Source organism: Ruditapes philippinarum, unplaced genomic scaffold (genome assembly GCF_026571515.1).
Source record: "Ruditapes philippinarum isolate M1 unplaced genomic scaffold, ASM2657151v2 ctg801_1_1_1_1, whole genome shotgun sequence".
In the NCBI taxonomy this organism is placed as follows: Eukaryota; Metazoa; Mollusca; class Bivalvia; order Venerida; family Veneridae; genus Ruditapes; species Ruditapes philippinarum.
In genome coordinates this window covers 61653-133741 of record NW_026859642.1, presented here as the reverse complement: position 1 = coordinate 133741, position 72089 = coordinate 61653, and the positions used below count along the sequence as shown (strand labels likewise).

General features: G+C 31.0%; 2 protein-coding genes and 1 long non-coding RNA gene across 3 annotated transcripts; all 3 read left to right on the top strand.

Annotated features, from left to right (window-relative positions):
- The first annotated feature begins 9648 nt into the window (after positions 1-9648).
- LOC132757327 (tenascin-X-like) lies at positions 9649-18877 on the top strand. The gene is made up of 7 exons (XM_060748578.1): positions 9649-9726; positions 15040-15109; positions 15297-15428; positions 16041-16160; positions 16846-16980; positions 17291-17375; positions 17747-18877. Exons 1-6 carry the CDS (start codon positions 9724-9726, stop codon positions 17359-17361), a joined length of 531 nt encoding a protein of 176 aa, XP_060604561.1. The 5' UTR covers positions 9649-9723; the 3' UTR covers positions 17362-17375; positions 17747-18877.
- Positions 18878-24660: 5783 nt separating this feature from the next.
- Positions 24661-31624, top strand: LOC132757326 (matrilin-2-like). Its single transcript, XM_060748577.1, has 9 exons — positions 24661-24731; positions 26040-26097; positions 27335-27469; positions 28108-28260; positions 28494-28628; positions 29343-29495; positions 29788-29922; positions 30461-30533; positions 30828-31624. Coding segments are annotated over exons 1-9 (846 nt in total). The 5' UTR covers positions 24661-24728; the 3' UTR covers positions 30829-31624.
- Positions 31625-60448: 28824 nt separating this feature from the next.
- LOC132757325 (uncharacterized) lies at positions 60449-64010 on the top strand. The gene is made up of 4 exons (XR_009629434.1): positions 60449-60510; positions 62064-62207; positions 63193-63276; positions 63559-64010. It is a non-coding gene; the product is annotated as an uncharacterized LOC132757325 (long non-coding RNA).
- The last annotated feature ends 8079 nt before the right edge of the window (positions 64011-72089 follow it).

Here is a 72089-nt window from a genome sequence, read left to right as displayed (position 1 = left end):
CAAAAGGTATTAATGAAATTCAAAATCTGGTTTAATATTATTATTGTCTTTTTCAAATTTTATCTGTTCGGTGTTCTTTTACTGGGACAATACGACGCTTCCTATGCAATGGCATGAATGCGTCAAATTAAAGGTTTTATGATAACCGACGTATGAACACGGCAAGTTTTTCCGTGATCAAGTATGGCCTAAGACTATTTTTGTGCTGGCTTGCGATTTGTATTATTGTTCGACCAAAGCTAATGGACACACATGTTATAATGAACTTGAATATAACCTAATCACTTCAGTATGATTACTTTCGTTGCTTCAAAGTACAACGGTGTGATTTCACTCATTTTTCACTCAAAATTGATAAATTGTTTTGTTTCTAAAACATTAACTTTGATCAGCACTAAGCTTTATATCTTATTTGTTTTTCTTACTTTAAACCACTTTTAACTTCATACTTGTGATTTGTTTGTTTCTTTTTACACTTTATTGAAAATTTATTACATTTTAGACGTAAATGACATTGCTAACCGGTGTGTTTAAAAGAAATAACATTAGCAAACATTAAATTATAGTTAGATTTGCGACTGCTTAGTAATTTTCAATTGTGATGTGATTTAGAAGGCACTTAAAATAATGCACGTACAAGAACGCACGTTTCAAACTTTTACAAAAAAGAGATAAGAGTTGCACTAGATTTTCAAAAATATTTTTGCTCACAAGAAAATATCTTAATCGAAAACGTATAGAAAATAAATGAATACAAGTTCACTAAGTAGTCTGTCCGTTTAATTGTCATTAGCAAAGATGGTTATTAAAATTCTTTTTCATTTAAATTTTAAGAAATGCTGAATTTCAGAATTTATTTCTGTCAAATGTATAAATTTAGGTTTATGATTATTGCTTTTCTCCAAAAAAAAACATATTTCTGTATGTTAATAAAGTATATGTTTAGTGATGCATGAAGCCGATTCCGTGCTAGTCTATGGAAATTTAGTACCTTTAACCATAATACTGCAACATATTTCTGTAACACTTATAGAAGCTTGAAAAAATATTTGTGATTTTAAGACAATGCGATCAAACAGCATTATTTGATAAATTGTTTGTGTTCTTGAAGTAAATAAAACATGATAAATCACGCTATAAAGCAAACAGTATGGAAAAGCATCCCGTGCGCAATACAGGCGTACGCAATTATGTTTTTTTATTATTTCTAAACGTCTGATGGAAACAGTCATTGTTTGTTTAAATTAGACAACTGTAGATGACAATGTAAATGAAAATAAAACTCAGCACAATACGTGTTTCAAATCAAATATTACCTCAGATACTATAGAACGATAACAGTATGTACTGACGTCCCACTATCTTGATCTTGTTAATAAAATAGTTTTAAATGTCTTGATTATTTGGGAGATATCAAACATGTACTACACAAAATACATACCTTAGCCGGTGCTGGTTTACGAAACACGAACACACATGCAACCAGGCAAGTCTTCAAAATGCTACTTTATTTAAAGTGTAACGATTAAGTGCACATTTAACTTCTAAAATATAGTACAACTCAGTGGTTTAGAGTGATTTTACTGATTTTAAGATGGGGGATTGTTCAGAATGACTGGCTTATTTAAAAGAAACGAAAAAATGTCAGATTTGTAACCGAAATTGTTTCAGACTTAAAAATAAAATATTCCATCATCATATATAGGAAATGTGCTACAGTTTAGTACACACCTGCCTTTATAAGTACAATCTATTGACTTTCGCTTTTAAGCAGGTGGTAGCTTGTTCGAATCCTATTAACTGCAGGATTCTTTCTGATGCATTGGTATCTTACTGTTACGAAATGAAATGTTCTTAAGGAAAGACTGGTTTAAATTATATCATTAATACACAAACACCGTAAGAGTTAAGTCTAAATATTATATCTATAATAAATTAAGATGGCAACAGAGTCAATAAATATTAAATCACTAAAATGAAATTATTTGCTCAGTAGTTTTACCAAACGTCCTGAACACATTCGTGGTTCAGTTTTATAAAAAGTCAGTCTTAAATGTTTTAAGACGGAACGTATAGAATTGTTATCTGCTCTGCGCATCATCTGCTAATTATTGATAATTTACCCACTCTTTGAAATTGTTTTTGATGCGGATAGGATCATGTTTCAATAATGATTGAAGAGCAATGTTAGATGTGTGTTACATGAAAAAAGTAGCGATAATGTCAATTAATTGGTCATAAAAGTAGCAAAATGTAAATCAAGTATTTTGACTTCCATACTAAATACTAGTTAACTATAATTGCGAAAATAAGCAAACAACTAAAATAGATGGTTCTGTTTACTGGCCAATGATTACTTTTTTTTGATACTATGAAAGTACACAAGTATCAGAAATGCTTTTTAGAAATAAAGAAAAAATGAATAACTGGGGAATAATGGGCCTTTTATTTATTACTAAAAAATGGCTTGAATGACATTTATAGTAGAACCAAGGAAAGAATCTGTTGTCGTTGTAAGGTTTCTTAAACACTAGCAATTAGACACATAAATCAAAATGAAAAGCTAACGGATCACTAAGCATGGTAAGAATGGAAATGTTGCAAGCTCGATTGTCAAGTACTTGAGTCTAAAAACATTTAAATATTTGTGTTGTTGCAAAGGAATTATTTATTTCAAAGATCTCTGCAAGACAAATAAATAATCAATTAGCTTGAAACGACAAATGAATTAATTGCAGTTTTTAATTCATTATATTAAATAGTACTCAGAGATTGAAAATAACTTTTTACAGTATTCCATTCTTCAAGATGAAATAGAAGAAAATAAAACATTTTTAAAGTTTTATTTAAGTCGTTCTCATCGTACCATTAAGTTTTGAAGAACGAGTATTGGATAAATAATTTGAATACACGTATGATGTATGATACAAGTAACATCATTTCTATTAGCATAAACATAAAATACTTGCAATTTGAGAATACTAATCATGTAAACTATAGCATGAACAACTTGGAGATGTTTGAGACTATAGTTTTTTATTTTAAGCTGATTTTAAGAATAAATAGCTAAACAAAATTTATACAAAATTATAGCATTATTATTATTACGTACGATTTGATATTTAATTTGATCTATATCCTACGTTAACCCAACACCATATCGTCAAGTGTTGGCAAAACAAACAGAGACCCGTATCTGTATAACTGCAATTAAATACACTTGAATACTTCACTGGATGTTTTGTCATAATTTATAAGAAGAGCTCTGTGATATAAAAAATATGCTATTGATACAATACAAGGACAATGTAGGTGTCACCGATTAAGACTGCATTGTTTTTTTTTAAATAAACAAAGATATTAAATTATTTCTTTGTTAACATCTATAAATTATTCACAACGACGATCCGGGGATATCGCTAACAAATGTAATTGCTTATTTACAAGGATTTAAGTATTTCAAATGATTTGTTAGAGTATTAAATTAAAGTGATTGCTTTATTTAAAAAAGAAAAAAAACAATCCAGTGGTCTGAGTTTAAATTTCAATAAAATAATCGAAATCCCTACAGAAAACTGGCACTACTAGAAAATTTAAATCAATCCCAGGATGGAAGTTAAACCACTGATAATATCCAGTAACGCAGGAATGAGCAAATAACGCTGGAATTGTGCAAATGTAACGCAGAATTGTGCAATTTAGTGGCTAAATAGAGCACCGCGATATGTAAATGAACCAATATTTTTTTATGTACACAAAATTGGAAGAAATGAATTAGCGCATACGTTTGCTGAGATATTTTACTTTAAACATCATCAAGAATATTTCCATGAAAATGTTTATTTGTCAAGATCATTCGTGTAAATGACGACCTGACTAGCGTATTGATGGCGATGTTTAGTTTCGTTGATATCTTTAAATACAATAATGAACATATTAATAAATGATTTTTTAAATTCGGTGTACCTCAGACATTTTCCAATCTACTCATCAGTCATCAGACATCAAACATCAGACTACAGCTAATTTAGCAGATACAACGTAATTGAGACAATTTTTACGAAGTTATGCCGAATTCGTGAATAAAGTACTGAAGTAACGACGGTTTTTCCATGAAAAGTAGCTAAATCATCTTCTATTGTTATACGACACTTTAAGTTTGACAAAAGCGTAAGGTATACAGAATATTGAAAAAACAACAAAGTTTTAAATGTGTTTAATGTACATATTTATTTGTCGAAACATAAAAGTCACATTCAAAACATAAATCAGGTTGTCTTTCTCACGAATGATCTAAAAAAGTAAACATATTCCTGAAACAAATTGTAATGCTGGTGAAAGTATGTAGCAGCCGTATGCGCTAATTCATTTCTTTTAATTTGTTTCAGAATAAAATATTTTGGTTCGTTTACTGTGTAATTCGGTTTCGAAATAACATTGCACAGATTTGGCGTTACTTTTACGTTAATTGCGCATTTCTGCGTTACTGGATATGCACGGTGATAATGATAATTTTATATTAATAAGCGCTAATTTAAAACTGACAAAACAATAACACGTGTTTGATTCATTGGCACCATAATTAACATTAACTACATTGTTTATATATAAATTAGAAACGTGTCAACAGGGCACTAATGCTTACACCTCATTTGCCCTTCACAGTCAGTGGCATACTAGTAGTTATATCTTTACGCATATTTATACTGGTAAGGTATTTTATATTAAATTTATGTGTATCAAGATTATTAATGATAAAAGCTTTAAAAAGGTATGACTTTAGTAATCTTTAGTTGTTGGTTAGATCACGATATCGCATCAAATTCGACTGTGACCCTGACTAAAAAGGGTTGATACTGACCATAAGCAATACCCTTTCCAATTAAAAAAATCATTCAATAGGTATGGGATTAACAGTAGGTGACACTGTGTCCTCGATCTTTAACCTTATGACCTCAAAATTAATAGAATATAGATCATCAATGATACAGACATTGCCTATCGGCCATTGACAATGCCAATATCAAGTAGCATTATTCAAGGGAGGTCTTGATTTTCAAACCATTTGCACCTAACCTTTGTGGTTCGAATTCTTTCATTTGAGGACAAGAGCTGTAAAGTTGCTATATGACATTCTGTGTTGATGCGACGTAAAATCAAACCAATGAAAACAGAAATAGTAAGCATGGCTTATTTCGTCTCAGGTTATTGTTTGGAAAAATGATTATATTCACTGTGACCTTGACCTTTAAACTAATGATCTAAAATCCATAGGAGTCATTAATTGCACGTGTGTAACATTTCTACCAAGTAAGATATAGGCTCGTTTTTGCTCAAGAAAATGATACGACACGGTTGTTTTATTAGGTGTCAGCTTTACCTTTGACCTAGAGATCTTTAAATCGATAGGTGCCATCTATATGTCTTCAGCAATGTACCTACAAAGATACATGATTTCAGGAGTATTCCTTCTAAAGTTTTCAACAGGGAAATAGTAACCGGACGTACGTACAGACAGAAGGACGGACAACTACATTGCAATATGCTACCATATTTTGAGCTAATCGGGATATTTTTCCCGGTTTTAGACAAAAAAAAGGAAAATTTGAGTAAAAAAACGTCATAGCAGAATACTTTCAATCTGAAAGTTCAGTCAAGTACGGAACAATATTGACTAACAAATAAGGGATACTACGTGTGGCAAAGATTCACATAATATCTATTCACCTTTTCCCCATCGAGAACATAAATTGACATATTTCGGCAAAAGCAATTGATATCTGTTGCGGGTTGCCTTGTTGAAACTGTAATAAATAAGAAAAACTTATAGATTGCTATAATAAATAAGAATTAATAAATGAGCGACATCGCTGCATGTTATCTCTTTGTATACGATTTTATTTGACCCTGTGTATATCACAAACAGTTAATGCAACTATAATAATTCAAATATTCTTACAACTTGATGAGTAAGCAAACAAATGCTAATGCCAATCCAATCATTATTTTAAATACTACAAAGTCGACAAATAGTTTTCATTTTATTCTTGTTAAAAATGGATAAATTGATGGATAGGAAATTTTGAAGACCTGATACGTGTTACACGATCGGGCCATACTCATATTATTCATAAGGAACAAACTATTAGAATCGGTAACTAGATACACAAATAAAAAAGGTCCAAATTGCAAATACTTTGCCTCAAAGCTATAAAACATTATGCAGCTCTAAACTAGTTGAATAGAAACATTAGTAGTTAACTATTTACATTATTTGTATGGTTGCGCCGGTTGTATCAGCCACATCTCTTATGAAATTCAGAATCAACACAGATCTTTTGCATTGATTTATTGATCTGGTTATCAATGTTCATGTAATACTTAGCCCAAAGAAGAGAGCTGATTATAATATAAATTATTGATTAGTTATTCAATTGTTTCTTAACTGTTAAAAGGGATGTTTCAATTGAATAATTTTATGCCAAAATTAATACACTTATATGCATAGCAAAGAGGAAAGGTACATACATTCTAGCGATGATTATACACACACATAACTCAAATAAAGAGCAGTTGGACAAAAAACCGTAAATGTTTTAAAACAAAGACGTCGTGCTGCTCTTTTATGACCCTTGCGAACGAGATGAAGCGAAGCAATAATATTAATATTCAAAGTATGGTTGCGCCGGTAATATCAGCTACACCGCTTATGAATATATGCCCAAGTATATTGTTTGTATTTTATTATAATTATAATGGTTCCTCGATGAAGAAAAAAGCAACTTATTCAATGGTTTCTAAATTTTCTGATATAATATATGCTTTAATAGATTTATCAAATGTCCCATCAAATAGATCTAAGCAGCATTAAGGGTTAACATGTTTTATTTTTTGTTTTTAATATCAATATCAAGAAAAAATACTATTGATACTATGAACAGAAAGATCCCTTATACCCTGTGGTTAAATGATACACCGAGTCGAAATACCACTTCATAAATTAGATTGCTAGTGTTACTGTTACTTAAAACCCCTAAACACACATATACATTTGCATCCGTGAAACAATATTTTGTTACAAATTGGATTTTTGTTTCATTTATCTGTTTTAATCCTGCGGTCATAAGTAAGATACCCAGGTAAGCAAGGTTTTAATTACATCTATAGCTTCTGCTTCATATTTTAAATATTCGTAATTCTAGACGATATGAATGATGAAACATTTCAAAATGATTCGTATACATAAGTTAGTTCTGAATTACGTCAATCAAAACGACATAACTTACACTCACCCTGTGTAAAGAAATGATGTTATCAAAATTTGTACTTAATATGATTTAATATATTACACCTAAAATAGAATAAAAAAACATTTTAATTAAATTGCTTTTCCGCTATTAAATCATTTCAAAACATTTGCCTGTTAAAATGTTGATTTAGTTACGTGATACCTAACAATCATTGTTATAATTGCATGTCGCTGCTTGATGTAACGAAGCGGACACATGTAAATTGTACATAAAAACTAAAATATTTTATATCTCTCCTTTTGAAACAAAACCCTCAGGACGTGTTCTTGTTTATTTAACAATCTAGTCTATAACTGAATGCAATTATTCAACATTTAACAAAAAACATATCATAAAATATAAAGTTATATTTATATATAGTTTTAAAAAAGTAATCAAAAACACGTTTCAAAATATGGAGTGATTTTTCAGCTTCTGAAAAACATCATAGTTTTTATTTAAAATTGCGGAAAACACATTGTTTTATCATATTTTTAAGTATTTATTTTATACAGTCAATATTTCACATTGACTGTTTGAATTACGTTATATAGTATACACGATGCCAGCTGAAAAAACGAGAGCTAAAAATTTATGATGGATATTTCATTTTAATTTGCAGGTTTCAGGTGCTGTGAATATTGATAGATAAGATAATAAAAGATAAGAAACATCTTCATAATGCTTTTGATGATAATGTTTATTCGATAAAATTAAATCGCCACATGTAATTAATATATATTTATCCTGGTGAATAGTACTACTTTCGATGATATTAAAGGTTATGCGCTTAGTGCTATTTTGGCATACTGTTGTGTTGTTTTTTTTTGTCATAAATATATAACAAACATAGTTTATCTTATAATCAATCTTTGAAACATTTTGAGTTCCAAAATTAAATCATTCTTATCAGAATATAATACCGGTGAGGTTAACAATTTGGCAAAATCAGGAACTATAATAACCTAATTGCTTTTACTCCTATTAAATATCACATGATATATTGTGGGTATTAGGTGATTTGACTTAGAGTTCGAATGTTTGACAAATTGTTCAAAATGTCAGCATGTATTTGGTGATCTGATAAATATAAAGACTTTCATCACTAAGTTATTTGTTTATATCAATAGGAGTATTTTATAAAAAGAGGCTGTTTTTTTCTGCATGATTTCCCACATTTTAAAGCCTTAATATCAAAAGTTATTGCGTGTTAGACTATGACGTCAAATGCTAAGCATGGTAGTTTAAATTATGTTCACCATAAATGTATTCAAATCCACTTTGTTTCATTTGCAACTGTTTATGGATTTATTTATAAATCTCGATATGTTTAAGAAGACACATAGGAAACGTATGCATAGTATCAAACATCTACAAATTCAATAATTTCTTTATAGCAAGTAAAAGGTTAAAAGGTAGCTAGAACTTTTGTAGATGTACATTTTGTTCACAACAAGAATATTTTAACCGGGAATTTTGAGAAAAAGAGATAAATAGCATATTCACTTAAAAGCTATACCTTGCCCAGGAATCGAACCAACAAAATTTGAACTACTATTTCAATGCTCTCCATTTTGAGCCTACCGGATAGAATGATATTAAATATGAAAATGACCAAAATAAGCATAAAGTACAAAATATGTAACTGTACATTTTATCAATCAAGGTTCAATTTAAACCGCCGCATGGTCAACTATTATTAAAAAATTGGAGACCAAGACATACAGCTCATAACAGATTATAATTTCCTGAGTAACATTTTTTTTGCAACTGCATAAGAATTTTTTGTACATGTAAAAACGGAATATTGTCCACGACGAAATTGATAAAGATGTATCCAGGTTAGATATTTTAAGACAATTTATTAGTTTCATTCTTAATATTTAATGCTTTTATACGTTAATTTGATATTTAAGTGTTTTGTGCGGAATTAATGAATATATGTGACTTGTTCCAAATCCAATCAATTTTATTGTTCCTTGCTTGTCTATTGACAATCAAAGAAAATAAATTGTGCAGTGTATTTAACAACGAACCTATAAAAGTTGATGTTTTTTTATCTTTTTGAAGCAATGTTTCGTGCTTATTTATCTATTGGATATGCCTACATAGTTGTAAAGATTTACTGAACCAGAACATCCTGTGTTAGTATGAAAAACACAAAAGTAACACAACTTATGGAAGCAACTTATAAAGAACGTAACAGTATTTCGAAAACGAAAAAGGAATTAATCACATTATATGTTCATATGCTCAAATGTAAACTGATCAAATCTTCCTAATCTGTTTGTTCATGCGAATAACTGCAAACTTTTTGCTGAATATTTACGACGTTGGTCATGTGACAGTTTTGATTAGCCCCTGGTTACATAAGATATAAACAAGGGTAAATTCTATCGGGTCTCATATTGAATCCATAGGCGGACAAGGCATCATGGTTAGTAACTTATTACTAGTATATACTTTAAAAAGGCATTTTCTCTCTTTTGATGTTGATACTATTGAAATTCGATATGATTTTTAATCTAGTTTCTCCGTTTATACATGCTTTCTGTTGAGGCAAAACGTTTTCTTTTTTGTACTTATTTATGGAAAAAAGGGTTTTACAAAGTTTAATACAAAAGTCATAACATTAAAAGACTGCTTCATTTTCCTTAATTTTACTTCTGTCCATGAACGACAGTTTCAGTATTTTTAAGTTGAAATTAACAATGTTTATGTGTAAATTTCATTATTTAGATAACAGTGGTACTTAACGTTTGTTAAAACCCAACTGGATTCCAGTTTTCAAGTTACTGCAACTCCAATTGACTCCACTGATTTTGTTTTCTTTTTGACATGACGGAACCGACAATATAATTTTTTGATACCTTCATACAGTTTTGATGTATAAATGTTCGTTCACTCCGTTTTTTCAGAAAAATATTTTTATCGTGCAAAATGAAATAAAACGAAAATAGTTTAAATTCTTTTAACTTACATCGGGCTGAAAATAGTATAAAATATAATTATTATTATTATTATTATTATTATTATTATTATTATTTAGTTCCGAACATATTTCTTAACTATCTTTTTCATTTTTACCGTTTAAGTTGATCTATGTAAGATTCTCAGATTTTATGTTTTTATGCCTTTAGTGGAGCTCCTCTAAAAGAAAGCGTTAATAGGTAGAGTAAATGGGAAGTCATGTTTTATTTTACATAAGTTAAATCTATACAGTTACATGTTTAACTTTTATTATATGATAAGTATTTTATTGAATTTTTCCATTTTTGATCTATAAAATGACATAAGGCCGTCATTCTTTTCTTGTAATACATATGCATCAGTTAATTTTAACTGCTGGACAAGCATACTGTTGTCAAAAATAGCATTATGTCCATTAGTAGTAGCGTCATTATAAAAATATGTTTATTGTTGTTATTTTTCTGACATATGCATTTCTTTATAAATTTCAAATTAATTTCCTAAAATGAAATAGTATTGTGATCACAATTGTCATTCAATGCAATTGTGATCTAGTTAACCTTTCCGGTAAAACAAGTTTTAAAACAAGAGCCATGTCAACATGGCCATCCCCCGCCGAATGGGTTTGCTCATTGGAAGAATATATAATGTAGTAGAGCAGAATAATTCAATTTTAAGAGGTCTTTTGGTAATGAAAACTAATGGCTGAAGTGATTACAGATTTGAAACCTATGTGAATACTGATGGCTAAAAATTACAAAGGGCAATAACTGAAAAATAATGCAGGGTAGGTTATCATTCTTGTGTGCTGCACCCCTCCTCAGTAAAATATATCCACCTATGAAGTTTCAAGTTAATACCTCAAATTCTTTTTGACATAAGCTCCGGACAAAATAGTATGAAAAAGAACAAAGGGCAATAACTAAAAATTATAAAGCCAAGAGTAATCATTCTTGCGCAATGCATTCCTCCTGAATAAGATCTATCCACCTATGACATTTCATGTTGATATCTCAAACAATTTTTGAGTAATGCTCCACTCAAAATTCATGACCTACTCTTGATACACATGTCTTAAACCTTATGCGTGTTATTTCTATAATTAATTTTTAGTATTTAAAGTCATTTGATCACACCTTCTTAATTTAACCTAACTTTTTCTTAAAAATTAACTGTATATACATGTACTGCATATGTTCTATTATTGAAAATAGTTTGCATAAGTATATATGCTGCAATACGGCCACCTGTTTCTTATTTTATTGCAGAAATTATTGAAATATTGATACCAAGTTATATCAAATTAGAGCACAATGGATCTTTCAAGATTTTCGTTTTAATTTATGACAAAAGAACCTTCAGTACGTATTTTAAGGAAAGCTTTTTTTTCAAAAGCGCGATATATAAACGTTCTGGGGCAAAGGATAAACAAAACGCGAATTATTGATAGAAAAAAGACCGCTTTTATCAGATGGAAGTTTACTGGAAGACGAAAAAATAAATTGTAGACAACCGAAACGTACATCTGTCGTTTTTGAATTTACTTCGTATGCTGAGTATGCGGGAAGCTTATCAACGCCGCATTCAGAAAAGATTATTGCAATTTTACATGTAACTAAAAGGCCGAATAAGTCCAAAATTTGCCTATATATTAATTACGCTTTTTTGTAGCAAATTCAGATTTGTATGCTTTTTACATTTTCGATTTTGTAAAATTAAGTTAGGTACTATGTGTAGCAAAATAAAAATGTAAAGTACAAGGTCGTCTTAATATTAACATTTATTGCTTTGAGCGTTTTTGAAAATAATGATCGAAAACATCAAGATTGAAATATAGGGTTTATATGAAGATATGAAGAGCTACAATTTGTCATTTAAAACAAAATAAAGAACATTGTAATCATCGGTAACCATAATACACATACTGTATTTAATAAAAACATTCAACATGATAATTAAAATTTTGTCATGACTGCTTGATTTACAGAATGTTAAAGCATATACAATTCAATGCATTACACATTACGTGCCCGTAAAGGTTTTATTTACAATTTTTAGAAAATCAAGTATATGTGTGGTATGTAGGTCACTTTAGTACAATTATAAGTTATTCTTCAAAAAGTTAAAGAACCACACTATTTTTATTTTATTATTCTGCGAAAATGGTATTTGTGTGAGTTCTCATCATTCTCTACCATAGGATTTCATCGGTGATACGCTTTTCTTGACATTTGATCTTTTTTTATTATCAAATTAGAAGGGTGGAATACAGATAATCTGACTCATTAAAACAGGACAACAGATGTACATGTACTGCTGATATCAAAAGAATAAACCGTTCCGAAATCTGATAAAATGTAAACACACGTGGATATTTTCGGTTATTGACATTGCACTAAACAAGTGACTAAATAGCTTAAAGATATATAGAGGATTTTTGTTTGTTTGTGTGTAAGATGAAATTTTATTTCATCGAGTGGGCTTTAAAAACAGTATTCTCACGAGTGGCGTAGTCACGAGTGAGAATACGGTTTTTAAAGTTCACGAGATGAAATAAAATTACATCTTACACAACAAAAAAACACATTTTCTTTTTATTTTTTGCTTAAAAGTTAAAACAAAATTTCCATAATATAAACGTAAATATTCAATTCTGTTTTTCCCCATTGAGAGCCCCATTAGCCGAAATTTCAAATAAAAAAAACAAGAAGTCTTGAGCTGAAAAATAAGTCCGACAATCAACGTTAAATGACAATGATATTATTCATTTTATTAAAAAATATGAATGATCGCTTGTTTTAATTATAAAAAGTCCAACCATCCATCCATATTAAATTTTATGTTACTTACTGCGAATTTATATTAGACCTGGCTTTGTTAAATGTAAGCGGCAGCCATTTTTTAAAGTTGTGTATTTCACGGGAGGAAAATGATTGTGTTTGCTTCAGAGGGATATCACTTGGATTTGTTAGACATACACCTTTTTAAAAGAAAGAAAATTTATTAGAGGATTGTAACAGACAAAAAATAAGTGTTGACAGATGTGAAAACATTCAAAAAAGCAGGTAGGAAGATGGAAAACTTGGAAGCTGGCTCAGGAACGCTGGGTAGTTTACTTGTTCTTCGAGCTGATAGCTGTCATTGCTTTTCAATTTTTCATAATGCATACGGCAGTTATTGCTCGACGGATACTTTAATATGCCCAAATGTCATCAAGAGCAGTTATGCATGTGCAAGGAATGTATTTTTCAGTCTGTAAAATTGAAACAAAAAAAATTAGAGACGAAATTTGGTGATTAGAATTTGAATGAACAGAAGTAAATTTTCTTCTTTTTATTACTTTTGACATTTAAGCTATTTATCAATTTCAGCATTGCTTTTTCTTTAAACAGCCTGACATTGTCAGAATTGCCAGCAAAAATAAAATTGAGGTACCACATGGGGAAATCTTAAAAAGTAGTTTCGTCATTGAAAAGTGTGAAATTATATTTTGATAATTTTCACTGTGAAATTATCAAATATAATTTTCACGGATAAATCAGTTATCCACTGAAAAGCATAAAATAAACTATGCTCATCCTTGAGTAAAATATTTAATCACAGAAATTTATTGAAATCTGTGAAATTCTTACTGATTATGTCTGACTTGAAAAAAGAATGAATAAACTATGTGTTGGAAAATTTGTCCCCCTTTGCAAGTCAAGTTGTTCTTTTCTTTTAAAAAAACTACCAATATATATATATATATTCATATTGTGACCTCCTATAGTATGTAGAATTAAAAAAAATCAAATCTACTTTGTGTGAAGTCAAAACATGCTTATTTTATTTTTAAAAAAGGAATGTGTAACAATTACCAATATTTTCTAATATACTTAGACGACAACATAAAATAGGGATTGCTATCCATGTTAGTCTATATCTTGTTTTGAATGAATGCTGTCAAATATGGTTAGACTGTTTTGATTTGTTTTTTCCATTATTGAAATATATATTTCTGTTGTTTAAAACAATATTTATACGGCCATTGTAGACCAGTCTCGATTTATATTCGTTCAAACTTGAAGATCATAGCAGTAACAGATGACAATAATAACAGCAACTGTTTAATTAATTTTTTTATCTCCACATTTAATAAAATAATACTGTCAATATTTGTTGTTTTTTATTTCATTGTAATGCATTGATTGTATATCGAGTAAATTTGTCTTAAACGAAATAGCTTGAATTTCAATAACCATATGTTATCAACCTTTCCGTGTGTGTGTGTGTGTATATATAAAGTCGGTTGACAAGCACTGACACTTTAAAATGTTACAGAAAAAATACTTGGTTGTTCATTAGGGAAACGTTTTAAATGTCTCAAATTGAAAAGCATGCTCATTATTATTAACATTGTACCCGTGAAACATAAAGAGATTTTCCTTAAAAAAAATACGATGTAAGACTTTTTTAATATTTCCATTTTTACAATATATATTCAAGTTTAAGTTAACTCATCTATGAAAAGAATGATAATTCTATAAAGACTGTTGATCAAATGCTTTAATTGTAAATTATACAACATTGTTTTCATATTGTTGTGGTAACAGAGAACAAAGGAATGTTAATAAACAACTCATTATAACATTTTTAACGTTTATACAGAGATGTTTTATATTGACATTCTGAAGTGATATATTTTTATTTTTTCTTCAAATTAAAACAATAAAAAATTGAAAGATTGAATTATATTTATTCATTTATTCACTTGTATGTTTGTTTGTTTGTTTGTTTACAGACGCTAGAAAAAGTATTGTTGATTGGCTTTTTGCTACTGAGTATTTCAGTTTTCGCTGGCGAAGCAAAAGGTAACAGAAATAAAATGAAAGACTATCACTTTTACATAAAACGACTTGTAAATTCATGCTAGAAAGTGTATTTAATTTTAGCAAATAATAATTGTTTAAAATCTCATTATTTGCATTGATTAAGCTTAAATGTTAGTATCTAAATAATGGTGAATAAACATATTAAACATTCAGTGCTATGTTTTAGGGTTGGACGAAACCTGTACACCTCCAACAAATGGTGCAAAAGATGAATGTACAGTAGCCAATTCGGAGTGTAAAACTAGCACATGTGTATGCAAAACAGGATTCATTAAAGACAATGAAGCATGTCTTAAGGGTTAACTCATACTTACTGATTTTAGCATAATTATGTTTAACAAATTTATGAATTCTGGAAATATTTAAAGCGAATCTGTCCTTAAAGCATATTCTCTGTAATGCATAAGATTTTAACAACCTTATATCTTCAGCCATGTTTTTTTATGATGTCTTTATATTATGATTTTTTTGTTATTTTTTTTTTTAGTTTTTTTCGTTTTTTCAGGACGATTTTTATTCTTACTTGTGTGCACATCATTAACTGACACTTTTCGTTGGGCTGTGGGGGTATGTTGCAACGTATTTGTTTGTTTTCTTGCCACTCACTGCTGTGGATTCGAATCCCATCAGGGACTTTGGATCAATGAACAGCTAGCTGACGGAACGTCGGTTGCTCATCTCAGTTGACCTAAAATAATGCACGGAAGGGTACCTGAGTTTGTACTTTTCCAGGAAAGCTGAAAAGTCGCCATTTGACCTTTTTTGTGTTAGGGCAACGTAAACAAAAACAAAACAATAATAAATAAGTTTAAGGTTCAAGAAAACGTTCAAGACTAATATATATGTATTGTCATTTTACATACCTTCTTTTGCATTTGTAAATGTCATTTTTTTCCGCAATCATTTTTAGTTTTCGGGAGAGTTTGCGATGAAAATAACCATTGCCCTGCAGATTCGAAAACAGAGTGTAAAAGTGGCAAATGCGTTTGTGAAGAAAACTACGAAGAGAAGAATGACGTTTGCACACTAAGTAATATCATATAAAGCATATACTAAAACATTGTTTGATTCTAACATGAATCGTATTGTTTACCTGTCTGCTAGAATAGTTTCGTTTTTAGTAAAATAAAGTTTAGAAACATAAATACACACAATATCTTAAAGTGCCACAACAAATTGAATTCATTTTATAAGCTAACACAGGCATAGCGAGAAATGGTCGGCTAAGTAGCTTTAGTTTTGAGCTTAATTTGAGTGTACATAGTAAATATGCATTTGTATTTGTATTAAAATTCATATCAATATTTATGAGAAATAAAATAATCTTATAATAAAAATGTTTGAACGCTGATTAGACTTATTCTAAAATGCCTGCAGTGAATGATAGGACGGGTTTGGTGTATTTCCTTATGAGCGAATGATGTATTTGTTCAAATCATTGTTAAACTGTTAAAACCTAATAAAATGAAGTCATATTCAGTTTAGGTATGTTACATAACAGAAACATTGTATGTTAAACCCCTTTTGAGAATCTACTATTAGACTATAAAACATGTAAAAACAATGTAGCTTTTTTAATCATATTAATATTTCATTCGATATTGTTTTTATTCTAAAAACTAAATTGATAGACTTGAAAAACTAATATTTGTTCTCAATACAATTTATGTAACTCAACGTACTCATTTCTGATATCTATCAAACTCAATTTTAAGCTGTCAGCGGGACTGATTGCTCATCAGTTACAACAGCATGCGACAATATTGGAAATGCCGTCTGTGACACGGGTAAATGTAAATGTAAGCCTGATTACGTGATGAATGTTGACAAATGTGATCCAAAAAATGCTGGTGAGTAATTTTATGAAAGTTTAATATTTATATCGGTTATTTTTCACAACACTGAAGACGATAGTTGTGTTTATATTTTACAGAGCATCCTGTTTAAATCATAATAAACATATTATTGTACTGTTCTTGTTTTCTTGTTCTGGCTAATAAACAAATGGATGAATAGATCATTATACGACTTAACTTTTCCAGTACATAGTACAATACAATACAATGTCTTTTTTTTCAAATGGTTGACTGACACTTTTAGAATGTATTACTATTATGTAAAGGAATAAGATTTGTATTTGAATTTCATTTCACATGTTAGCTACAACCATTGGATTCGGTGCCATGTCACTAGCATTGTTACTTTCGACAGCATCTTTTGTGCTGTTCTAAAGAAATTTAAATTCGTAAGTAGTGTATGTGCGTATATATTTCTATTATTGATTAATTTTAGCAAATAAATAATTGGTGCAAATTGATATAGTCCTTATGCATCGTGTATATATTTAAATATTCAAATAATTATTGGTTTTCTCTGATTTTCGTAACTTATGCAAACGTTATCTTTTTTGAACAATGAAAACACATTAATTTATTCGAAATGGAAAGGCACAAACTGTTTGGCTTGTGTGTGTGTTTGGGTTTGTTTACCCTCGCCACCTGAAAGATACTATATGGGCGAGCAAAGCTAAAAACTGTCAGGCAACTTCATATCTTCTTTATATAGCACGTAACATATCCAACTGATAAGTATGTGTTATTTTATTATCTTATTCAGGTTGTGTTCCCGCCGGAAAATATACAGCGAATTATCCTGACCTTCTGTTTGTTTTGTTTGTTTTCCTGTATACGTTTGAAAAAGACATTTTTCTTTCTTTATTATTGCGGTAAATGCACTTGATTTACTTCGAAAAGTAATAGTTTCAGGATATCTTGTTTGGTATTGTAAATAAACAAAATATCTATTTATCAATGTTGCTCATAACAGTTTCATACACATGTATTACATGTACAAATATTTCAATTAAACATGAGAATTTATTTTATAAATATAGGAACCACTACAGTAAGTGCAAGTTATTAAAAAATGTAAAGGATTCCACCCAAGATTTTTAAGAATGTTAATGTTTAATTTTTTTCTTAACACTATTTCCTTATAAAAAATATGATTATATTTCCCCTTATATTTTGTTTTATATATGTTGTCTTTTCCCTTCTATATTTAATTGATTTGTTGCTTGGAGTGAAGTGTTGATTTTATTAATCTTGCAACTGTTAAGTTTTTAAATGAGGGACTGAACGTTAACTATATAATTATATTTTTGGTGGATCATGCTACTTTGTTTCATACATAGTAAAGTACTATGTAAAAACCGAAAGGGTTACTAATCGGTACTGAGTATCATCCGGAACCACGTGATGTGCGTATAGAATGTTTCGATAAAGCTCGCAAAGTTAAAAAAGATCTTACCTATATAAATACACATACCAAAATATCAACTTGTATTGTTTAATAAAGTTGTGTTAATATAACAAGGTTTGTGTGGAACTTGACATAAAAGACACTTTTTTGAGAAAAAAAAAAGTTATCTTAAAAAAAATAATGATGTAGGTTGGCCTTTCAGTATCATCAACATATGACTTAATAAGTGTTTACTTCACTGGATGATATTCCCGACAAATGCCACGTGATTATGGCTAAACGTAAATGCTCATTTAAAATATATATAATACATAAGAATAAAATAGAATTAACATCTAACATCAAGATGTTTTAAACTGATTTACTTGAGTGCGTTCATGTCGTTGAATGAAGACACTATAGCATAAATACACTTTTTCTATTAAATTCTTTGTTCATGAAGATATAATTTTAAAAAGAAAATGTACATGCATGATATTTCTATAATAATAAACGGTTGCAACTTTGAAAAGTGTTTATCTTTAATGAACTTTGAAGTTACCTTAAGGCGTATTTCTAAATAATTTTGTCATTCAGGTATATAAATATGCTAGTTCATATAAATATGCTAGTTATACCGCATGCATAGGTACAATTTAGCTGCCTCTCTCAAATGAATTATATGCCAGTGAACATACTAAAATATAATACCATATAGTATGTTGAAACGTTTTGAAACTCTTATGATGGTGGCGGTGCGCTGGTGTTGGTGGTGATGTTGATGATGATAATGATGCTAATGATGATGATGGCGGTGGTGATAATGGTGATGATAAGTTAAATGTAATAATGATGCCCATTATCACGAAATCACTTTTAATATAAGTGAAGAGTAATGATCAAACATCATAAAATTGGCAGCCGCAAAGAAGAAGATGAACGCTTGTTAGGTGGATCAGAAGATATAGAAAAGAAAATTTAAAAAAAAGATCACACAATAATCAGTTTTACAAAGTAATCGTGTGTCTGAAAACAGTCAGTTAAATAAATCAAGCTTAAAACGTTGACAAATCTTACAAATACACATGGTTTCCATACTTACAAATACGTATTTGTTTTATGTGAATGATCAAACTTGACCTATAAACTAGAATAAGATCTGTATAAATATCTTGTTTGATGAATTTGTTTACCAAGCAGTAATCGTGCAACATCAAGATGGTAATAAATCTAGAGGTACTTGTATTTTGTTGCGCTTACAGGAATACACAAGACGGTAAGTACTTTCAATCTCTAGCATGCATTTTTTAATAAATTTAAAAGAGGTAATATGTATGGGAGGATTTCTTATCAATAATGAATGTCGCATTACAGATATAAAAGTACCCTTGCAATAAAAATTTAATTCAAATATAGTTTGTAAATGTTTTGTTTGTTTGACAATCTAAAGGCCTATTTTTAAATTTAGAAAATGATCGATATCCCTATAAGAACGGACACAAAGGGAAAAGTTGAAAATCAAGTCCACCATAAAAGTTAAGCAGCTGGCAAGTATAATAATAATAATAATACCAAAAGAGATAGGATTAAGATTGCAATTTCTTATTTTAAATAAACAGTGATAAATTATTGCATTGCTTATAAATTATAAGGACTGACTTAATTACCGCAATTACATAGGGGTAATGTACTTATCATAGCCTGTAAACATATATTCATTCTAAAGTTATAAGATTTAACAGAAGGTGTCACTGTGTCCTCGACCTTCAACCTAATGACCTATTATCAATAGAATAATGTGTTATCAATTAATATAGACATTGTCTATATATCATTGGCAACCCCATACTAAGTAGTATTAATAAGAAGTCAACTTGTCGTTTACTTCAAACCATTTGCAACTCATCGCTGTGATTTGAATCAAAGAAATTCAGATTATTACTTTTGAGGACGCTATCAAAGCTTGAAAGTCACTATATGACCACTTCTGTGTTGATGCGACGTAGACCCAAACGAATGTAATTGTTTGGACAAAAATTATATTCACTGTGACCTTGACCTTTCAACTTACTATTTTAAAATCCATATGATTATTAACTGAAATGTGCAACATTCCTACCAAGTAACTGTTGGTTTATTTTGTCTCGACACGGTTGTTTTATTAGGTGCGCCGATGACTTGACCTAAAGAACTTAAAATCAATATGTGTGCGTATAAATATATCTGTATTCAGAAATGTTCCAAGATACATGATTCGAGACTTATTCCTTCTGAAGCTTTTGATAGGAAAATAATAACAGACCTAAATTGTGGACAGACGGACCATCGCAAATCCTTCCACATTTTATTGAGCTTTTATCAGAATAGTTTTTCATAAATTAGTATTCAAAAGAAAATCTACGAAATAAAAAGTAAGTATAAATCACAATGTCACAAAATGTCAATAATAGCTGAAATCTGCCAGTTTTAAAACTCTTTATTTAAAAGACAAATTTAGGCTATCGAATGTTTCACACTACGTTTGTTACGAAGATTCGTAAACCATTAATTGACCTCTAACTCATCTCATCGAGGGCATATACTCTGGATAATAAATCGACAAATCTCAATAAAGGAATTTGAAACATGTTGTCCGTGTTGCCTTGTGGAAACTGTAATAAATTAGAAAACACTCATAGATTGCTATAATAATGAGGGAAACCGCTGCATGTTATCTCTTTGTATCCGATTTTATTTGACCCAGTGTAAATCACAAACAGTTAATACAATAATAATAATTCAAATAACCTTACTAACGAATGAAAGAGCAAACACTACATTGTTAATCTTTATTTGAAATAAAACTGCTGTTCATGTTTACAGTGTCATTTCATTCTCGATGTAATCACATCAAAATGGATATACATGTATTAACGGATACGAAAGTACCAGACATTTATTACAAGATCGGGTAAAACTCGTGCACATTAGGAGGAAATAAGGTCCTTAATAATGATATGATAATTTATGTCATTGATAATTTGAACGATGATAAGATTCACAATTTTACCAAATAATGAACAGTTGGTCACTGGCTTGTTTTATGACAAAAACATTATGGAGCTAACTTATTACAATTGCAAACGGTTGCGAAGCTATAGTTTTTATATTGCGCGCCTGTAATATCAGCTATTATAATATATCTTATGAAGTCAGACCTAAATATAATCCTTTAAAATCTTATTGAATGGTTCGCTTGATGCAAAGAGAGGATAATGATACACAAAAAGAAACAAAATCAATCTTTTCTAAAATTTCCGATATTTATCGTATGCCCAAATCAAGCATGTATACTAGTTATTCATCGTCCGTGGTCGAGTACTTCAAACCACTTATGATTTCATGAATTTAATTGTTAGACTTAGGTAGGAGTGCTCACACACACACCTATACATTTGTGTTTGGAACTCGGGACTTGAGGCAGGAATATGCAATATGTATATCCAACTTCTGTAATATATTTCAAAAGTCGGTAGTACTAGAAATTTTCCGATAAGATTAAAATTTTCTGTAATATCAGCTATTAATATATATCTTATGAAGTCAGACCTAAATATAATCCTTTAAAATCTTATTGAATGGTTCGCTTGATGCAAAGAGAGGATAATGATACACAAAAAGAAACAAAATCAATCTTTTCTAAAATTTCCGATATTTATCGTATGCCCAAATCAAGCATGTATACTAGTTATTCATCGTCCGTGGTCGAGTACTTCAAACCACTTATCATTTCATGAATTTAATTGTTAGACTTAGGTAGGAGTGCTCACACACACACCTATACAATTGTGTTTGGAACTCGGGACTTGAGGCAGGAATATGCAATATGTATATCCAACTTCTGTAATATATTTCAAAAGTCGGTAGTACTAGAAATTTTCCGATAAGATTAAAATTATCTTTTAAACCCAGAAGGAAATTCAATTTTTTACCTGCTCAATACGAAATAAAAGACATGAATCACTTTAATTCTTGTTTTGTTAAATATATTTTGAAGCCATCCTTTTTACATGATTGTTTAATTTAGTACGATAGTTGTCAGACTAAAACATCTGCTCAAACTATAAAAAAAAATGTAATTTTATTAAATGAACTGTGTAGTGCTTCATATCGGAATGTATTAGCAGTTCATGTTATTAAGTAACATTTAGGACGATCAGAATTGTGACAAAGGTCGCTTGCTATTTAGAATTTGTTACGTTGATATCAATTGTCAATCAAAACGTCTAACACATGCCCCCCTGTGACGACCGTGAACACTGCGTGATCGTAAGAGGTGTTTCAACGGGTTTGAATTACTGAAGTCTTAAAAATTATTACCCCCTACACATTCGATGATAAGTACGGACTCATTACTACATTTTTTGTATCTCCTCTGTAGATATCAAACCTCCCAAGACGTTTATTAGTTTATTAACAAGGTAATGCAATTGCAAACTTTATTTCTTCTATTGCTAAGGGAATAAATCAACATTTATTGCAAATCATATATCAATAATTTAAAGATAATTAATTGTTTTTCAAAAGCAAAGCAGTGAATATATAAATGCTTAAAAATAAGGAGAGTACTTTTACAGCTTCTGAAGTACTTCATGTTTATTCATAGCATAACTGTGTTATTATGTACATACTCGTATTAGTGTTTATTTACTAAAATCTTAACAATTAAGAATCCCATACCCTTATTTTTTATTTCACTTTCAAGCTTATATATCCTTTATATTATATTAAATTTTGAAAAGAGCAATTGCTAGCCGCTGTGGTGGTAATAAAGTTTTATATGCCACTGCTTAAGAATGACAATGCTACATCTTTATACTTTTTTCAAGGCACTTAAAAAACAAATGCGAACTACAAGAACACTCTTCAGATTCTGAAAACTACAATTTGATAAAGGTATCAGCATTGTAACTGTAAACTTTTAAACAAATAGGATAAAGTCTGGTTTATTGTCCGTTTGATTGTGTTTTGAATAGATTTAATACAGATGATGATTAAAGTCTGTTTATTTTTTATCGTTCGGAGGACACATGTTAACGAATGAAATGAAAATCTTTAATGAACGTCCAACTTGTCAAATATAAATATGATACATGTAAAATAGTGGTAAAGACAAACATCCGGTCAAATCAAATAAGACCAACTTAAGTAGATTTTAATATTTTAAGTACGAAAATGGTGAAGTTCAGAATTTATTAGCGTAGATATCAGCCATTTCAAATGAAGGAATGTATATTTTGCGGATATTGCTTTTATCACTTTAAATGTAATGCTATTTTTAATCCTGAATATTTTACAAGTAATATTTAAACATTTCGGAAAGTGCATCTTTGTTTTACTTTTACATATAATCTGTTTATTCGGTATAGTGTTATATAATACGATACAGCAACTTCGAATCTGTACTTATGCATGTACCATCGTAAAGTTTTATTTGTGTGTCTAATCGTGGGGCATGCGTACATTGAATATCGCTTCCCCCTTTTTATCTTTGATCTAATATTCTGACAGAAATTTAGATTGTTGTTTTTTTATCATTATTGTTTCATTATACATATCTGAGTAGTTTGTCCTGAAACACATATTATCGCCTACATGTTTACCAATAAAAGTTTTAACTAACAAATTTGTTTTAATTTTTGTATTCGTATCTTTAGTAGTCAACTCTAAAAGGCATTTATTAAATTGTTTGCTAAATAATAAACAAACCGACAAGATATTTATATAATAGAATGCTTAACGTGTGCTCATTTGAGAATAAAAAATCAAAGACCATATGACTGGACACAAATTTTTTCCGAGTTTTTTCATCATTTGATGAGGGTGCATGCTATATCTTGTGCGCGAAATTCAAATCATTCGCTTACTCAGTTTTATCCACTATGATTGTGCACAATACCTAAAAAAAGGCCTTTATAATGCCCTGTAACTCAAATACGATTAAATTTTGCTATTTATATTGACTTTCAATTTGATTCTGGGTGCTACATACCTTTGTTATTATTTTTCATATTTTCTGTTTAAAGTGCCCTGTTTTTTTCAATTTTATGTTTTATAGACTTTAAGACGTCAGTGGAGCTCCTTTGAAGAGTATTCAAACTTCAAAAAAGTTTCAACCATCGCATTAATGTTTGTTCAAATAGACACCCCGAAGATAAATAGAGGTAGTTGCAAAACAAAACTTCAAAAACCTTCTCTAATGCTTATTTACAACAACGGTCATGTGACTATTTTGCACAGCCCCCAGATTACATGACGCATAAATACGGGCAACCACGCTCGGGTATCATATTGAGCCAGCAGAGTACGGGATATAATCATGGTAGGTCATGTTTTGTATAATATACTTACAACTTAACTTTATTATGTCATTATAAGAATAATAATTATACGTTCTGAAAGTACTAATATAATCTGTATCTATATCTGGTCATAAATATTGTCTAATGTTGATACTTCCAGTAGCAAGTTTTAAAATGTTCTTTTTTTATATAATCAAACAAGGAGCAGATAAAACACACGACAGCGCATTTTTTTACAATGCAAGCAATTTAAAACATATCTAATAAACGAAATAATTAAACAACTTTATTGATAACAATAAATATATAAACAATGCAGATGCTTATACTATTTGTGTACAGTCTTAACGTTAAAATTGATTTTACTAATTTAGCAGATATTTGGAAAATATATAAACATGTACAATGTTTTCATCTGAAATCAGAACTAAACACACTTATCTGAGTACGTTGTCATGAGTTATTTGATATCAGGAAATGCTACGGAAATAGTTTCAATGTATAAATTTATTTACCTTACATATTACATATGAATCCATTTGTATTATTGTTAATTGAAATTTATTGCCATCGTGATATTTTTTTTTTCAAAGCGCCTATTGACGTTTCTGACATAATATTTGTGATGTTAACGTTTCCTTAAATTTGGACATAATTATGCGTGGTGAATAATCGCCTATATTGAAAAGCTGACCAGCGCTATCAAAATGAAAAGATAGTGTGCTTTGTTATATTTTAAAAATGTAATGATATCAACAATACAAGCATATATATCTTAAAATGCACTGTTTATTTCGGTTAAATGGACATAACAGAGTTTAACTTGCTATACATTCCTAATATTTTCTGTATCCTTATGCTACATGAATGGTATCATTTTAAATTGTTAAAGCTGCTTTTATCTAATGATTCATGTAGAATGTTCATATATAAGGTTTGTACAGCATGTAGCGCATATATGAATGTTTTGAAACAATCTAACATTCATTGGTAATATTTTTATTGTGTTGCTAATTTATTTATATTCGGAGATGAGGGCCTAAAGTAATGTACTGTTTGATTGATTTTTATATTCCATTATCTTACAGTCAATATAGTAAGAAGAAGGCGTTTCTTCTTTATTTTCTTAACCTTATCATTTATTTTCTTCTTCAAAAAAAAGAAGAAGAAAAGTGGCGGCGTGGCTAAGTGGTTAATGCGTCGGACTAGTAATCTAAAGATTGCTGACCACGTTGGTTCAAATCCTATCAGGGGCAAGCCGTTGTTTCCTTGAGCAAGAAACTTTACATTCATTGCTTAGTACTGATTGGTTCTTTTATTTATTTCAGAAATATTCATTCGCCACAATTGTACTTGGAATGGTGTTTATACACTGTTGTAAAGCAGGTACGTTACATTCTGATTTTAATATAAACGCATAAACTCTGATCAGTTCTTATATGTTCAACAATTTAAGTAGACATCGTCGCCAATGTAACTAAAATAGTTACACTATGCATTACCCTGTAATTTTAGCTCCAGAAACTGATATTTATAACGTGATAAATGTTCCGTGTGCAGTATATATGTGCAGTTTTATATACATATATATAAGACTGCAATATCTGTTTATATGTATATAGCTTTCTAAAGCTTAATACGTTAAGGCAGAAATTGTAAAATCTTGTTCAGTATTGTTAATGCGACTGTTAAAGTTATGGAAATTCTTAATTTACTTATTGATAAATTGACAAGCTTTATCTACCGGATGTAATACATGTACTGAGGATGTGGCGTGGGTCCGCAAGATTCTACGTGTGGTTTTAAAAAAATTCTGCTTGTGACGACGTTCAGATCAAGACGGGTGCGAGATAAAATGTTGTGTTTTATAATGAAATTTTAGATGTATCTAAATTGGTAGGGATTCAAATAAAAGAACTTTTCGATAAAATCAAAATCCTTTGTTTTTGATTTCTGAGAAGTGATCAGTGATATTCCAAAATATACTATTAGAATGAATGTTGAAACATGTGGTAATCCTCACTTCATACTAGATTTCATTCGAGGTCAATTACATGGATCTATTTACATAAATTAAGCACTTTGTATAATATATAAGCGACACATGACTTTGTCGGCGATAGTCAAGTGCCTTCTCATGACTATGTCAATATCCGCTATCACAACGGTATCCAGTAATACCACATTTAAAGGTCTACTTTGAAGGATAAAGTGATGTTTAATTACTTATTAAATTACAATATACATACACATTTTACAAATGTAAATTTAATTGACTCATTAAGACTTAACTTCATAACATATTTAGATTATTACTGTAAAAATGCCAAGGAATGTACTTGAGTATGCAAATAATTTCATTTAATCCTATTTTATATGTTATTTGTGATGATTCGAACGGTTGCATAGGATTCTCAAATACAGCATGCACTGGTGACAAATGCGAGTGTATTCACATAAACTGTTTTATTATAGAATTAACGTAATGAAATAACATTGCCTAGGTAACTCCTTCATGAAACAAATATCTAAGCAAACTGATTTACAATACTACGGTAAAGGTTTGATATGTTTTAAAATAGAAATGGAATGATTTGCTACTTACTGTGGAATAAAATTGCAGCTGTAAGTGACACAACTTGTACGCCAACCGGAACAGAATGTGACGCCATAGATAACTCACATTGTGACACTGACAAATGTAAATGTAATTATGGCTTTGTCATGAATGTAGATGTTTGTGCCGCAGATACTTCCGGTAAATCAGATATGCATACATAAGTTTACATATTTAAGATGTACAAATACTCAATATTTACCGTTTTATTTTCATTTAATAAAAACAAATGCAATTGATTTAATTTCTGATATTAAAACAAATTTTTTTTTACTAGTATAAATGTCATTAACTAGTGTATTTAGTTGTAAAAACAACATTTACCTATCGGCAACATGTATTGTACTTTAATTGACATTCATGTACAAGAGTAAAGTACCTCGTATAGTGCGATTTATGATTTTTACATTTGATATGTCATTTGTCAAATTTCAAAATAAAATATTTTTACAGTGCACTAAAGATATAATATTTAATTTGTTTTCATTGCATTTAAAATGTTATCAAAATCTGATTCAACATTTTTAACATTGGAAGCAATGACTATATTGATCATTCACGATTGTATGAAACACACTGATTAGTCTCCCGCATAATTTGATCTTGTTTATCATATTTTGTTATAATATGATTAATAACAGCTACATATGTTGTGTTGATGTGTGCTAAGAATTCAGAGCATGTGTTGCACACAATAAACTTTTCGTTTAAGACTTCAATAATTTGCTGTTTCTTTACTACTTCGCCCTCGGCATATTGTTTAATATCATATCTTTTAGGGAAAGTGACAGATACAGGCTGTACAAAAGATGCTGCAGCCCAGTGTAAGCATACTACAAATGCAGAATGTGACAATGCTGAAACCGGTGCTAAATGTAAATGCTCTGATGGATATGCAGAAGATATAACGAATGGCAAAACTTGTGTGAAAAGTAAGTTTATGTGTTTATCAGAACTTACGAAAATCAATAACGTATTAGCTGATAACTGAATGCTTAACTTCAATTTTCATGTAATGCTCGCAATTCCATAACATTCTGAAATAAAAAGTCCAATTTCACTCATTGAAGTTTAAATGAACATGTTTTGTTCATTGCCAAACAATATACAAATCAATGAATTAATGGAAATGTATTTTCCAACATAACACTTTTTCTGTTTTAAGCCGTTAGCGGAACAACATGTACCGCAGCTGGAACAGAATGTGGCGGCATTGATAACTCACATTGTGACACTGACAAATGTAAATGTAATGATGGTTATGTGATGAATGTCGACGTTTGTGCCGCAGATACTTCCGGTAATCAGATATGTATTAATACATACACGAAACTAATTTATGGTAGCTATAGTAACAAAGGAATTCAGTACCACTGTTTACAGATCAATTTGTTTGCAAATGTAAATTAAATGCGTAAAAAGGAGTATTTTCTGGTGCAAAACCATTGCTCGTACCTTTTTAGATTTACGATACACAAATACTTAATACTTATCCGTTTTATCCGTTTTTAATAAAAACAACTGTTAAATTGATTATATTTGAAAATATTAAAACAACGGATTTTTACTAAGAAGACTTAATAATATATCTGCTATTAACAAGTATATTTAGTTGTAAAAATAACCATTTACCTATCGGAAACATGTATTGTAATTTGTATTGTAATTAACATTCATGTACAAAAATAAAGTACCTTCTGTAAGTGAAATTTATCACCTGATAATTTGAACAAACATTTGTCAAACTTCAAAATAAATTATTTTTACATTACATTGCAATTATAATATTTAATTTGTTTTCATTGCTTTACAAACGTTATTAATAATCGATTTAACGTTTTAAACACTATATTGATTATTCACGATTTGTATGAAACACACAGATTTGTTTCCCGTATAATTTTGTTCTCATATCAATTATGTTGTGCTCTAAGAATTTGGTGAACGTGTTGCACAATAAACTGATTGTATTTTGCTGTTAAGTCAACATATTGTTTAAAATTAAATGTTTTAGGGAAAGTGACTGATACAGGCTGTACAAAAGATGGTACAGACCAGTGTAAGCATACTCCGAATGCAGAATGTGACAATGCTGAAACCGGTGCTAAATGCAAATGTTCTGATGGATATGCAGAAGATAGAACGAATGGCAAAACTTGTATGCAAAGTAAGTTCATGTGTATATCAGAACTTGTTTTATTTATTATCCTCTATTATACAACCCATCCAGAAACTTTTTTCTAAACTTAGATACGTATAAGCTGATATCTGTATCAGATTTAGTACATGTTTCAGGTAATGCTCGCACTTCTATAACATTCTGAAACAAACAGTTCTAGTTCATTTCCACTCATTGAAGTTTAAATGAACATATTTGCTCGTTGTAACACAATATATATGTACAAATCAATGAATTAATGGAAATGTATTTTCCAACATAACACTTTTTCTATTTTAAGCCGTTAGCGGAACAACATGTACCGCAGCTGGAACAGAATGTGGCGGCATTGATAACTCACATTGTGACACTGACAAATGTAAATGTAATGATGGTTATGTGATGAATGTTGAAGTGTGTACCGCAGAAAATGCAGGTTAATTTCTATGTAATTATTGTTAAACTGTGTACCGCAAAAAGTGCAGGTAAGTACTCTGTATTGAATATTAAAGTGTGTACCGCAAAAAAAATGCAGGTAAGTGCTTTGTAAAGAATGTTGAAGTGTATACTGCAGGTCACACAGATTTGTTAAGTTAAATTCTAGTCATGATATTCGTCAATGAAAAAGAACGAAATAATTGTACACAAATATCCTTTATATATTATGTTACCTCTAACTGTTTCCTATTCACATACTTTGTGTTTCAAGATAATGTTGTTTAGTGTGATGTGAATTTAGAGATGCATCTTGCTCATCTTTTAAATTCTAACAGAAATTAAATGAAACGTAGAAAAATCGATTTAAAAAAACTATATTTAGTACACTTGATCAAGTATATTTTTGCGTCCTTTTTAAAGAATGCCAGTTGCTTTTTTGTGGGCTGTTATCTTTATATGACACTTTGGATTCATATTATATTTACCTATAATGTGTAGAGTTTAAATTTTCTAATTATTATTAATTATTGTTTCAGCTACACATGTTCAGTTTGGAGTTCTGACATTATATCTCAGTTTTGGTTTGGCCATGGCGCAGAAACTTTTCTGGTAAATGCATGTTTCGTTATAATTATTTGATTTTTCTATCAATTTGTTCAAAATGGAATTGTTATCAATATATCGCACATAGAATAAATCCTTATCAAGAAAGCCTAGAGCTATTTGTAACATACCATATTTTTTGTTTGATATTAAAAGTATAAAGCCGAATACTGCACAATAAATATAAAATGTATTTACCTATTTACCTATGATTAAGGTATACATGAGATTTATCTAAAGATGGAATTGTAGTAAATACACACATTCACAAAGTTTTTATTTATTTATTTTTTTTTTCAGATTGAGAATCTGGAATAGAGCTTCATCTTTTTGCGATTGACACCTTTTCTCTATAATTTATTCCTCTCTATAAAAGTGTGATATGGCGATATGTGGCCAAGGAACTACTAAACTTTTCATTTTACAAAAAAAAGTGTTTAAATATTCAAAATAAAGTAACGACTGTTTAATTCTTGATTGAAATTATATGGTTATATATATGAACATGTTTTGCTTTTTGATTAGCAAAACATAATTTTTCGTATAATTATAAATTATGTTAAATGTTATCTTAGCGAAATGGGCTATTAATCGGTAAAATAGTATTTAATATTGATTACTCAACTGTATAATTAAAGTTTGTTGGCCTGAAGATAATCTTTGTTGATGTAACGAAACATTTACACAAGTAAACACAATTTACCTACAGTTTCAACAGCGGTGTTTGCATTGTAATAGAATGGACATAAAATGGTGTAACTAAAAGTTAAATGCATTTAGATTTACTTTAGTTTTCCAATCATTATCACGAAGTTCCTTTGAAAACAAAACAGGAAAATGTTAACAAAATATAATTACCGACGAAAGCCAAATGACTATATACTACCAAATGTTTCATTCGAGAATTTAATTATCTGAAAATGCAGGATAACCAATTAATATACATGTAAACACATTTACAACTCCAAATGAAGCATTTTTGAATTATATTGATAATATTCCTATAATATAAAGACATCTGATGAATATATAAAATTGGATTCTATATTTATAAAAATGTATAAGAAAGACTTGTGAACTAAATAAACAGTTGTTATTTAAAACGTTGTGATTTTATTTCTTCCCGTGCGTATTTATTTTGTCAATAATTTATATATCCTCTCCTTTTTATAAGTCAATTAAAACTATCGACCAAACACCTGTACTAGGTGAATATTAAAAAAGAGAAAATAAGAATCCCTAAAGAAAGCCCAACACGTCAAAATTGAAAATGTTGCAGGCTCGGTTTGATTGAGCCTGTTCAAGGACGGTATTGTCAAGTACAAACTACCGTCCACGCCCTTAGCACAGTCTTAAGCAGAATTCAACATTTGAACAGATGTGTTTATACGGCGGTTATTATGGAACCTTCAATGTGACACTAGTGCCATTCCATGAAAAGTGACGTATGTTCCTCAAGAAATAAAAGGCGTGTGCTCTGAACGAGAAAACAAAATAAAAATTTGAAAGGGGATCAGAGGTTATGAAGCCTGCATATCACAGATAAGACGTCAAAGGGCAAAAGTTTAAAACAGGAAACATAGCCTAAGGGTGACTCAACATTCAAGTAGGAATATTGGAACCACCCAACCAGAAAATGCCAAATACTTAAGCTAAAAATACCACAAACACAACAATAATGTCGACCTGAACGATTTTTAAGGAACGGAAATATAACATCTCTAATTGAATGTTCGGGGCGACTATTTACAGTCTCCACACGACACAAACAACGCTGATGTGGCGATAAAATAGAGAAAATAAGAATCCCTAAAGAAAGCCCAACACGTTTAAGTTCATTTTCAATCTATGTTTATAAAATATTTAAATTGTACAAAGCTATATAGATATTTTATGGTGTTTTACAATTCCTTGTATTCAATTTTGTCTGTCAATTATTTCAAAATACATGGATTTCCTTTAGAACCATGATACTTTAAACTTTAATTAAAATTTCTTCTTGATGTTCAATTATTGGAGACACATGTAGTGACGATAAAGTTTTGACAGTTTTAACAAACACATCGTCTGACAAATATGCAGAGTTATGTCTATTGGTACCAACAGTAAGCATCTTAAATCTTTCTTTTTAAAATAATCAGGCCGTTTATTGACCCGAAACATTTTTAAACTGCCTATGTTGTGATTTTGTCAAACGGTAAATATCAAAAATATATAATGATACATACATACATATACAAGTATATTATACTCACAGAAAAAAGAATTCTGACATTTCAGTTTGAGCACACAGTTTCAGACTTTAGAAAAGTGTGTCTCCCTTTTGAAAGTGGTTTGAAGGCGTTTGAAATTCTGAATGCGAACGCAATTAAATTGTGCAACAATGCATGCATTCGATGCAACACCAGAGCTACACTCCTTCAAACGGCACTTTACTGCTTTTTGTTTTGTCTTGAAGTAACAATAACAAATTTAACCTCAAGTTTATGTTACTTGATAATATCAAACGTGTCCACTTATGCCCAAATAGACCATTCATAATTGAAATGCATACATAGTCAGTATTCTTTGTTAAATAATGAAATAAAAGTGAAGTATATTTACTTGTCTATTAAAAATCAAAGCAACCATTTGTTATGAGATGACGCTTAGAACTTTATGTCGTAAAGCTGCATCTATGTTATAAAAGAAATTTTTTTTCATATTTTTGATAATGCCGTGTTTTTGTTGTTGTTTTAATTAAAATGCCAAACGTTTTTACAAACATTTTATCCTTTAAATTTTAGGGGTAAAACTTGTACAACGGGCGAAAAAGAATGTGATGGCGTTACTAATTCACTATTTGATGCTAATAAAATTAATGTTAAAATGATGCTGAATTTGTATCAGTGTAAACAGTGGAGGTAATGCTAACCAAGTATATTATATCAAAGAAAGTGAGACAAATTTACGTTACTTTATCTGTTCACATCGATCATTTTAAAAACTGTAGGATATGTGCATCACACAAATATATTGATAGTCATATTGTATATTTTTGTAGAACAATTTGTAGAATTGGATCTCAGGTGCCCCTTCCTGGACTGTTATATGACTGTAATACAAAATAAAATACTATTAGATGCTCAGTTGACTAAAATGATCTTTTTCTAAGAAAACGACAACAAAATATTTCTATTTGGTTGAACATAAAAAAAGTGTATGCGACTTTTTTCAATCAGAAAAAAAAATTGTCACTTGATCTGAGCTCAGTAGTACAGAAAGAAAGTGAGTCATTTTTAAACACAAAATTTTACCTATCATTGGATTACTCAAAAGTCAGTATGAATTATGTTTGTTTCAGCTTTTTGTATCAATCTTTATAACGTTTTCTTTTAGTCCGTATTTTTGGCTGTTCTTTTTTCTTCTTCTTCTTTTAATCTTTTTGAATTGAGAATATTAATATTTAAAATGAAATGATAACTGTTTTAATTATTTCATGGCAAAACTGTGTTGTAGTTAAAGCTTGATATGTATTTGATACAAAAGATAAACAACTTTTCCTAATTAAAAACTTATAAGTTGACAAGAGTTATCTTCCTGATTTTATATACCCGTAACAAATATTGCAAGCGTATCCTTCACTTCACCTTGCAAGATCATTGAAATAGTTGAACGATTCAGTACATCACAACAAATAATTGATAAAAGCAAATGTACGCTAGTATCAATTATATTTGACAATAAATGTCATAAAAATGACAGGCAACGAACACAGTTTTAGAATTGAAACGCAGATTTTAAGATTTAGTGTGTCGAAAAAAGACATTTACAATACATTTAGTATATGGACCATTAACTCAAACGCTCTGTTCATGCGATTGTTCCTCTTTCTCCTTTGATAGTGTAACGAACATGTTCCTTTATTCTTGCTTTCTGGTCCTTCGGGATAATTGAGTCCAGCACTTTTAGTGTTCAGAATTGAGTTCCGATCAAGCCGGTGCTTGGGGCGTGAGGGATGTTGCATTTATTCATTATCCCTCATGTACAGACTCTATCAAACCGAGTATGCAATTTCCATGTAATTTTGTTGTGATTAATGCTTCCGAGGGATCACTTTGTTTCCAGAGTTTTATAATAGCGTAATTTAAGCTGTCACATGCAGTGCCCTTAGCGCTTTGACCTATATTGCAATGTTAAGATCAGTTTCTTTTATCATTAAATAATATTCAATGACAAATCAAGTTTCTGATGGAGATTAATACGTTTTATTATGTAAAATAGTCCGTTTATTCGCTTTAAATGTCTGTAATTGGGAGATTGGTACATATGCGATACCATAGCGGCTCTTTCGGAATTCAGTCTCGGTTTAAGGAAAACCTTACAGAAAGATTATCACACAATTTGATATACCAAAGAATTCCAGGGATTCTTAAAGTAACAGCAAAGTTAACGTTATCTCTACAATATTACTTTAATTTGAGGAATATTCTATTGACGATGATATATAACAAGTCACGTAGCTTGGCTAGCATAGAAGAGGTGTTATATTTACAATACATTTTTGCCATTGAAGTAATAATGTATATAAAACTTTCTAAAACAGTTATTTATCAAAGCGGGCGCTATGGTGCAGTGGTAGCACTGTCTCACGACCAATCAAGGGATCACGAGTTCGATTCCCCGCTACTTCACTAAAGAACAAAATTACTACGAGACTGACAAAACCAGATCATAGAAATGTAGAGACTAATACAGACTGAAACTGACCAGAACTCAATTCAAAAGACTTAAAGGAAAAGAGGAAAACAATCGTGATGGAACAGACAGCAAAGGACATACAAAAAGATAACGGCAGACAACAACAAATACTTAATTGAGAAACAATGCTTCAAGAAAATGAATGGAATAAACGACACGACACGAAAAGTAACAAATAAAAGGACTCAATGGAACAAGACAGCAACGATACAGACAAACGAACATTGAAAAGGAGCAGGATAGAAAGATCGATAACAGAAGAAAAAGCGGAATACGCAACAATAGAATATGTTAACTAATACTGACAGCAAAATACTTAATAACAGAAAATAAACTTTGAAAATAAAATGATTTGCAAATTAAACATTCTTGTGATTGCTTGTTTGAATTCATGTCACACTGACACAAACAAAAAAGCGACTTTCTAGTAAGTACTTTAAGAGACTATGTGTTCCTTATCCAAATACAGGGGTACTTTATAAAACCCATTGACCATCAATAACATGTTATTCAGTATGAGCATACTCCATCTCTTATAATGTAGATTGTCAAAGAGGATGAATAATACGATACGGTGAGAATATATTCAGAATAAGAAATAATATAAAAAATTCTGTGCGAAATTTTGCCCGAGTTGAGTGAAAAGCATTACAACGCTTTTTTTTATTTAAGGGTCATTTTGAATATAATAAATTATCAATCTGGAAAACCTATAGATTATTACCTAAAAGTTTGCACACAAATATTATTGCAGGCCTACATCCAATGGTACACAATTTTCGTGAAAATATTTCCAGTCTAGGCATTTCAAAACAAACTCAGTGGTGTTCCTTTAATGTATCGTATTATTGCATTCTTTAAGTTTAAAATGAAATAAATTAGCTTTGTTATGCGGTGGAATGCAGAAATTTTATTGCTTAATTATAGGCTTTAACATCTGATAATGAATACTAAATCTGCCAAGATACTTCTGTAGACTTGTATTAATTTGTTCTAGTCTTAACAAGATTACATTTTGTAAGTGAAGTATTTGATTTTATCATTTAAACAGATGGATTATTTCAAATAATCAAGTATTTTATGGCATACTGTTATAACAAGGATCTATTCTAACAACGGATGTGCGAATATTTATAAGTTATGTCTTAAGTTAATAAATAACTCTTATCCTTTTGCAATCATTTGCTCACAATTTACTCAACACCCACTATGTACTTGTTGCCATATGACTGTGTATGAAGAATAAGAGATATTTTAGCAAGGGCATGTATTATCTGTTTGGGACGTTGGATATTTAACAAGATTTTATACTTGTCAAAACTACTTTAAATTTTGAATCAATGTTAATTTCTATTTCTATACGAAACATTTTGTGCTTCATATCGTTGTAGCAAATTCTAAAATTCAAAGTATTTAGATGTATTATCATTAACTGTAATTGCATATTTGCCGTTCATTATGCAATAAAAGTCGTTTTCCTTACAACATGCTTTTTATCTTAATATTCTCGTTCATATTCTTATGTTCATCATGAAATTGTTGAGTATACTTAAAGTATTATTTAGAGCTGTTATTTAAGGTGATCCATACCCCTACATGTAACTGTTACTAATAAAGCGTAATACAAGTATTATGAATGCCCACGTACTTCGCCAACTTTTTTTTCACCGATAATAATTGTTGACCGAAATACCCCATGATTACAGAAATATCGCAACCATAAGAAAACAAAGTCAGAAAGGAATGTGTTAAAATCTTTTATTATTTGCTTTCAAAGTATAGTGCAAGTATCCGGTAAATGGTTATCAAATTAAAACAAAAATGGGTTAAGTTATTACATTGTACAAGGCAGTGACGGAAGCACTGAACAGATAAAAAATTAGACAAGCAAATATCAGTTATGACACATTTTATGGTTTAAATTTGAATGCAAACTTGACTGGTTAGCATTATCTTCGGTTCTTTACATCATTTAAACTTTTATCATAATGATTATTATCCGCTGCTGTGTTTTAATTGAAAGATGCAACAAATTGGTGAAACAAAATTGGGATGTTATCAAATTAAATCAAATTATCAAATTATTTGGAAAATGCTTCTTTACACGATTGAAAAAAAATGGTAAGGGCCAAACCTTTGTTAACAATTACTTGTCCGTAACGAAAATCTAAATCTATATCTATTTGATGATGTTATACATACACCAGTGTTAAAAGATGGCAGGCATAATAGAAAAAAATGCATAACCTGTTTTAATGAGAAATTATCTTAAAAATAAGTGGTGATAAAAGTTTCCCACTCCCCCTGAGCAGAGTTATCATTCCGACGAGAAACCTGTACTTTGCTTTTACACGTACGCTACCATTCAGACAATGTTGTAATAAAAAGAAATTCGTAAATCCTACAAATATTAGGTACACTTTTATCACAATTATCATCTCAGTTTTTATGCATATTGATATATAACAGTTTAAGTCACACGAAATTTGATCGTTATTAGATATCATCTCTGTTGAATACATTTCTGTATCCGTTTTCTTTATTCAACTTATTATATTCAAATGTTTATGCAAATTGAATAAAAAGAAACTTTTCTATTAAGTTACATTCGGTCCCTAGTTCAAACTATTTTTATTAGTAACTATCCGAAAGGAGTTTTTTAAAGACAACATTAGTTAAACATAGCAGAACGATTAATATTTTTAAAAAACAAAAAGGTAATTATACATCATGAAGGAAAACAGAAACCATCAAATGTTGTATTTTGAATTATATTTCCATAGTGTCATCAAACATACGGTAAACTAAATGTTAAACAAAATGTATGCATTGTACGGAATAAAAATATCGATTTTTTTGTTGTTGTGTTTTTCTGCAAAGTAACTAAATAAACAGGACATGCTTCATCTAAAAAGTAAAAATAATATTCATATAATACCAAGTTGATATGTAAACATGTCTACAAAAAATTTAGTTATGTTTCTCGTCGCAAATTTTTCATACTTGAGAAAGAAATTTATGGACAACAGTATAATTTTGAAACAAATGTGATAGAAATCATGAAAAAGAATACTTTTCATTTGTTGTTTTAATAAAAAAAAAGAAATATAAACTACTCAAAACTCTAGATAAGGTGTAAAATGAACAAGGGTATTTAAGACACTTTCACACTACTTTTAAGTGATACTCATTTCCCTGCTTGTGTAATCTTACCTACAATTGTTGGAACACAATTCATCGTATTTTGTCATGTAAGACTGTGTTACCACTGCCGGTTACGGACAGCTTCAATGAAACTAAATGAGCGGTCTTTAAAATTTTCCGGTTTAAATAGTTTCCAATCACCAGCAAAATAAAAGAAAGGTATTTAATTTCAATAATAAATGTATTTCATTTCAGTAACTTTATTTTATTTTGAAATCAACATCGATTTATATTATCCTCTATTTCTATCATGGATCACTGCATGTGTAGTATTTTTCTAACTATATTGGAGGGGTGCATTCTATAAATGATATAGCACCATAACACAAAATATCTTTATATGCCTTTGTCGATGCTCTGAACGAACAAGCGTGAACAGTTGTGGTTTATGCTTAACATAAACATTTTGTTTCACTGCTACCATACGTTTTTAAAGCAGGGCATAACAAATATATGTGTTTGTAACATAAGTCGGATCGAAAAGCAATGGTTAGATCCTTAACCCGTCTAATTCTAACTTTCAGATTCGTGGTAAGTTAGTAATTCGATTTTTACTGTTATCTGTAAAGAAAGTAATAAGCTCTACTTATTATGTTTATTTAGGAAAAGTGTCGGAAACAGATTGCACAAATGGAGCATGCACAGGCATAGATAATGCTGAATGTGACAGTTGAACTACAAAATGCAAATGTTCAGATGGTAATAAAACAAGGATTCTACTGATGGCAGCACTTGTGTCAAAGGTATTAATCATTGGATTGGTTCAACCCTTAGGGAATTAAAGAATGAAAGATTACACACACTAATAAAAATTCAAAATTTACATTTATTTTGTTTACTTCTTACTTTTTCCTGATCCAACATTCTCATATCAAAATACATGATTTATGTTTGACGAATACCAAAACAATAGGCTTATGAGTAAACATGGTGTTTGTAAGAACAAAATATTTAGCATTTGATTTCCAGTGACAATATAACTTCAATATAGAAAACAAAGTCTTTGAACGAAATATGCCATTCGTGATTATGAGAAAGGAAAGGATGCATTTATCTGAGTGAGATGAACAAAAATGTAAATTTTAAAAACAATGATCATTTGTTACTTTACAGGTACATCATAAGTCGGATCAAAAAAGCAATGGTTAGACCCCTAACCCGTCTAATTCTAACATTCAGATTTGTGGATACAATACGATTTTCAACACAACATATTTGTTAACAAAAGAGCACACAACAATGTTTGTGGTTAATTCTATTGTTATTCAAATAAAATGTCGGAGTAGGAATCTATAAATGGTATGGTAACTTCCCTCTGCTAAAGCTATAAACAAAACAAAAATTCAGAAACAAATATTACACTTCAGTTTGAGTGAAATAAATAACCCTTTAAAATGCAGGTGGTTGAAAAAATAAAACAGTTTAAACCTGTTTATTATTATATGATTATTTACAGCATTGGTCACGTGACCCCTTTGCGCAGCCCCGGATGACACAGAGCATAAATATGGGCAGCCACGCTCAGTTGTCATATCACTCTAGACACGGCGGGGATATAATCATGGTAAGTAACATTTGTTATCTTTTTGTTTCATACTTATAATCCTAAAGTAAATTTACTTTATGGTTACTCCTTTTTCCTTTTTTAAATTTCAGTGCTAGAATTTTTTCTGTATACAACTTGTGCGATGTTTATTCTGGAAAAACTCTATTTTTATACACATATCTGTTAAATAGAATAATACATCTTGTCAATGTACAAACCAATTCTGCTTCATTTAGAAGTTATTACATATTTAGAAGGTATTTATATAAGGTGAGGCTCACTGTATCCCTCTCAAGTTTGTGTTAATCTTTCAACTTCAACATACCTGAGACATCAATGTCAATAGTAATATGCCTGTGGGATAAGATAGGCTTTCAATTATTCAAACCAAATGATAGTATAAGAAGAGCCAGTATCTCACTACTCACTTTTTATCTACCGCCGCAGATTATTGTGTCCTTAGCATTAAGTTAATTCTGAAATGCAAGCAACTAAACAAATAACTAAGATAGCGGCACGAATATTCATATTACGTTTAACATTTAAGAAACTGATTATTTACCCTAGGCTAGTAAAATTTATAAATTTAGAATGCTTCTAACCTTTTTTGATAACTAAATTGAATGTCTGTGAACAAAAGAAAAGATGCTCGCTTAGTATGTGAAAGATCTAGTGTTCGAATCTCTGTACAAGCAATCAATACTATCTCTGATGAAAATAGCCAAAATATGTAAAGATGTAATAAATTGTTAAGCAAGTTAGATGCTCCAGAAAATAAATTGCATATGCATATGCATCCAATTGAAATTATAAAAGCTAAAATTCTACACTTTTGAAAGCAATATATATATATATAGCGGGAAAAAAAGAAAAATGAAGTGATGCCTTTTCCAGTTTACATTGCAATTGTTTATTAACAAAACTGTAATAAATAATTGAAGAGAAATATCAACCGGTTTCACCCGTTAAGGGGATCTTCAAGATAATGACGTTAATAACGTCGCTTGGTAACGACGTCAAAACAGTGTAAAGGGACTTATAACGTTTTAAAGGGACATAATAATAAGCTATAATATTATTGTTATATATATATCAAAGTTATTTTGAATTCAATTCTGGTTTAAGAACGTTTATTAAAACAGTTTCTTTCATTCTTCTTTTGAATGTGTCTGGTTCTCGCATTTTATAGATTGGCATTATATTAAACTTTGGAGTGATGTCTTTTGCGCAAATGGCAATGTGTCGACTGACTGGTAATAATGCATTGTCTGGATTTCGTATATGTTGGTTGTGTAATGTTACTCGATTTCTTAAATTTGAAGTTTCTCCAATTTAATCTTTGGAACAACCATTACATTTCAATGCATAAATTACATTTCTAATGTCGCATGATCCTGAGAATTTTACTTTAAATTCGCGGCCATTCTTGAAATGGTATGTATTTCCTTCTATCATGTGCTTGCACAGGCCGCATTTTAAACTGCTGCATCTTTTTATTTTATTCTTTCTCAGTGTTGAAGAAAATCGTGCCCTGGTCAAAAGTTTTTTTCAGATTAGCCGGTTGTCTTTTACTTTTAATTATATGACTTCTGTCAATAATTCCTTTCATTATTTCATCATTTTGTAATATTGGTAGATTTTCTTGTATTACTGTGAAAAATTCGGTATTCGTTGGATTATGTGTTGACACGTATGGTATGACTTTCTCGTCCGTCTTTAGTTTTGTCTTCCGTAGTTCGGATTGTTCTATTGCTAAAGCTCTCTGGATGCCGTTTTCTATAAGTTTCTGAGGATATTTTAAAGAAGCCAGGAATTTGTTTAATTCATTTAATCTGAGATGTAATACGTCTCTATTTGATATAATTGTACAAAGTCGTCTAGCTAGTGAGAATGGGATGTTTTGTTTTGTGTGTTTTGGATGACAAGAGTTGAATAAAAGATATTGTTTACTGTCAGTAGGTTTATAGTAGATATCTGTTTCTATTTGGTCACCTTTTAATTTAACTAAAACATCCAGAAACGGCAATTTCTCTATACTGTTTTCCATTGTGAATTTTAAATCTTTATGAAGGTTATTCAGTAGAATGTTAAAGCAAGTCAATTCGTGCTTAGATTTAGGCCATAAAATAAACACATCGTCTAGAAAGCGTTTCCAGTAATTGATGATATAAATTTTAAATTCGGTATTATAAATTTCTGCAATTTTGGGATAAAGCAGTTCCTCCTCCACATAGCCTAATACAAGTGTTGCATACACTGGAGCAAATTTTGTGCCCATGGCAGTGCCTTTTATTTGTCTGAAAAACTTATCATTAAAAAAGAATGTATTATTCTTTAAGATGAATTCTGTGGCTGAAATGATGAAATTCTTTGTAAATCTAGTATGTATCACGTCCAAATGATTTTCAACCCAAAATTCTATTGATTTAAGGCCTAGTTCATGCGAAATGTTTGAGTATAAAGATTCAACATCAAAACTTGTTAAGATGATATCCTTTTCCACAGTGCCTGGCAATGAGTTTAAAAAATCTGTGCTGTCTTTTATGTTGCTTCTTACGAATTTGGTTAATGGTCGTAGAAGAATGTCTAAAAGGTTGCTTAATCTATGAGTTTGGCAGCTAGGACCTGCACGATAGGCCTTACTTTCAAATCGGTGACATTTGAAATATTAATTATTGTTGATGATTGTTGTATCGAACACTTCTCATTTATCTGTTTACTTTTATGAATTTTAGGTAAACCATAAAAGTTTCTTTGTTTCACTTCAAAATTTGTTAGATAATCATATTCTTTGTGTGTGAAACAGGTCTGAAATCGATCAATAAGTTTTCTGTAATTTAACTTGTCTTTATGATTAGGATCTGTGTCCAAATATTCATAATACTGTGTATCGTTGAGTTGATATTCAATCATTTTAATGTAATGAGAGCAGTCCATGATAACTACTGCTCCCCCTTTATCAGCTTCTTTGATGACTATATCAGGATCATTTGCCAATTGTTCAATAGCTGTTTTCTCAGATTTTGAAATATTTGATTTTACTGTATTGTTTCTTGTTTGATTTTTCGGATAATTACTTAAATTATCTATAAACTTTTCTAAGGATGAGTTCCTGTTCTTAGGTGGTATAAAGTTACTTTTATTTCTGACAAGTGAAGTGTCATTTTCATCATCTGTTCCGTTAAAGTATTCTGCTAATCGGAGTCTCCTATTAAATTCATTTATATCATTATTTATTTCTTCAGTGCTGCTTTTAGTTGGAGTTGGGGTAAACTTAAGTCCTTTACTTAAAATATTTATTTGTGGTTCAGAGAGTAGTTTAGTTGAGATATTTATTACCTTTATATTAATTTCTGTTGTATTTTGATCACCATTTACCGAATCTCTAGTCTGCGTTGGTCTCTGTACAAAAAGGATTTTGTCGAAAGTTATCTATTGTACTAGTTTGAGCGCGATTTGTTTGATGTAAAGGCCTTCGATCATAATATCCTTTATTTGAGCCCTCTCTATATGGGAGTGTTTGAGGCGGTGTAACATTATTTGTGTTATATCTGCTTTGATGTATGTTTTGATCAAACCGTCTATGCTGATTGTTTGTACTCCATCTATGAAACTCATCGGGGTTTCTCCAAAAGTAATTTCTGAAATCTTTTCGTTGTCCATCTTTATTATAATTGTTGAACTGATTTTTAAAGTTTCTTTGTGGTAAATTTCTTCTGTCGCCATAATTTTCTGCTTCTAATCGTGGGTATTCCTGACGTGATGTTTGTGTTTGAGGGTAATTTACTGCCTCAGCGTATGTTAGTCTTCTATTGTAAAAGTTTGTTCTTTCCCTATACGGTGTGTTGTTTTCCGTCATATTTGTTCTTTCACTGAATCTGGAATTGGTTTCTGGCGTAAAGGTATTTTCAGTATATTGTGTGTTGGTTTTGATAAATGGATTTTTGTTATCATACTCCTTTATAAAGCTTTCAGCATACTTTTTTAGCCAAACTGCATTTTTACTCTGCCATCGTTTGTTTGAAATTTCTTCCTCGTGATTACATTCGTCTCTCCATAATTTCTTAAGTAATATCTCCCTTTGTCCATTTGTCTTTTGGCCGAACAATGTGTCCATTTCGTCATCAATTTGTTTAACTCGTGCTGCATGAGATTGTGATCTCAATTCCAATAACTCAATTTCCGTACGGTAATTATCAAGTACTTGGCGTTCTCTTTTTCTGCGTTGGTCATCCGGTTCTCCTTGAATTTCTTTCATTTGTAATTTCTGTGGTAAAATAATTGGTGTGCTTTTCTTCCATTCTTCATATGTTTTGCGCTGATTTTCATTTCTTAGGTGTTGCCAATATTCTTGTCTTCTTTTCGATAAGTTCACGTTCCATATATTGCTTAAGGATGATTTTATTTTACATGCCTCTTGTTGAAGTGTTATTTGATTTGATCCTAGTAAAATTGGCTGTTGTCGGCGTGTTACATCTACTAAGTCATTAATGGCGTTTAGTGTCATTGTCAAATTGTTAGGATCAATATTTGATACTTATGTAACTGGTGCTTCTGTGCGAACATTTTTTGTCATATATTTCAAAACTTTTGTTAATGTTTGCGATATCTTACCTAATGTTCTTGATATGTCTTCTATGCTTTTTGTTACATGCTGTTGGAATGGGTTGTAGTTTTCTTCATCTGTTTCAATAATTGTGACTGTCATTTGGCTGGCATCAATGTTTGTTGTCTGTTTCTTTGGTGGCATCCTCTTCCCCGTATTGCTAAATTTATATCCAAAATGTAAAGTTTAAAACAATACGGATAAAAATAGCGGGAAAAAAAGAAGAATGAAGTGATGCCTTTTCCAGTTTACATTGCAATTGTTTATTAACAAAATTGTAATAATTAATTGAAGAGAAATATCAACCGGTTTCACCCGTTAAAGGGATCTTCAAGATAATGACGTTAATAACGTCGCTTGGTAACGACGTCAAAACAGTGTAAAGGGACGTTACTCTTATAACGTTTTAAAGGGACATAATAATAAGCTATAATATTATTGTTATATATATATCAAAGTTATTTTGAATTCAATTCTGGTTTAAGAACGTCTATTAAAACAGTTTCTTTCATTCTTCTTTTGAATGTGTCTTGTTCTCGCATTTTATATATTGGCATTATATTAAACTTTGGAATGATGTCTTTTGCGCAAATGGCAATGTGTCCACTGACTGGTAATAATGCATTGTCTGGATTTCGTATATGTTGGTTGTGTAATGTTACTCGATTTCTTAAATTTGAAGTTTCTCCAATATAATCTTTGGAACAACCATTACATTTCAATGCATAAATTACATTTCTAATGTCGCATGATCCTTAGAATTTTACTTTAAATTCGCGGCCATTCTTGAAATGGTATGTATTTCCTTCTATAATGTGTTTGCACAGGCCGCATTTTAAACTGCTGCATCTTTTTATTTTATTCTTTCTCAGTGTTGAAGAAAATCGTGCCCTGGTCAAAAGTTTTTTCAGATTAGCCGGTTGTCTTTTACTTTTAATTATATGGCTTCTGTCAATAATTCCTTTCATTATTTCATCATTTTGTAATATTGGTAGATTTTCTTGTATTACTGTGAAAAATTTATGTCCAATTAGTAAATGTATGTGTATTTCTGTTTAATGTATCCATTGTATGTATATTTCTGTGTATGTCCATGTATGTGCATATAAGTGTATTTCCATTTAGTCCGTCCATGCATTTATCTGTCCGTGTATTTGTACTGCAGTATATTTCCGTTAAGTCTGCCCCTGTATGTGTATTTCACATATGTCAGTCTATATATGTGTATTTACCGTATGTCAGTCTATGTATATGTATGTCTGTATATTTCCGTTAAGTATGTCTATGTATGTGTACTGCTGCTCGTATCTGTGTTTTTTCCGTTAAGTATGACTTTGTGTGTGTGTGTGTATTTTCGTTAAGTCTTTCTATGTGTGTGTATTTTCGTTAAGTCTTTATATGTATGTGTGTATCTGTGTATTTCCGTTTAGTCTGTCAATATATGTGTACTGCTGTGTATTTTTGTTAAGTATGTCTATGTACACATGTATTTGTATTTTCGTTAAGTATGTCTATGTACGTGTGTTTGTGTTTTTCCATTAAGTTTGTCTATGTATATGTATATTTGTTTATTCCCGTTTAGTCTGTCCATGTATGTGTATGTGTTGCTTTAGTTGTGTATTTATTATTTGTACCTTTTATCCGTTCAGTCTCTGTAAGTTCTGTTTAGTCTTTTAGTATGTTTAATCATTTAGTGGAGTAGCGGTGGATCGAACTTGCGACCCCTTCGTAGACAGTGAGTGTTACCGCTGCACCACAGTGCCCGCTCTGATTTACAACTGTTTTGGAAAGTCCTTTATAGATTCTCTATTAAATGGCAAATAAGTAATGTAATTAAATTTTAACATTTTAATCATGGCGGCCACCCAAGGTGACATATTGAAATATCATAGAGATCGTCACTTGATACAGGTAATATTTTAATCGTTTGTAATCTGAAATTTTGTCTGTAAATAAAACGTAACCGGAATTCTTAGCTTCATCAGAAGGCGTTGTAATCCCCTGAATACTTTTGTAGAATTTTCCTGAAAACGAGATTTAGTCGCTATATAGTATCATAAATACACGTATCAAAATTATCCCAGATTTATATACTTAAGAGCAATTAATCATGTCAATATGCACGTAATGAAACGTGTAGGGTCCTATTAGAAAATTGTCTAGGAATACGATGTAGAACTTGTATCATTTTGAAAGAAAATACATATAATATCGTACACACTGCAAATTGAATCAAAGCGCTTAAAGCACTGAATACAAAGCTTAAAGGCACATTTACTTCCGGAAATAAGACATTTTTCTTATTTAGAAATAGCTGCTTTGTATTATTTTCTTTTTCGGAGTTGTAAATCACCTGAAGTATGTACTGTATTTCAATTAGTTTGATATAACGATGTACCTACGTGTGTGCAAGTTACGAAATAATACAATACAAAATATCGAAACTTTCTCTTAGAAGAAGCTATACAGCTAGCTGACTGAATGTCGGTTGTTCTACTGAAGTGCCCGCTCATTACTAAAAAAATGCACTGTGGGGAACCGGATGTCTTATTCCACCACAGAAGCTTTTATCACGCTATTTGACAATTTAATTGTCGGTGTAACCCACCAATAACAAACAAACAAACAAAAATGTAAGAAACACTCTCCCCATTTTAGTATATACTATTGAAGTGCACATATTAAAGGTACAAAGTATTTGTTGACAGATGTTCAATGTTTAAGACAGCAGTGTTCTGTTGATGTCGACGAAACGACGTTTTTAGAGAATGTCACCGACGACAAACTTGTTGTAGTGACATAAGTATGAACACCCGTCATCGAGTAATGGGGGTGAGGGCATTGGAGCCTCGCTTTTGCGTCACAGAACTCTTCTCCCGCCATTCGATGTAACTGTTGTATCCGTGTCCTCATTTTGTGTGTACTCTATTTTAGCCCAACAATGTAACTTGTAATAGATTTTTGCAGATATCATACAATATTTACGAGTTTTTGTTGTTAATTTACTCAAAATGACAATTTAAATCAACATTAGGAATAATGACATAAAAATATTTATAAGGAATATTAGCACATTTTATTCGAAATTACCAGTTCCATTCCACATGTTCCATGCATGACTGGGCTATATCGATTATAAAGAGTATAAAATCCCGGCACATACGAGTATATGTGATTAGTTATTTAGAGTTTTGACAGGTTATATGACCATATATACATATATAAACGATTATTTGCTTATATTACCCGAGTCGCTAGGCCATATACTAGTAGCGTGTCAAGATTCTTTAACATGAATTTATGATTCAACACTCTTCCTTAACTAGAGAAAAAAAAGCAATAAATTAAATGACATATACTTTATAAATTGGCAGCAGACGTGGAAATATATTTCACGATTATCAAAGAAAAATCGACATTACAAACTTGCAGTATTACAGATTTATAGCTCTCGTAGGCCTACATTTAATCAAAGAAGCATGCAATACTTTTTTAAATCATACAAGTTGGCTGAGTATTCTGAAATAAATAAAATAAGTAACTGCCTGAGAATAATGACAACAGACAGTAAGCGTCTTTGTTGTAAAAACATTACGTCACACATTGCCCGATCAACACGTATGATGACACACAATGCTGGGGTCTTCCGCCATTCCTTAGAAAATGCTTCCAGTGTTATCTAATGGCAGCACACCACACTAATTGAAGCCACAGCTTCGAATTGCCAGGGAGGATTTCATGGGTTTAGTGACTATTGTGGATTTAAATGACTGGTTGTCTTTAAAGTGCATTTTCAGCATGAAATTTGTTTTTGTGATATGTAATATGATCATTGGCAAATTCGAAAACATGGTTAGAAACCACATGCTGATATTTATAGATGTCAAGGCCACCATTGTTTGTAAACATTGCTTTTAAACAGCATGCTCGGTGAAAAAAAGTAATTTTACAGGGTGGTGGGGGGGGGGGGTACAAACTTTAAGCAATAGCAAAAAATCTACAAGGTCAAGCACCTATTTCTTTGTGAGATTTTGCATGTATAGGGAGTTGCTAAAGCAGTGACAGAGTTTCTGTAGCCCGTATATTTGCAGGTGTTTTTTGACAGAGGGACGAAAAATGTTGTTTTGGGTCTCGGACCACTATGGATTTTTGGCTTTGACGGAATGAATTGGAATTTTTTTTAACTGCCTGACTGTTGCACATAGGATGATTTCATTACAGATTTGCAATGTTATGACATATATGTTCTTAACAAAATGTGTATTCTTTTTCCAGATTGTGTAGTTTGGGATCAGAATTATCAGACATATTGCTTGTAGGACATTGACGGCAGAAACTTGAAATATAGTGTGGAGTGCTACCAATAGGGATGCGGGTTATCAAACACCGCAAAGTCACTGTTGTCTAAGACAATTATCCTTGAAACGTTACAAAATTAATATGCCTGGATATATCAGTACAATTATTAATTTATACGGACATTATAATACATTGACTTAAATAGATCTGTGTATGTAGGAAAACATTCATATTGTTTCGAGCTTAAAATCCAGGGTCCATACACATAAAAAGTTGTTTTTTTTCCATCAAAAGATTCCGCAGTGTGTTTTTATTATACTTATAAATTTGGCAAGCGGAGAGCACGTTTCAATATTTATCCGCCATTTTTACTATTTTAAGCTGCGGTCGGTATTTGCACGTATTTTCATATAGAATTTTTTTTTGAACAAATTAACGAAATCTATGTTTTAAAAGTAATAGTTGTATAACATTAACTTGTTCACCTGTCATAAGCTGTCTCTGTATGCTAATATTGTACAATAACTGAACTGCTTATGGATGTTTTCTTATATTACAAAAATGAAAATACACGTGACACAGCTTACAGAATGAACTGAACTAAGAAAATAGAAATTTAGATTGATGTTACTTCGTAGAGTTATTTCCCTTTGTGTAGCAAAACAAAGTTCAAATAATAGTCCGCCCATTAAAAATAGTCTCCTGATTGGTCGCCCTGTGTATACATATTATTTAAAAAATTGCAGTTTTGTGTTGTCTGTTTTCACACCGTCGCAAATAACATAAATTATCATAAATTATTAATGGGCAAATCAATCTAGCAAATATTCTAAATTTAATGACAACGTACACCCACCATTAGATGTATTTTAATGACTTCTTGTACATTCTCAAATTCTGTAAATAAGTCCTCATTTCTTTGTCATGCAAACATTCTGCGTACGAAGGTTCTACACCCTACTTATGAAAAATCTAAGTTTAAAAAACATTTGAGAAATACGTGTATATAATGGCATGCCTCTATGTGCTACAAAAGTGTCAGATAAGTTTTACATTTTTGTTTGATAGTTGAACATAAACTTTTGTATGCGGTACGCCTTTATTTCTTTATCAACTTGACTTAATTTTTTTTTTCTGTCAGAATATTTTGGAAATACAGTGATTTGTCTTCCATTCGCATAATGCTCCGTTTGTATGTCAGTGTTATTTTCAGTGACTGTTTCAGTCGCTGCTCTTTAATCATGGCGCGTCAACCAGCCACATTTTGTTCAACGTGATTTTTGTGAACAAATGTGTAAATATCATTATTACTTGAGACGGTGTAAAATATTTATATTGACCAATTTCTCATCAAATATTGACCCATTGTTGTAATATCTTTCTCACTTTAACTTCTTTATTTGTGATAATATTTGCCAAGTTCCTAACTCTAGCATCAAATAATCATAATTATCCCCTTGAGAAAATGCTGTTGTTTATTTATGCTGTTGTTTATTTATATTTATCTGTTTATGAATGCTTTATTTCTTAATGTATCTACTTCATTCCAGCACCTATATTAATTGAATTTAGAATTTAGAACTTAGAATTATGAAATGTAATCTATTTACTATAACTCCTTTCTTTAGGGTATCAACTTCAAACATCAAGTATGTGTTTCTTATTATTACTTAAATCATGTGTGACGTGATTCAATACTGTAGCTTAGCTATTTCTAGAACTGTGTCCCTATTGACTTTAGACTTAAAATAATTGTTCTATGCCATCACTCACATCATGACAATGTTTATAAATATCTGGAAAAAGTGATCCATCGGAAGAATTAAAAATAGCAAAATTACATGAAAATTGTAGACTTGGTTTGATTACGTCTGTACATGAGGGATAATGAAACATGCAACAACAATAATGCCCCCTAGCACCGGCTTTAGCGGTAATTAATTATCATCACTTAAAAATGCTGGACTTAAAGATCCCGAAGGACCAGAAAATATAACAACACTGAAGTGAAGTATGGGACAACTTTTAATGGCTTCCACACAGCACTTGCCCCCTGCTGTTGTCAAGTCTAACATTTTTTATTGCAACATTTATCTCATTTTTTTTATTAAGAACCGTACTTGTAATGCTATTTCATGGTTGCAACCAGCGATGTTGTAAGATTTATCCTCTGTCTGAACGTCAGTCCGTCCGTCTGGAACTTGGAACGTTTAAAACAAATTAACTTTAAATACAGAAAAAGTGAAACATAAGTTAAACATATTCATCCTGGGGAAATTGGATGTTGAGATTATTTGTTGTATAAACACTATTTTCTTATAAGCGTACAATCTTACTATGGTACAAACAAACCAATAGCTCAAAAGATAGAAGTTTATTCATGCTTTCCACAATGGCATAATTGAATGATTGCTTGTTAGGGTGTGTTTTTGTCGTTTAGTGTTTAGTCTGAAACAAAAACTGTTTCGTTCAATAATATTATTTATGAAATGACGATTTTTTTAATTTGATTCTAAGGCAATCCGGTCTAAATCGCACTCAGACGTTTTCCTATGCAAAGTAAAGTTCATCCAAAAAGTGTTGCTTTTTTTAAATTTTATTTTTGTTCTTTTAACATGAAATTTATTGAAAAGTATATACAGAGAGTACGGGTCAACGTTCGAATTTTCAAACTAAGGGAGGAAACTACCCTTGACGTGCAATAATCAAATAGAATGAGTTGTATCGCTTTACATGATTCATAATTACCAAAAGTAAAGATAAGATGCACAGATTAACTGCTCGGGAATTCAAAATACCGAAATCCACTTATTCTGAAAAGTGAAAGAGCGGGTACAAGAGTATCAACCCGGGAAAAATGACAGAGCTGACTGAAGAGACGGTGAAAGCACTTGTTAACTTTTTGCTCTTTATGGCTAATCAAGTATTTTCGCTGACAAGATTTTTGATCAGATTTTTTTTTATCTTTAAGTTTAAACAGTTAAATACGGCTGCAGTAAAAATCATCTTCAACGGCATAAATTCCTATCCTCGCTTCAGTTTATAAATTGTTCATCCCGTAAAAATATGTAGTTGTAATAAACATACTTAGATAAATCTCAAAAGACGATGAACTTTTACATTTTAATTGAAAAAGTCAGTGTTAGATGCAAATGTTTTTTTTTGTTGTTGTTGTTGTTTTGTTTTTTTTTTTTTTGTTTTTTTTTTTTTTCATTTAAAAATAAAAACACACAGTATAGCTTTCTCATTATATATGTTGGTAACTTTATTTTCAGGGTCGCGCTACATCTTTTAACTTTAACATTGGAAAGGGTCCATCCGTTTCCAGTGTTTCATGTCGAGTAAACCGAATCTGTCTTCAAAAAAGGCTGATATAGCAAGCCAGTTGATGTCAAGGTAACGAATGTAGCATTCGAATTATATAAAGTTACAAAATGAAGAGTGGCGGTTTGTCACAGAAGCAAAATTGATAAGTAGCGTGGAACCGCTTCAACAACATAAGGTTAAACTAAAGAATTATTAATAAAATTTATATCTATGGTATACAGTTATTTTCTAAACAGAACAAATATGTTAACTAGACCGGAACTTATGCGCAGCGTGTCCATTTGCACTTGTCTAATGAAAGAAATAGAACACAAATAAATTTATAAAAGGGCGAGGTTGTCGAAAGAAGGTAAATGAAACTCAAATCTTAAATGGAACAGGCTAGAATAGAGCGTTTGAAAGAAGAACGAGTCAAAAGACTTTAAACAGATTTTACATCTCGGAAAAACGTAAATAGTGAAAGACAAAAAATAACAACAAAAATATACTAAAATTATATGACTTAACTTATTAAAGAATGGCAAATGAGATTTCGAGATTTCAGTTTTGGTTTTTTATTGTCTAATAATTTGTTTTTCTTTTATTCTGTTCTTCCCTGAAAATTTTACAGGAAGTAAAACTGATTTTAGACTAAATTTAAATCTTGGTCTTTAAAAAGTTGTCCTAGCCCCGCAGGCCCCCTTATCCATTGATGATAAACAATGGCGCAGTCAGTTTATTGTCAATAAATTATTTATGTATGTTTGAATCAAATCTCATTTCAGTTACAATTATCTAAATGATTTATAAAATAATACGTTATTGTGTTAAACGTTTTTTTAAAGATCCTGTAACACAATTTGTTTATGTTTTTTATCATAAATATAATGCTCAAATGAAGATATAACAATATTGAAAGTTTTAAAAAGCATTTATCTTCTATAAAATAGAGAAAATAAGAATCCCGTAAGAACGCCCAACACGGCAAAATCGAAAATGTTGCAGGCTCGGTTTGATTGAGCCTGTTCATGGACGGTACTGTCAAGTGCAAACTACCGTCTACGTCCCCTATAAAGTCTTAGTCAAATTTTCATTAAGAAATGAATGCATATATTTTTTTAAACTACATTTAATGTGGACAAATATTTACAGTATTTTCAATAGTCTTCGACGTTTGAAATTTTTTTTAGAAGCATAATTATTTACACTTATACAATTTCACATTAGTGTGGTTACAATCTTAATTCCTTTAACCCTTAAAGTCCATATACCGACCTTTTCATAACATAATCATGGTTGTTGTGTTTATTTCAAGTGAAACTTTTTTCCATTTACCTTGCCATTTACGATTCGAGAGATCTTTGGTGAGTATTTTAAGATTGATTTTTTTTAATTTACGACTTCAAATGCTATAAAACACAATGTCTGGTTAAATTGAGTTGTTTTATTGTTTTGTTTGATTGTTTTTTGTTGTTGTTTCTTTTGTTTGTCTGTTTTTGCTCTTTTAATGCCCTTCTTTGTGTACGCTTTTATTTATCAACATATTAAATTTTGAGTTGGACAAGGTAAAGTTTACGCTAATTTAGAACCCAAAATTAGTTGGGTAAAATTGTATAGTTTTTCTTAGTTAAAAAAATGAAATCACATCATAAATTGTTTTCAGGTAATAAGAAGGATCTCAGTGAAGATAAATTGCACATGTTTCAACTGTTTTAAACAGTTATCTATATTATTGTGCTGTCTCAGTTGCAACACTCTGTGCTTTCGCATCTTTTCGGCTGTTGCCGTCAATCTTTAGAAAGAACCTCAAGTACAACACAGAACAGATACGGTATTTCTTTCTATCCTACGCTAAAAAAACTAAAAATGTAATTTAATGTTTGGAGTCGTTGGCTATGTTTACTCCAATATATAGGTAAGAGTTCACCTAATTTAAGTAAATTCATAGGTATACTTATATACTTATTATTAAGGATGTAAAAACCGAAAGAACAAAATATCTACCCTTAGACATTAATGTAGATTTTTTTATGACTGTCGACATTTTTAAATTTATTATGACTGCCTGACATGTTTTCAATAATATTTTTACCAAAATATATAGTATTTTCCTTTGGATGTCAAAATATGCACTCGTTACACATATTCAAAGATTTCGCTGTCTATTTTTGTTAACGTCTTAAACCGCGTTTTAGAACTACGTATCCGTATTAAGTCCGCAGTTATTATTGATAATAACCGAAATGATCCGACTGTACACGCAGCAGAGGTTTGGTTTATTTATAAATTGGTGCATGTTTATCACCATACCAATTTAACATGTACATTTATACTCAATATTCGACAACTGGTTTGCTATTAATGCCTAATTTATACGTTATTTTCCTGTTTTGCTATCGTTAAGGGAAGTTAATATTGTCACACGAGGAAATATGTTTGTCTTATCAGTTCATGTTTAAAAGTATGCTTTTGAATAACCAAGAGATGTTTGGCCCCTTGATGATAAAAAATCATTTTATCTCTTTCTAGTAAACATTGTTTTGACTTTAATCTTTAATTTAATGACCTCAAAATCTGAGGAGTGTAGGGCAAAATGTTCTCTAGGAATATCCATATAATATATGAAATATTATGAAAATGTTTATTCTATGTAAAATATTCTAAATGTACTGAATGGTATTTATTTGTTGGATTTTGAAATCTCACTAAAACTGCAAAGGTCATTTAAAGGTATTCTAGTTTTTTGATGGAGTAGATCCGCCGTCTTCCGTTAACTAGCTGGATATCTTAAATATCACCCATAAAACATTCCAGTCCCGATCAAGAATGAAACCCGGTGATTTGATAAACATGCAAAGTCAGCAACATATGCCTATGAAAGATATTAAATTGTTTAATGATATCTAAACATCATGTCTTTTAGAATCAAGTTGTGTAATGATTGATCTAGAGATACAATTATTTTCAAGTATTCGGTTGTCGACACTTTATCTCAACAAGGTATTATCAACCTATTTCATGACTTTAATTTATTCAGGTCAACAGCATGAATTTTTTCATATCTTATTTGTTAATGTTATCGCCCACTGTGCGTTCTACAACATGAACTGCATGTGGTATATCGGATATCTGATAATAGACAAGTTTACAATTTAGTCAAAATTTAGTGCATTATGCAAAAGCTCAAAATGATCAGAGTCTGTTAATTTATATATTAGGAGGTCAATCAACTGTTTTGTTGAATGGTTTCAAAATCCTCGTCTGACCCACAAGTGCTTTTACATTCCAATCAATAAACCAATAACAACTAATGTTATAACTGCAAACGAAAGTTCAGTTGTTAAAATGTTGTTTAAATATCACAATATTCGGCAAATCTACATTCCACTCAAACAGTGTCGATTTAAGCTAAAGAGACTTAAACAGCGAATAGGTTTTATAGAAAACCACTGCCAGACTTGTTTACAGTCGCACAACGTCAACATAATAGCGACGTAAAGTTATGGAAGCCAGAGCTTGAAGAATTTGAATATTTATATATAAAAACTGTCATAAGTGCAATCAGGGCCGTAAAAAATAAAAACCGGAAAGAACCTACGGAAAAGGAAATTTCAAAAATGATATAACAATTTTTAAAAATGGCATACTTTAATTTTGCCTATAAATTTATAAATTGTGCAATTAATTGTTTGCATATGTTTGCATTTCAGTTCCTAGTTCGTTATTTATTAACACAGCGCGACACGAATGACCGTTTCGTTAAGCTAAAACTACTTCTAGAAATAGATTTTCGGACTTTCACAATGTTAAGTTTATCATTCTATTTAGCTTTGGAGTTAAAATACATAACAACCGACTTTGTACTACAAAATAATTAATAATTTCCTGTAGAAGAAACAAATGAAGAAAAAAATTACAGAATAAGAGTTGTTTTTTTTTGTTTGTTTTGTTTTGTCTTTTATACTGCCTTCCCTGTGGTGGAGGGAAGAAATGTGTTCCCATTCTCATTTATTATTAAGACATGAGCAAAAGGAAATCAATATATGACTTTTCATAAAAGAAATCGGAAGGCATCTTGATTTCGAATTTATTTTTAGCTGTAAATCAAAGGGATTAATTGATAAAAATCGGGTTGATGGACAAAAAAATGTAGTAAACACAAATAGCTCCGCGCCTCTGGGCGAGGAGCATTAAGAATACCAAAGCCTTTTTTCTGCGGAAGGCGGTAATAGATGAAACTTTCCCAGTACCGCCCATGAATATCCTGAATCAAGTTAAGCCTACAGCATTTTTAGTTTTGTAGTTTGGGCAATTTATAGTGTTTTTTTTTGCATGTTGCACTCACTGAATTATATACCGCACCTTTGATATACTACATCAGAATAAGATAAACTAGTTCGAAATATTAAAATATTTAAAATAATACAGTGACTACAAGTATTGCACAGTTACAAACCAGAATTATAAATTGTGAACAATAAATATCAAGGTTATATTATCATTTAAAAATGTGATGGTCGTCCTTGTCAGAATAGAATAATGTTGTACCAACCAAGGGCACATTTTTCCGCCACTAGATACATTATCAGGCCATATTGGTGAATTTATTTCCTGCCCTCATGTTGTATCATCATTTACTTTATTTTCTAAATTGCCCGCCCCACTATTATCCTATATTAATTTAACTTTTAATTGATTGATGAGTAAGGTATAAATGAGCTGTATTTTATTTTTTAATTAAATAACTACAAACGATAAGAAAAGGCATACTAACAATAATTTGTAACAGAGTCCCCGCCTGAGGGAAGTTTTTATATGAAGTACAAAATTGTGCTATTTCAAAAGACTGAAAGATGAATCTGAAATTTCAGTGCAAAATTTTGATCAATGCTACAACTGCACATGCAAGTAACAATAAATTAATAAAAGAATTATATAATGAAATAACTCCTGTGTATGTGTCATCAGAAATACATGTATACTTGTAATAACTATTTCAAAAACACAAAATGTAACAAAATCAGTATAGAATATTCTGTAACAGGGTATATATTGTGTTCAGTCATCAATCAAGGTATGTGGGCTATTTACCAACGAAATTTTATTTGCATGGGCCTGTCTCGGCATCATACCCTGTAACATAATATTTTAGCCTTTGACCTTCAATTGTGACATTGACCTTTGAGTTAGGTGTCTATGTGTTGCGCATATCATGTTGTTCTCTTACTATTGACATTGCTCCAAAACATTAAAAAAGCCCTTTATTGATGAAAACGTTATTTACTGCACACAAAATATACCATTGAATAGACCGTGTTAAGCTTTGGTACTTAAATATGCTTGAAATTGACGACAGGAGTCTGGCTGATACATATGACACATGGTCCCATTATTGTGAACATTTGTGTCAAGTTATTTTGAAATCCCTTGATAGCTTAAAAAGTTATAGATCGGACACCACAAATACCCTCAAACAGACTATGTTGGCATTTTATTACCAAATGTGTGCATCTGGTTGTTGTGCATGACACATCAGCTTCTTACTGTGAACATTTGTGCCAAGTATTTTCAAAATGCCTTGATGGATGAGAAAGTTATGAACTGGAAACAAAATATACCCTATAACAGACTATGTTTATTTCAGACCTCCAACTGTGACCTTGACTTTGAAGGTGGGCAACTGGTTAATAAGCATGACATATCGACTTATTATTGTCAACATTTGTGCCAAATAATTTTAAAATCCCTTGATCTATGAATAAGTTCTTGACCGACCGGACACAAAATATACCCTGAAACAGACTGTATTTATATTTTCCCTCCAACTTTGACCTTTACCTTTGAGGCAGGCGACATGACACAAATCGTCTCATTATTGTAAACAGTTGTGCCAACTTCATTTATGGAGCAAACACGGCATTGTTGTGCATGACACATTGTCTTATTATAACAAACATTTGTGCCAAATTATTTTAAATTCCTCTGATAAATGACATACTTACGGACAAGACACGAAAATGTGACGAAAAGACAGACCCTCTTTCAAGAAGACAAGGGACAATTGGCACTGAGTACACACTTTTTATACGAAAATATTATTTTTGAATAGCACAATACAGACTATAACATATTTTATCAAATTTAATAATAAAACAGTAACAATAACGAAGCTCCATTTAAATTGCAAATATACGTTATACCCTAGAGCATATATATGTATTTTGTTAAATAAAACAAAAAACAAATGATTTTTAACAAGTGATATAAAATTTCCTAATAAACGACAGCGGTCTACGTTAAATTAGTTAAGCCACTTTGTCGTTCTTGGGCAAACTGACAAGAAGTATTACCATTACTAGATGCATTCACTTTCGCAAGGAATTGCTAGTAATCCCTTATAGGCAACAGGAGATGTACAGAAAACCAGACCCTGATCGCCCGAATCACAGATCAGTTCAACGCTCGTGTTAGCACGTATGATAATATCTTCTTTTTTTAATATGTTGTCTGTATCAAGCTCACACAATAACTCAACTTTAACACGATTGACATGTATTTCACAGATATCAATCGTTTACAAAAGTTTGTTCTTATAACTTCTATATTGAAATCAGCCTGGTGTCCATAAACTACTATTCAATGTTTGTAAATCAAGGCTACCAAACATTTTGGGAACTGGAAGTTAAATCTGGTTACAAATAAATTTTATCATAACTTATCTAATTATTGATTGTGTCATGACTTTGCACGCAACGTTTTGTGCATAGCAACCTGCAAACGCGTTGCTAAAATTAGGTACAATCAACTTTTTCATTTAAAAAATAAGGACTTATCACATATTAGCGTTTCGTATGAAAATTAAGATAACGAGAGATATAAATAGGGCTCTCCATCTCAAGGTAGCTTAATAGACACAAACTCGCAGCAATGGTAAGTCTCATTATTTTCAATAATATTTCTTGAAGGGACTTCACTGAGGTTTTTTAACATGATGAGACTGAAAATTATTTGTTCAAGATATATGTACCATATAATGTAGGTGTAGACCACTAATCTTTTTGCAAAATATAAGATCATTCGCGCATTCCGTTTATCTAGAATAATTATTAAAATTGTAAAAAAATGACTCAAAATAAAAAGCGTTTAAACGCTTTTCACTCAAATCGGGCTAAGAAAAGCATAAAAATATGATTTTCAATTCATTTCAAAGAATATTTTTTAACTATCTTTCTATATATTTCTGTTTAAAGTGCCCCAGCGCATTAATGTAAGAAATTCAAGTTTTATGTTATTTGGCTCTTAAACCTCAATGGAGTCCCTTCAAAGCTCGACGGTCGATACTATTTTTCATTTGTTATAATAACAAAGTATCACTGACATTTTGTTACGATTTCAATATTCATTAAGTTGTTTCTACAGGATATAGGGAGTTTCTGAAATGTGTTTTATGCTTGCTAGGGAGCGTGTAAGATGCTGCACTTTTACATTATCACACATTAAACCAGTGTGCTTTTTCCTATACCATTGTTATTTTCCTTGCTTTCGAAAGATAACCCCTTTTATGTAACTTCGAGTAAGGCGGTTATACTTAATAAATGAATTAGTCTGAAATGGTAAAAAGTAATACTCACACAATTATGTTGATAGTATAAAGTTTCATATGTAATAGCAAACCATGAAATTATTATACATGTTTAAAGATGTTGCTGATAAGAAAGTGATACATGCTAAAAACACGACAATTTTTAAATAGCAGATAATTGATAGTTCTAGAATTAAATATTTTTATTCATGACATACATGGCCACACGAAACCACTAACAACTTTATCAACAATTTGTTCCAAGAATATTTTATAAGAATATTTATCTAAATGATTCATTCCTATTGTTTTTACATGTAATCAATACACATAGAAATAATAATCGCAACAACCACTATAGTTCACGCTTTGTTCACCATTATGGGTTTTCATGTATTATGTGACTGTTAAGAGGTCAACTTCAAGTTATATGAAACACTTTAGCTCAGAAAACAAACTTTTGAGATTTAATCTTAAAAGGGCTTTATAAGATAATGATGGTTTATAAATAGATAAATATTCTTATCAAATATTCTTGGATATCCTTTTAAGGAGTTGCAAAAAGCAGCATGGGTAAATGATAAATTGAGAAATTTAATACTGCGATATGTAAACATTTCACTGTTTTCTGTTTTTCAGAAGCACTTCATCCTCACAACAGTCATCGTATTAGTATGTTTGTTACACATTTCAAGAGCAGGTATTTGTATGCATAGAATTATATCTTTATTTATTACCTCTCACTCTTTGTAATGTTAATTGCATGTGTACCCAGTGACAAAGAAATTAGGTAACAGTACTTTTCAAAAGAATAAAATCTGGTCACATGGTTAATTTGCTAAAAAATATAAATAAATGGTTGCCTTTTTTCTCGATGAAGTTCACCACGAAGGGGCATCACCAGAGTGACTATGACACCCATATACTTAGTTGTATGCACCCAGAGTGCTTTAAGCGTATAAAATATCTTTTAGTTACACGGTCAAAAAATACATATCCGTTTTCATCTGAAGGAAAGTTATTGCATTGGAATAATTATGTGCCAAAACGGAACAATCAGTGAAACATGACAAGTGTGGTAGACAGATGAAGGGTATCATTGCAATTTCGTAAATACAAATTGTTAAAAATCATGTAAAGAACATTCTAGATAGGATCAGATTTCACAGATCATAACCGTATAAATGGGTTTGTGTTTTTTTCTTTCTTTCTAAATAAAACACTGTCTACAGTATGTTTATGACTGGTAGGTATAATCGTTTGCTTAAGGAATAAAATAAGAATAACTTCTTATTACTTACAACTTGCATGGTAAGGACAATTGAGTTTTTATTCAATTTTGTAACAGTAAGATTTAGTTGAAATTTTCATATCATTACAGTATTTGTTCGAGGTGATAAAATAGATAAAAGTTAATAACGTACCGGGTAACTATATTTTCCTCGGGATGATAGTTTTACTGTTACTCACAAATCTATGGGTTATTTATACAAAATTACTTTCAGCATTAATAATTATCTTTTATAAAGTGTCTATTTATAAATGATTTTGACATAATAGTCCGGAATATGTTGAATTTGTCATATGTAAGGCTTGGCCTTGACAGTACCATTTTCGGACCGAAAACATTATCTTAACAAGGGGCAGGATGTGAATTGGATGCATACTTGTTTCAAGCAAGAAAGTGGTTGCAAACTTGACAAAATGGCTACCGGGTCAGAAATATTAAAAATACTTGTAAATTTTTTCTTTAGGTAGGTTGGTTTGTATGATTTTTTGAAATTCTTTAATATGCAAATTCCTGAGCACACTCGGTTTTCTAGCTTCTGATTTGACGACATTATTGAAGATATTAAATGGTTGTGTACATTTTTTGAGATTTCACAAGTGAAATGCTCATTTATCGCATCTGAGGGCACAAAAGTCGGGGCATGAAGTAGTTGACAATTGACAACTTTGATAAAGAAATTTCTAAAAATGTAAGAACCATATAAAAACCTTTTTAAAAACATATGAAATAACACAAATGTAAATTAATGTCAATGAAATATCTGTGACAAATAAAGATGATTGATGATTACTTGGTAGTTTTTTGTCAAGTTTGGAACAAATTTTTTCTGGCAAAAAAGTGTGCAACTATTTCACGTCCTGTCCCTTGTCTATGCGCACATTATTCATTATGCGCCCTATGTATTTATTATCTTGTTTTTCCATTCTTAAAGTATTTTTAATTAAAGCAATCTTTTTTTAAAGCTTCAGATCTTACTGATACAGCTTGCTCTGTAGATGGTAATCAGTGTAAAAATATCGAGCATGCTTCGTGTGACCAAACACAAAGAAAATGCAAATGCAACAGTGGTTTCTATCTTGAGGCAAGCCTTTGCATATTTAACTCCAGTAAGTGTTTTTTAGTTTATATATATATTGTTTGTAAAATGTGTACTCTCTCTCCATCTCTTTAATACAGAATCTGTTTATTCTCCCAAACAGACATAGAGATATAGATCTGACGCTGCTCGTCCTTTCCTCCGTCCGTCTGTCCGGGAAAACACATTACATTAAAAGCTTCTCACATTTTTGCTGAAATAGATGGAAGTATTTTTGAAAATTGTTTACTGTTGTAAGATACGACATGGAGATTAAAGAAAGCAATAAAGTACGTCTGTCATTTTTGACCTTTATATTTTAACATATCGTAAAGCTAAAATATTCAATGTAAAATTCCATAAATGATGACATTTTATTGAAGAGAAGTTCAGTATCCAAAAACCATAACTTTGTTGTTTTTTTTTTGTTGTTGTTTTATTGCCTTTCTTTGTATAAATCGAAAAGTAATGGATGGAACCGATCCACTGAATTCTTTGACTTCAAAATAGACTGAAACATAACTCTTGGAAGTCAAATAACCTATTTGCTTTGTTTACATTTTGATACATTTTTCGAACAAAATAACACTACTGCGATATTTCCGTAAGGTTCTAAATGCATTATTGCAACATTATAAAACACATTTAATAATTCCCAACGCTTAATGTGCTATAAATGAACGACCAATTAACACAGTATTGTGTCAAAACTACTTTCATTTCAATATACATAGACATTGCATTTTTGTGGGCTTTGTATTTTTATCATATTCTGTTTAACATGATAAAAAGCTTAAATCAAGTGATTTGTATTGTATGGTGTTAACGTTGCCAACTTTTTATCGTTTCGTCACAAAAGCGAAATAACGCATTAGGAGTGTCGCTATTTTTTTACATTTTATTATCACTATATATACTATTAGCTTATAATATTAAAAAATGTCGGATCATTTATAATTGTAAAACATTAAAAAATAATTTGAATAAAATACGCTTATCATATAATATAATTTCAGGTAATACATTCAGAATTGGAGTATTTCCACTTTTGCTTGCTTGTGTCACGACATTTACATCGATGCTTAGATAAACTCTTATTTGTAAGTAGTTTAAAAAGATTGATAAAAAAACTATTCATAGTTACTGTAGTTTTCTTTTCGTTCTTTTTTATTGATTCACACACACTGAAATACCCCTTACCCCTTCAGTTTTTGATATGAATGAAATATTACTATTATATTGTTCCTTGATACCATGTTCATAAACATCTGTATTTCCGAAAAAGTAGATAAGTGTAACACTTTTTTCAATAAAATGCGTAATTTTACATTGTGTGTGGAAAAAAGGTGATCAATGAATTATTGTTTATTTTCTGTTTACAGGAAACAAAAGTGTCTCCCATATGTGCATGTTACAGTAACAGTTTGTACGGAAACTTGCATTTATTTATGATCAATTTGTAATTATTTTATACATCAAAATACTTATATCATGTAAACCAAATATTATCTTAAATCCCTAACTTCAAAAACATAGCTTTAATTGATATCTGTCGATATTATGCCCGTAATACAAAGATTTTTTGATCACAATGTATTATAACATATTTTAATCTGATTTCATGGTTTTATTGAATGATACAGTAACAAAAATAATTAAAATCCCGACGAGCGTTCTTTCTCTATAAACAGATATATACTTTTATATTGGCAACTTAATAGTTTAGTCGTAAATAAAATTTAGACTGAATATCTTTAAGAAGTACCAATTTTCTTTGTGGTTATATTTTAACATGTGTGTTTATCCATTCACTTAATAAACAGAATTTACATTTCATTGTGTTATTCTTTTATAGTGAAAAAACACCCTCATTAACTGGTCTAGTAAATATCCTTTTAAAGAGGTTAAGACATCTAATAAATGATCTAATAAAAATATATGATGCCAATAAGATAAGATGCAAAAAAAACAAAAAAACAGTTTAAGCGCATCTAAAACAATTCTGGAACGATGAAGAGTCAATAATTGGAAATCAATTTCTCACTGTGATCTAATAAGACATGGAATTTTGTAACATCTTCAATTACCCCAGCACATTCTTAAACTGTTTTTAATCTTAAATAAGTGCCATGTTTCATATTTCGTAATTAAGCAACGTCGCCCTGTTTATATCATTGATTAGTAACGTATGTTTAGAATTAAAGATAAATAAAGTAATCAATATGATGCAAATTTATCATAGTAACTTGTGAAGAAATGCCACATTTCTATTTAGGTCTACTAAATTATCCATTCAAAGTATCGGGTTATAATTCAGATTTATTTATGATGATAATTTGTCATGAAAGTTATGTTCATGTTGTGGTAGTTTTTGGTTCTTTAATTTTAATATTTTCTGAATGGGCGGTTCAAGTAATCCTCATATGCTATATGAATATTTCAACTACCCTTAGGATAAGTTGCCGCTTTCTTAATTATATTATACGGTGCTTTGATTTAAATAAACATGTTGTTCCTGTTATCTCGATAAGTCGCTGACATTACTTTAATTGGGAACCATGACACGCATTTCCTTGATATTAAGGTATGTTTAACTATTTTAATCCTCCGCCGGTGAAATTGGGAGTGGGGTATTATTTTGGAGTTGTCCATCCTACCGTCCGTCCATCCTTCTGTGTCTGAATTTCGTTTCTTCGCTAGTTCTCTGAAACTAATGGCGGGATTTCAAACTTGATGAGAACCATCAATACCAAGAGGAGATGCGTATATTGCTGTCTTGTTCCGGTCCGACCCTTCAACACAGTGTTATGACACTTAAATAGTTATGCAGTATGCATATAAAGCAATAGCCGTTTCCGTGCATATTCTCTGCAACTACTAGCACAAATTCAAAGAAACTTTATGGGAACCATCAATACCAAGATGAGTTGAGCATATCTTGAGTCATCTTGTCCCTGCCAGACATTTCAACACAGAGTTATGGCCCTTGATTATTTATGCAGTATGCATATAGAGCAATAGTCGCTTCCGCGATATTTCTCTGCAACAACGGGCTGAAATTCAATTAAACTTTATGGGAACCATTAATACCTAGAGGAAATGCGCATATCATTGCCTTGTTCAAACAGAGAGTTATGACCCTTGATTAGTTATGTATAAGTATGCATATACAGCAATATTGGTATTTCTTTGCACCAAACTTTTTGGAAATTTGCATCTTATTGGCATGTCCAGATAATACTATTTAACACGGAGTTATGGCCACTGTTATTGTCCTGATTTTGTATCATGTACAAAGAATATTTCTGTTAAGTATTCCGTGATAAATATATTATTAAAGCCTTATGTGTTAGTAATAAACAAAACTCGGTGGGGTATAAACGGCATTAACTTTATACAGTAAATACCGTCCTTATCATGTTAAAGTTCGTAAAAACTCGATTAACAAGAAAGGTACAAATGCCTGGACTTCTATCGTTAATGTTTTCAATTACACATTTTAATCATTCCTTTTCCATGTAATATGTTTTGCATATCAAAATAACATTGACAAGAATGAATATTTAAACCGGACAATACATGTGTTTGCATTTGTTATGAACTTGCACATTCATTGTGTTTTAAAAAACGAGCCTTGTGTAATAGATCACTGCCTAATTGCAAGTTATGAGTTTTACATTTGCGATAAATCTCTACAGATTTGTAATGAGATGATCAGAAATGCGTTTATTATAAATTAAACAAAATTGGCATTTAACCTTTTCCTCTGTTGTAACACTTGAAACAAATAAAAGTCCCCCCTCTTGCCTAAACATAAAAGAAATGATGTCAAGTAAATCAATTAAAATTCGTAGAATTTTCTACTGCAAATGTTAGAGAAATGATACAAAATGAAGATATCAATAATGATCAATCATACGAAAAACACTATCTTATGTGGCTTTCTTCAAAAGTAATCTGGCAAGTAAGCAAGCAACAAAAATATCGATGTAATTGAACCACATATCAAGTGTCCATTGTATACTTTTTCATAAATGATATATCGTTTAATATTGACCGCTGTTAGCTGAACACATTAAAAGCATTGACACTAACAAAAACGCAATATCTACTAGCAGTTCACATTAAGTGGGTCAAATTTCTGACGTTAGCAACTTCAGCAGTATTTAGAAGAAAATAAATGGTCAGCAATATCAACTTATTCTTTGTGATAATTAGTTATTTTATTAATCGCATACATTACGAGTATATAACTCAAAATTAACTGTACAGACATGTATTTTCAAAAGCAATAACACTTAACCCTGCTTCATGCATTTATGAAATACTATATTCTGGGGCACTAATGGCTGAATAAAAACTCACATATTTTGACACCGCCGCAAATGACATAAAGTATTCCCGGTCAAATCTTATATGATTAGTTTGGTCAATATTTAAAAAGACTATAGTATAGTAAAATAAATTTGAGCATGTCCCTTATGATTTAGATAGTCAGATTATTTGCAATTTTTACTTTCACGAATGGCATAAAAAATTAAATAATTATTGAAAATCATTGAAAATAAACACGTATTTGTAATTGATTTATTTGTTTCAAACACTCTTCTGCACGTATGTACCGAGTTCCTTGGCCTTCAATCAAAAGTATGTCAATTATTCAACGTGCGCGCAACAATTAAGATATTGTGTATATAAATTCATGTCTCCCATGAACAAATATATATCTTAAAGAGTATGTTACCATATATTTAGTGCAAAAAATTATCACTTCGACATGTTTTGTTTGGATAAGCTTCAGAAGAATGATATAACTGTAGTAATTTACAAGTAGCAAATATCATAAATTTAAGGACAACGTATAGCAGCAACCATTAAATGTATTTTGATGACTACTTGATATAATATATTGTGCATTCTATGAAACTTCAAAAAATACTTCATTTTTTTGTCATGATAACATTCTATGTAAGAAAGATTTACACCATACTTATGAAGAATCTATGTTACAATGATTAACGTTTGCGAACTAGATGTATATAATGGCATGATTCTAAGTGTTACAAAAGTGTCAGATAGGTTTACCAACTCTTGAAAATTTATTAAAGTTGAACATGCTATGACTACTATTGTTTAAAAACATAAATGTTCGATTAAGTTTAAATTTCAACAATGATAAAAAATTACTTTTAGCTAATCTGGACCAAAATATGTATACTCGTTTAGAGATTTTAAAAGAACAAGAATTGTTACATAGTAACCAACGTCCCTCGCCTTAGGGAAATTTTTCATGGGGCACAAAATTGTGCTTTTTCAAAACATATAGGTACGGATCTTGACTTTAACTGCAAAATGTTGATCAATGCTAGTTCTGCACATGAAAGTAACAATAAATTCGATAAAAAATATAATGAAATAGCTCCTGTGTATGTGTCAATAGAAATACATATGTATACTTGTTATCTAAAAGCCACAAATGTGACATATACAAAGGTATGTGGGAATTTCAACAAAAACATTTAATTTGCATGGACCTGACTTGGCATCATACCCTGTAACAGACTATTTAAGGCTTTAACCCCCAAGTCTGACCTTGACCTTTGATGTATAGGTGCAGCGCATGACATGTTGGTTTATTATTGTTAACATTTGTGCCATTTGTACCAAGTTATTTTAAAATCTCTTGATTGATGAAAAGGTTATATACCGTACACAAAATACACCCACAAATGGACCATGTTAAGCTTCGCCACTCAAGTGTGACCTTGACATTAAAGGTAGGATTTCTGGCTGTTCCATATGACATGTGGTCCTATTATAGACAACAATTTTGCTAAGTAATTTGAAAATATCTTAAGCAATAAAAAAATTATGAACTGCACACAAAATATACCCTTATAAAAGACCATGTTAAGCTTTTGCCTCTAGGTGTGGCCTTGGCCTTAGAGATAGGAGTTCGGGTGTTGTACAATACACATCGTCTTATTATTGTAACATTTATGCCAAGTATCTTCAAAACCTCTTGATGGATGTGAAAGTTAAACACTGGAAACAAAATACACCCTATAACATTTTATCTTTGACCTCGAACTGTGACCTTGAACTTTAAGTTATGTGACTGGTTTTTGCACGTGACACATTGTCTTATTGTTTTTAACATTTGTGCCAAATAATTTTCAAAATCCCTTTATCTATGGTGATCTATGGTCCGGACACACAATTTACTCTTTAAAAGACTTTTTTTATCTTTGTCTTTCAACTATGACCTTGACCTTGAAGATAGGTGTCTGGTTTTTAAACATGACACATCGGCTCATTATTTTGAACATTTGTGCCAAGTATTTTTCAAAATCCCCTCATGTATATGAAAGTTATTGACCTGACACGTCATATACCATCAAATCCTTAAATCACCAAGTGTGGCGTTGATCTTTGGGGTATGGATCCAGTTGTTGCGCCTGACACAACAAACATGTGTGCCAAATTATTCTAAATTGCTTTGATAAATGATATAGTTATGAACGGACATGAAATTGTGACGGACGGACTGGCGTACGTCCGGACGGACGGACGGACGGACAGAGCCTATTTCTAAATCCTCCTTTTTTTCGAAAAGGCGGGAGACAAAATTGCGTCAATGTGTGTCTTATACGTAATTATGCCCCCACTTCGAAGAAGAGGGGGTATATTGCTTTGCACTTGTCGGTCTGTCGGTCCGTAGACCAAATGGTTTCCGAGTGATAACTAAAGAACCCTTAGGCCTTGGAACTTCAAACTTGGTATGGTGATTGGTCATGACAAGTAGATGACCCCTTTTTGATTTTGTGGTCGAGGGGTCAAAGGTCAAGGTCACATTGACCTTGTAAGCAAAAACGGTATCCGATCAATAACTAAAGAACCCTTAGGCCTAGGAACTTCAAACTTGGTATGGTGGTTAGCCATGATCAGCAGATGAACCCTATTGATTTTGGGGTCAAGGGGTCAAAGGTCAAGGTCACATTGACCTCTTAGGTAAAAACGGTTTCCGATCAATAACTAAAGTACCCCTAGGTCTAGGAACTTCAAACTTGTTATGGTGATTGGTTATGACCAGCAGATGACCCCTATTGATTTTGGGGTTAAGGGGTCAAAGGTCAAGGTCACATTGACTTTGTAGGTAAAAACGGTTTCCGATCAATAACTAAAGAACCCTTAGGCCTAGGAACTTCAAACTTTGTATGGTGACTGGTCATGACAAGTAGATGACCCCTATTGATTTTGGGGTCAAGGAGTCAAAGGTCAAGGTCATATTGACCTTGTAAGCAAAAACGGTTTCCGATCAATAACTAAAGAACCCTTAGGCCAAGGATCTTTAAACTTGGTATGGTGATTGTTCATGACGAGCAGATGACCCCTATTGATTTTGGGGTTAAGGGGTCAAAGGTCAAGGTCACATTGACCTTGTAGGTAAAAATGGTGTCCAATCAATAACTTAAGAACCCTTAGGCCTAGGAACTTCAAACTTAGCATGGTGATTGGTCATGACCAGCAGATGACCTCTATCGATTTTGGGGTCAAGGGATCAAAGGTCAAGGTCACATTGACCTTGTAGGTAAAAACGGTTTCCGATTAATTTACTAAAAACGCTTAGGCCTAGGAACTTCAAACTTTATATGATGATTGGTTATGACCAGCAGATGACCCCTATTGATTTTGGGATCAAGGGGTCAAAGGTCAAGGTCACACATACCTTGTAAGTAAAAACAATTTCTGATCAATAACTAAAGAACGCTTAGGCTTAGGAACTTCAAACTTGGCATGGTGATTGGTCATGACCAGCAGATAACCCCTATTGATTTTGGGGTCAAAGGTCAAGGTCACATTGACCTTGTAGGTAAACACGGTTTCGGATAAATAACTAGAGAACGCTTAGGCCTAGAAACTTCAAACTTGGTATGATGGTTGGTCATGACCAGCAGATGACTCCTATTGATTTTTGGGTCAAGGGGTCAAAGGTCAAGGTCACATTGGCCTTGTAGGTGAAAACGGTTTCCGATCAATAACTAAAGAACGCTTAGGCCTAGAAACCTCAAACTTGGTATGATGATTGGTCATTGCCAGCAGATGACCCCTACTGATTTTTGGGTCAAGGGGTCCAAGGTCAAGGTCACATTGACCTTGTAGGTAAAAACAGTTTCCGATCCATAACTAAAGAACACTTAGGCCTAGGAACTTCAAACTTGGTATGATGATTGGTCATGACCTGCAGATGACCCATATTGATTTTGGGGTCAAGGGGTCAATGTCATATTGACCTTGTACTTAATGACGGTTTCTGACCAATAACTTAACAACTAAAGTTGCCTTGGTTGATATTTTTTTTTAAACTAAAAATGCTTTTGGTATATAATGTAATATGTAATATAACAACTTGGCTGTCATTAATGAGGCCTACATGATTCATGAAATTTATGCATATATTATTTGGTAAGATTTGTAATAACTTAAATTGCTGCGCACAACCTATGGGGTCACAATTATTATTACCTTGTGACTAGTCATGACCAGTAGATACTAGATAACCCTTACTAATTGTTTGTTCACTGGGTCAGAAGTCATGCATAATAACCTGATCACATGACTTATTGGCTGCCGATAGGGGGCATACATGTTTTACAAACATATCTTGTTTTCAATCAGATCCTAAATTATATCTACATTGATGCAGTTTTGCATTACATCAAAAGATTCAGATGTTCATTTATGAAACAGACCTGTATTTTAAATACAAAATAGTAAACACTTACCCTACTTTCACTTTGTATTTTCGGAAAATTTCGAAGCGAGTTAGGTAAACAAGAACAACATGCGAATGAAACTGAAATTGTTTAAAAACGTCAGTCTCAAACCATGTCACTAATGTTCAACCCACAATTTTTTACCTCTGCCTGCTTCCTACGATGACTGTCCGAATAATTCCATGAAATACAACAAATATCCATAAAAAGGTCTGAAACGTCGCGCATTTCCTGCTCTAGGTCAGCCATCTTGTTTTTTTACTACTTTTAGCACAGTCAGTGCTCTACAGTCGGTAATTACAAATAAAATCAAAGCACAGAAGGCGCTGAATTTGTTTGGGTCTCAGAATGTCTGAAAGGTGAAGGTTGTGAGATTATAAACCAATTTGTTTGTAAAGTGTTACCAAATTCTGTTTCCAGTGTTATATCTATAGTAAATTGGCTATAAGACTAATTGCAACACTGATATTCAATTCAATGTTTATTTGGCTTAATCAATTAATAATTAAAATAAACATGAGTTGCCTGAAATGGGATATGAACTCCGGACATCTCGCTTCTAAAGCGAGCGAGTTAACCTCTCGACCACGGGGAGTTATAAGATAACAGCCTGAAAAATACCATATTAATCTTAATAAACAAATTAAAACCGCTAGTAAACGAATTTTTCGCCTTAGGATTAATTAAAGTTAAAGAATTTCTTGCCTTAGGAATTCACTTAAGGAATTTTTGACTTCAAGGTTAAGGGGAATATTTACCTTAGGGAGTTATCTTCAAGATAAGGAAATTTTCTCCTTAGAAACTAAGAAGCTTTGTGAATACGGCCCCTGGTCTATAATTTGAGGAAAATATTACCAAAAAATGAAGTTCTTGAAATACTATCTGAGTAAAATTTAAGAGATTGCATTTCATTCAATTAACTTTGGTTCATTCTTCGTTCTCACTTGTAAATTTTTACTGTGGTGTCTCTAAAACTGCGTATGAAAAGAAACACATCCAAACAAGTTTTACATAATTATCTCTTTTTTTCTTCATAAAATATCTACATGGGTGTAAAATCAAAAATATTGAATTGAACTGTATTTATGATCTTTAAGAATCTTTATTCAGTTTTTAATGATAGTATTCCTTAAGAG

Excerpts from the sequence above, each read along its gene's own strand:
- LOC132757326 (XM_060748577.1), top strand. Across the intron at positions 26,098-27,334 it reads TATACACTGTTGTAAAGCAG|CTGTAAGTGACACAACTTGT; the intron begins GTACGTTACATT and ends ATAAAATTGCAG. Across the intron at positions 28,629-29,342 it reads TTGTGCCGCAGATACTTCCG|GGAAAGTGACTGATACAGGC; the intron begins GTAATCAGATAT and ends TAAATGTTTTAG.
- LOC132757327 (XM_060748578.1), top strand. Across the intron at positions 15,110-15,296 it reads TTTCGCTGGCGAAGCAAAAG|GGTTGGACGAAACCTGTACA; the intron begins GTAACAGAAATA and ends GCTATGTTTTAG. Across the intron at positions 16,161-16,845 it reads GAATGACGTTTGCACACTAA|CTGTCAGCGGGACTGATTGC; the intron begins GTAATATCATAT and ends CTCAATTTTAAG.